At 40.5% G+C, this 71655-nt stretch overlaps 1 protein-coding gene, 3 long non-coding RNA genes and 1 pseudogene across 7 annotated transcripts in view; 4 read left to right on the top strand and 1 right to left on the bottom strand.

Moving 5' to 3' along the window:
• LOC141409850 (uncharacterized) overlaps positions 1-2303 on the bottom strand; it is a 7032-nt gene extending 4729 nt beyond the window's left edge. The window contains exons 1-2 of the long non-coding RNA XR_012432374.1: positions 852-2303; positions 1-651 (exon numbers count right to left, since the gene is read on the bottom strand). The exon at positions 1-651 is cut by the window's left edge and continues 3308 nt beyond it. This is a non-coding gene — a long non-coding RNA (uncharacterized lncRNA). The remainder of the gene's footprint in view (positions 652-851) is intronic.
• Positions 2304-8206: 5903 nt separating this feature from the next.
• Positions 8207-10182, top strand: LOC123572383 (uncharacterized). Its single transcript, XR_006696923.2, has 2 exons — positions 8207-8462; positions 9256-10182. It is a non-coding gene; the product is annotated as an uncharacterized lncRNA (long non-coding RNA).
• Positions 10183-16112: 5930 nt separating this feature from the next.
• Positions 16113-64423, top strand: LOC102126093 (uncharacterized). Of its 3 annotated transcripts, XM_065541903.1 has the most exons (5): positions 16113-16311; positions 34994-35498; positions 40896-41022; positions 41522-41617; positions 57841-64423. In XM_065541903.1, the coding sequence occupies exons 3-5, from the start codon at positions 40989-40991 to the stop codon at positions 58896-58898; spliced, it is 1188 nt and encodes a 395-aa protein (XP_065397975.1). In that variant the 5' UTR covers positions 16113-16311; positions 34994-35498; positions 40896-40988; the 3' UTR covers positions 58899-64423. The 3 variants fall into 3 exon arrangements, with proteins under 3 accessions (XP_065397975.1, XP_045245098.2, XP_005549517.3); XM_045389163.2 differs by lacking the exon at positions 34994-35498 and having other exon boundaries at positions 57865-64423; XM_005549460.5 differs by lacking the exon at positions 34994-35498.
• On the top strand, positions 19528-27218 carry LOC141409849 (uncharacterized). 2 transcript variants are annotated; one of them, XR_012432373.1, is made up of 3 exons: positions 19528-22598; positions 24449-24763; positions 24935-27218. It is a non-coding gene; the product is annotated as an uncharacterized lncRNA (long non-coding RNA). The 2 variants fall into 2 exon arrangements; XR_012432372.1 differs by having other exon boundaries at positions 24449-27218.
• LOC135970128 (tripartite motif-containing protein 60-like) lies at positions 61073-66980 on the top strand (annotated as a pseudogene).
• The last annotated feature ends 4675 nt before the right edge of the window (positions 66981-71655 follow it).

The following is a 71655-nucleotide window of genomic DNA, read 5'->3' as shown; positions in this document are numbered from 1 at the left end:
GTGACAACCCTTACTGTTGGCTGTGCCTATGAGAGTCCCAATCCCACCTGCGTGCTGAGCCCTGTTATGACACTCTCTGTGCCACTCAGGAACTTTATAAAATATGCACAAGTGTTGTAATCTCTGACCTTTCTACAAGTACAAGACCCAGTAAATAGCCTATTTCCATAAGCCTATTTAGAAGAGTCAAAACCTTTTCTATTGTCTTGGTCCAGGTAAGACAGTCATCATTATGCCTGTGAGTTGGGCTGAGGTATATGTCACAATCTCACATACGGCCAGGGACCACGCAGAAGTTCACAACACCTGGGTGCTAGGCTAGGAATATGCCAATATTTCCCCTATGAACAGGGCCCAGGAGGAGAGTTACATCAACTGGGATCTTGGTTCCGTGATATGTAACGATTTCTTTTGTAGGCATAGCCTGGGCAGGAAAGGAGAGTCACATCACATAGGTTCTGGGCACAGCAATATGTCTCAATGTCCCCTTTAATTGTGGCTTAGGCCAGGGAGCAGAGTCATGTCACCTAGTTTATGGGCTTAGTAATATGTCACAATCTTCAGTGGGGCTCTGCCCAGCTGGGATTGTAGAGTCACATCTCCTAGGTGATGAGCCCAGAGATCTGTCACCATGCCTTCTATAAGTTGGGCCTAGAAAGAAGGAGAGAGTCACATCACCAGGTGATTGGCCCAGAGATATGTAACAATTTCTTCTGAAGGCAGGGTCCAGGCAGGAGCATCACATCACCTATGTAGCCCAAGTATATTTCACAATTTCAACTGTAGACTGGGCCCAGGCAAAAAAGTAAAAGCAATCAGGTGCTAGGCAAAGGTATATGTCACAATCATACCTGAAGAAAGATCCAGAAATAAAATTTCTAATCCTGCACATGTCCCAGCTGGAGGTTTGTGAGTCAACACCTCCTGTGAGTTGAGTCTACGCATGCAATTCGCAATCTCAACAGTAGACAGGTCCATACATAAGAGCCTCAACTCCACCTGCACACAGTGTCTTAGTAGGGCAGACACCGGAGCAGGAGTGCTGAAGTTTTGTCCAAGAGCTGAGGCAGAAGAATCGCTTGAACCCGGGAGGTGGAGGTTGCAGTGTGCTGAGATCGCGCCACTGCACTCCAGCCTGAGTGACAGAGCACGACTCCATCTCAAAAAAAAAAAAAAAAAGTTATAATTTTACCTGTCAATCAAATCCGCATATGAGAGTCACAATTACAAATTTTGACCGCTACCAGCTGTGAGATTGAGAACCTCAAGAGTGGGCTGTATGCATGCGTTGAGGGTGAACATCTTAATTACTGGCTGGGTGTGCCTATGGGAGTCACAATTTCACTTGTGCACTGGCCTGTGACAACATCTTTGTACCACCCAAGGTCTTTATAAAATATGCATGAGCGTCCTAATAGTCTGTGACCTCTCTGTATGGAGAATACCCAGAAGCATACCTGTTGTAATAAGCCTAACTATGAGTAAAAATCTCCCTTATTGGCTGGGTCCTTGTACAACAGTTATCGTCATGCCTGTGAGCTGGACCTACATATATGTTGCAATCCCATCAGTGGGCAGGAACCAGGTAGGTGGGTCATGTTACCTTGGTTCTTGGCCAGGGATTTGTCACAATACCCACTGTAGGCAGAATGCAGGCAGGCAAGTGACATCATGTGGGTGCTTGGCCCGGTGATATGTCTTAATCTTTTCTGTAGTCAGGCCCAGGTAGGAAGAGAAAGTCATATTATCTATGTGATGGACCCAGTGATTGTCACAATCTCCCTTGTAATCAGGGCCCAGGCAGGAGAGAAGAGTCATATTGCCTAGACAAAGGGCCTGGTGACATGTCACAATCTTCACTTGGGGCAGGACAAAAAGAGAAGGGTCACATTATCCCTGTTATGGGCTCAGAAATATGTTACAATGCTGCCTAGGGGACAGAAGTAAGTCACATTCTTAGTGATTAACCCAAAGGTATGTCACAATACCTCTTAAAGGCAGGGCCCAAGAAATAGAGTCAAAGACCAGGTGTGGTGGCTCACGCCTGTCATCCCGGCACTTTGGGAGGCTGAGATGGGCAGATCGCTTAAGGTTAGGAGTTCGAGACCAGCCTGTTCAATATGGTAAAACACTGTCTCTACTAAAAATACAAAAATTAGCCGGGCATGGTGGTATGTATCTGTAATCCCAGCTACTCGAGAGGCTGAGGCAGGAGAATTGCTTGAAGCCAGGAGGCGGAGGTTGCAGTGAGCTACAACCAAACTCCAGCCTGCGTGACAGAGCAAGACTGTCTCGGGGGGAAAAAAAAAAAAAAAAAAAAAAAAAATATATATATATATATATATTACATGAGTCCCCTAGACCTAGAAGGTGCTGCTGAGGTCAACACTGAACAGGGCATAAGAGGCATATTAGTCTTCTATTGCTCCATAACAGGTTACCATAAAATTAGTGGTTTAAAACACACCCATTTATTAGTTCATGGTTCTGTAGAACTTATGGTTCAGAGTCCGGCAGGCTCCGTTGGGCTCTCTGCTTTAGTTTTCAAAACGCTAAAGTCAGAGTATCAAACAGTCCGGGCTCTCATCTAGAGGTGCTGGGAAGAACCCACTTCTATACCCATTCTGTTGCTACCAATTTCCAATTCCTCATGGTTGTAGGACTGGGATCCTTGTTCCCTTGCTCACTGCTAGCTAGGACCCACTCTCTGTAAGTAGATGTTTCCCCACATTTTACTCAATTTGTCCCCTCCATCTTCCAAGTCAGCAAAAGCACATCGCATTTCGCTCCTACTTTGAATCTCTGACTTAGAGAAAGCTCTGTGCTCTCAAAGGCCTGCATAATTAGGCCAGGCTGATCTGGATAATCTTTCTATCTTGAAACATAACACAATCACAGAACTGAAATCCCATCATATTCAGAAATTTCTGAGATTTGGACATCTTTGGGGAACAATTTTAGAAATTCTGTCTACTACAAGAGCTAGGACTCAAAAAAGAGGCTTGGAATCCTAACTGGCAGGTTTTTGGCAGCAGCCAAAAATCCAAATGAGACTTCTGTGAGGGTAGAGGTGGGGTCTGAATTCTGACTCCCCAGGAGGTTTGCCTTTGCACTGTTTGAGTGCACACATTCGTAAAAGGTCTCACACCCACTCCTTTATTTCTTTGATCTCCTAGGGCATTCTGATGGTCATAGTAATTTTGAAGGCCAGGATCCTCCTTCCTCTGAATTGGGTCAGTGAACCTTCTTGCTGTCCCCATGAAGGGTCCCTGTTATGTCCCACGACAGCCCAGATCTGGAACTCAGTCCAAACCAGCCTGTAATCCCAGCAATTTGGGAGGCTGAAGTGGGTAGATCACCTGAGGTCAGGAGTTCAAGACCAGCCTGGCCAACATGGCAAAACCCTGTCTTTAGAAAAAATACAAAAATTAACCGAGCATGGTGGCACATTCCTGTAGTCCCAGCTACTCGAGAGACTGAGGCAGAAGAATTGCTTAAACCCAGGAGACGGAGGTTGCAGTGAGCCGAGGTCACGCAGTTGCACTCCAGCCTGCGCAACAGGAGGGATACTCCATCAAAAAAAAAAAAAAAAAAAAAAAAAAAGAATTTTTACCATTTATTAGAAGGGAAAAAATTTTATTTTAATCAATATTTGCATTGTATTTTAATACACAGCAGGAACTTATAAGAGAAAACCCAGAAAAATAATTAGGATAAGGCTGGGTACTGTGGCCATGCCTGTAATGCCAGCACTTTGGGAGTCTTAGATGGGAGATCACCTGAGGTCAGGGGTTTGAGACTGGTCTGGCCAACATGGTGAAACCCTGTCTCTACTAAAAATACAAAAAGTTGGCCGGGCACGGTGACAGGCACCTATAATCCCAGCTACTCAGGTGGCTGAGGCAGGAGAATCTCTTGAACCCAGGAGGCAGAGTTGCAATAAGCCAAGATTGCACCATCGCACTCCAGCATGGGTGAAAAGAGCAGGACTCCATATCTCAAAAAAAAAAAAAAAAAAAGAATAATCACACCTGCAAAAAGTAAGTGGATTAAAGGTAAGGATTCGCCAGGCTCTGTCACTTCTCCAGCTCACTCAAAAAAAGTAACAATTATCAAAGATAATAGAAAAGGGAAGACCCAGCACCAGCTAGTTTCCTCCCTCCCCATGATGCTATTTTTTGCCAGTTTTGTATCAACAAGAAGAAAATGGAGTGAGAATGAGATCTCTACCCTTGGGGACTCTGGCAGTGAGAAGCAAAGTAGAATATCAGATATGCTTAAATATCCTAGAGAAAGATTTCTAGGTTAAGATTTGAAATGCACCAAAAACTTGTGTGGTGTTAATGAAATGACTCAACCTCTCTGGGTGTCAGTTTCCTAACCTGTAAAATGGAGATCTATGCCTACTTCATCAAGTTGTTGCCAGAGTTAAATTCTTTTATTTATTTATTTATTTTTTTTTGAGACAGAATCTCATTCTATCACTCAGGCTGGAGTAAAGTGGCACAGGCGTGAGCCACTGCACCCAGCCTAAATTCACTAATATTTAAAAGTGGCGGTTACTGCAAGTGTCCACATTATTAATAAAATAGTATCAGTGGCCGGGTGCAGTGGCTCATGCCTGTAATCCCAGCACTTTGCGAGGCCAAGGCAGACTGACCATCTGAGGTCAGGAGTTCAAGACCAGCCTGACCAACATGGGGAAACCCTGTCTCTACTAAAAATACAAAAGTTAGCCAGGCATGGTAGTGGTGGGCACCTGTAGTCTTAGATATTCCAGGAGGCTGAGGTAAGAGAATCACTTGAACCCAGAAGGCAGAGGTTGCAGTGAGCCGAGATCCTTCCACTGCACTCCAGCCTGGGCAACAGAGCAAGACTCTGTGTCAAACAAAACAAAATAAAACAAAACAAAAAGGTATCAGACTTCAAAATACATAAAAGAGATAATGTTAATGAGACCAAAGACAAGATTCCCAGATTCATAAACAGTCCAGCAATATCCGAATGAGAAGACTGACAAGTAAGTTGAATTCTTCACAGCTCCACTGGAGAAAATGAGCACGGGGGCTCCAGCAAGATAAGTACCTGGCCAATGTCCAGTGACTAGTAAGGGTAGAATCCCTAAAGATCCTGTGAAATACAGTTACACAATAGACTAACAGGAAAAAAGTGGAACAAACCAGGCCACCCAGCAGATACTACCAGGAATGGGAGAGCAGAAGAGGGTCAGAGCCACAAAATCTAACCAGAAGACACCAAATTGCAAAGAGATCCTGCTCTGTGCACAGCCGCTGTGGTTGCCTCAGGACCAATCTTCTCAGACAGCTGCCTTGAGATGGCTGACAGCACAGTGTCTTTGCAGCCACACACCAAACAGCAGTGCATCTAAACACAGGTCCCAAGACTCTCCTCTCCATTAATCCTCATTTTAAAATGATGGATAGCCTCACATTACAACATTCCCTTTCAACACTTGTGGGCAAGGGTAATCAGACCCCCTTACCAAAAGAGGGAACTGGGAGTAGGGTGAGAATGCTGAGGGATGGGGGAGGGATGCATGCACTTTACCACACAGACTGTCCCTAAGGGCCTTACTTTTAAAAAGAGCAGCACCCGGTTGGTGCGGTGGCTCACGCCTGTAACCCCAGCAGGTTGGGAGGCCGAGGAGGGTGGATCACTTGAGGTCAGGAGTTTGAGACCAGCCCGACCAACACCATAAAGCCCTGTCTCTACTGAATATACAAAAATTAGCCAGGCGTGGTAGCAGATGCCTGTAATGCAAGCTACTTGGGAGGCTGAGGCAGGAAAATAGCTTGAATCCGGGAGGCGTAGTTTGCAGTGAGCCAAGATTGCACCACTTCACTCCAGCCTGGGTGACAGAATGAGACTCCATCTCAAAAAAAAAAAAAAAAAAAAAAAAAGACTAGAGCCCTAGTATTGTGCTATCATCTCCATATATTTCCTCATCTTGCCACCTGCATAGATGACACATGGTTTCTCTTCCTTTCTTTACAAAGGCAGTGATGAATCCAGGTGTAATTAATCCTGAAGTGGTAAATTCTTCACAAGTTTCATAAGTACAGTAATAGATTTCCAAGGTCACAATCATGTTTTCCCATTTTTTCTGATAGTGTACCACATTCAGAAATGACAAATGAAAAACTATTGGAATATGTGACATGAATGAACTATTACTTTCCTGTAGATTAACACCTGGGTTTTTACAGATTAGATATAAAAACAAGAAAGCTGGTACCAACTTTCTGAAAGTAACTTTCTTTTTTCCTTTTTTTTTTTTTTTTTTCTGAGATGGAGTTTTGCTCTGTAGCCCAGACTGGAGTGCAGTGGTGCGACCTCAGATCACTGCAACCTCCACCTCCTGGGTTCAAGCAATTCTCCTGGCTCGGCCTCCCATGTAGCTGAGATTACGGGAACACGCCACCATGCCCAGTTAATTTTTGTATTTTTAGTAGAGATGCGGTTTCACCATATTGGCCATGCTGGTATCAAGCTCCTGGCCTCAGGTGATCCACCTGCCTTGGCCTCCCAAAGTGCTGGGATTACAGGTGTGAGTCACCATGCCCTGCCAAAAGTAACTGTTTCTGAGGACTTGGGATTTTAGGGACATCAATTATTTAGAGGCTACATGGAAGCAGAAGTGCTCCTGGATGTTTCCACTATCTAGACAGAACATTTCAACAGATCATTCCCAGCAAGTTCAGTTACATCCCTGACTGCAGGTCATGAGCTTTCCATCCAAAGCAGAGATGTTAAACCTCACAGGTTCAGATGCCTTCCAGATGATCTACACCTTGAAAGTTGCTCCTACAAAGCTGGAGCACCATCTCTTCCAGAGAGAGCTGGTCACCATCTATGTCTTTGAGACACTGGCCAGTCAGGTTTAAGGTGAGATGAGGCCCATGATTACAAGTGTAAAATATCAAAACGATCATCACCTTTAGGTTGATTTTTGGAGGCCTAGCCCCTTAAATGGGTTGGCGAAAATGTCTCACCAGACACATGCCTGGAAACATTGGTGCTTTCTCCTCTGCTTTTAACAGATCCCGGGTAAGCCAATACTTACTCTCCCTCATGTCTCGACTTCCACTTCCACGAAAAAGGGGTCAGTGAGGTTGACATTTTCACCAAACCACAGCCCATGTTACCCACTGCAAAGCTGAAGTTGTACACGGGCGGCCCAGGCAGCAAATCTCTCCCAAATGCTGCTGAACTGGCGCTCTGCCCGGAGTAAGCAGAGGCCGGTGGCACAATGTACAATGTCTCAGACAGACATCAGGCCAGTTTCTGCAGTAGTTTAGGAAAGCAGGCGGCTCCATCGGCTGGAGGAGGCGCGATGCTGTGGAAAGACCAGCGGGCAAGGATAAAGAGAGGAAACCGAGTTGCTCAGCCGGAGGTGGGACCTGCCAGATTTGTGCAAAAGCGAGGTGTACTTCGAGAAGTCACACCCTTCTCACTGTTCAGCCCAGTTTTATCCCTCATATTCCTCTCCAAACTCACTCCCCATGGACAAGGGGCAGCAGGGGGTGAGCGGGCAGCACTGCATTGCCGCACCACCCTGCCCCTCCCACTGAGCCCGGTGCCTGATGGAATTGTAGTCCTGCAGCCAGGCAACCAGCGAGCGGTGAGCCGTTAAGAGACTACAACGTCCCCGCATGATCGGCGAGGTGCGCAGCGCCCTGCCTCTCTTTCTTCTTCTTATTTATTTATTTATTTATTTATTTTGACGGAGTCTCCCTCTGTCGCCAAGGCTGGCGTGCAGTGTCGCGATCTTGGCTCACTGCAACCTCCGTCCCCGGGGTTCAAGCGATCCTCCTGCCTCAGCCTCCCGAGTAGCTGGGACTACAGGCGCCCGCCACCACGCGCGGCTAATTTTACGTATTTTTAGTAGAGACGGGGGTTTCACCGTGTTAGCTAGGATAGGCTCGATCTCCTGACCTCGTGATCCGCCCGCCTCGGCTTCCCAAAGAGCTGGGATTACAGGCGTAAACCACCGCGCCCGGCCGCCCTGCCTCTCTTTCTAAGGCTATGCCCAAACCCCGAGCCCGGAGCATGCCGGGATTGTAGTCCTGCAGTCCTGCAACCAGGGGACTGTGAGCGGTTAAGAGACTACAACTCTCAGCATGTCTAGCGAGGGGCGCACTGCCTTGCCCCAGGGCTTCGCACCGCCCCCAGCCTTGCGCATGCTGGGATTGTAATACTGTCGCCTTGCCACTAACGGGCTACGAGCGGTTAAGAGACTACAGCTCCCAGGATGTACGGTGATGGCACTGGTTTGGACTCCGCCCCTCTGCGCGTCTAGAGCGGTTCCCGATACGGAGGGGATGCTGGCTGTTCCCGAGTCTCGCTTGCCTGCGGGGAGCCAGCGTGGCCCGGGCAGCTGATCTCAACCTGTGATTGTGACATCACCCCTACCTGAGGAAGCCTCTCCCAGCCTGCTCAAGGTTGCCGTTGTTAGGTTTACCCTCCCTTCCTTCCCTCACCCCGTCCTTTCCCTCATCCCTGCCCCTTCCTCTGTCCCACGCGGCTTTCAGACATGCATAGTGCAGCCCCTCCGTAGCGCAGCCTCTCTGTAAAGGTGGAGCTAGTGGCCCGCGGGCCTAGCAGTTGTCAGGCCTTTTGGGAGCCCATGATGGGAGCTCCCTGGTAAGTGAAACCGTCAATTAACTGCCTAAAATGACAATACCCCATCTCTGATATCTTTGCACTTGCCTCTCCCAAGCCACCTTTTCCTTTCTCTCTCTGGACTGTCACAAAGCCTCCTCTGTACCCCAAGAACACCCCATTGGATTTCCAGGCTGGCTGCTTGGCCTACACACCTGGGTCAGGCATCTAGCAGGGATGCTCCTGCCACTGTAATAAAGAGGAGAAAACGTCACAGGGGAAAGACCTGACTCCTTCATACAATCAGAATACTCAGAGAAGGGACCCCTTTAAGCCACTTTGGGAGCCACATCCACGACTCTGTGACTCCCACACAGGCTGGTTCCCAGGAATCAGGTGTCCTAGTGTTAACACCGGCCAAAAGGACAAAACAGGACCCTAGGTCCTTCCCAAAACATTAGGAAAGTTTGTGTGCTGAGGTAATGTACAATGTCTTTTTGCCCTGAATAGGGCTCCCGTAGAAATTCTTTTAATAATGATTTTTAAATATCTCTCTGGAACCACTTTTAGTCATTTGCTGAAGGAACGTAACAGTAATTATGTTAATTCATGTTTTTCATGTTTTTCTTTTAGTTTTTCAGATTAAGTAATTAATACTGTACATTTCTGAAATTGAAGTATGCACAGCTTCAATTCCATGCAGGGAGGATGCAATAGGAGAGAATATCCTGGGCACATCTTTCTGGAGAATCGCTTTTACTACAAGATTTGTAAGAAACAAATTTATTTCCAAGGTAAGAAATTAAAACTCTAAAACAAGGCTAGAAAGTCATCTGCCTTTAATAACCCTTAGTCATCTGTGCCTGATATGTGAGACATTCTCCAAGATAAATCTCTCAAGGATAACCTATTTTCCATCATTATAAATAGTAAAAGTTAGAAATCATAGAAAGTCAATTGAAAGCCCTGCCCTGCCAGTTTCTTAAATCACAATATGGCCTTGGTATGATATTACTTGGATTTTCTTTTTGGGATTTGTTGACTGCTTGGATATAAAAATGTGGGGTTTTCACCAATTTTTGCAAGTTTTAAGCTATCAATTGTTACTTTTGCACCCCATTTAATTTTTCTGTCCCTTTACTCTTTCTGGGCCACAATCTTCTCACAGATTGGTAAGACTGTTCATTTTCTTCAAACTTTTTGTACTTTTTTTTTTGGATTGAATAATTTCTATTGTTCTTTTTCTAATCGATGAATCAACCTCAAAGTACTATTTAAAAATTTCATTATCTTTCTATGTGGTTCTTTTTAATAATGTGCATTTCTCTACAGAGATTCCACATGTATTTACTCATTATGAGAATTTTTTTTCTTCACCCATGAGTATAGTTTTAATGGCTGCTCTCAAATACTTGACTGCTGATAACATCTTGGACATTTTGGGGATAGCTTCTTATGCCTATGTTTTATCTTGTGTATGGATTACATTTTTGTGTTTCTTCTCATGTCTCTTAAATTTTAAAATTGTATTTTAAAAACTATAAATAATATTTACAGAGACTCTGAATCTTGTTGTATTCCTTTGAAGAGTGTTGTTATTTTTTGAAGAGGGAGTTAATTTGGCTGGATTCAAATTCAAATACCTGTCTCCCTTTCAGTGGGCACAGCTAAAATTACCATTCAGTTCTTATTCCCACATATATCATATGTATGATATATAGATGTGTGTTTCTGTATAACAATATATGACATTGTATCCAGATTTTACCATTATTTGTAAGAGTAGTGTTCGACAAGCTACTCCACTATTACTGAAAGCCAAAACCTCAATTTTATATTCTTTTTGGATTTTACATAAATTACATTATATAGTATGTATATTTTTACATCTACTTTCTTTTATACATCATATTTGTAATATTCATCAATGCTGCTGTAGATATGTAAGCACTGAGATTACAGGCATGAGCCAACATGCTCAGCCTAAAATATTTTAGGAGGCTAAGGTGGGAGGATCACTTGTGGCTGGGAATTTTAAACCAGCCTGGGCAATAGAGTGAGACCCTCTCTCTACAAAAAAATCAAAAATTAGCCAGGCATGGTGGCATGTGCCTGTCATTCCAGCTACTCAGAAAGCTGAGGCAGAAAGATCAGTTGCACCTGTGAGTTCAAGGCTGCAGGAAGCAATAATTGCACTCCTGCACTCCAGTCTGGGTAACAGAGCAAGACTCTGTCTCTTAAAAAATAATATAGAAATTTAATTTTATACATTATGTTAAAATACACACAAAATTAACTATTTTAACCATTTTAAAGGTTTCAGTTGAGATGAATTAAGTACACTCATTATTTTGCTACCATCACTTCCATATATAAAAAGCATTTTCCATTTTTTGAAACTGAAACTATACCCATTGAACAACAACTCCTTGTTATTCTCCCCCAGCCCCTGGGAAACACTCTCCTACTTTGTGTTTCTATGAATTTAATTAGTCTTAAGTTCTACACATGAGAGGGATCATATAGTAAAGAAATCATGAGGAAGAATGATAAAAAATGTATCACATGCTTATTGATTTTCAATAAAAACACCAACAGAGATCAGTAGTACCTGGTGATTATAAATAAATAGATAAATGCGAAAAAGGAATTGGCAGTGTGTATTATATTCATGACAATGGGGCCTCAAGTACCACAGCAGTGAGTCCTCTGCCCCAGTCACAGGGCTGGTCAGTGGTGGAACTGGGAGCTCAGTGTAGTTGTCTGACACCCAGATCCCATGCCTAGCCTAAATGTCACTGAGCCCTAAGGCACTTTGCTCCTGCTGGTCCAGGCACTCAGTGTCCCCTAACATTCATCATGGCATGTTCTCCATGGCCTTGAGGGTGGTGTTGCTGGCCTACTGGGATAAGCGATCCAGCTGGCAGGACAGGTTGTAGCTACAAGACATAGAGGCAGATGTGAGGCCTCTAGGAGCCACACCCCTAGTCTCCTTCCCAGTGCCTGCCCAGCTGGAGTGCTGGGCCCCAGGGGTCACCATGCAGCAGGGCCTGACACTCACCAGGGAGCCATGGCCACAGGCTCTTGGCAGGTGGCCCAAAATAAATATTCTCCATGCCCTCTGCCGATCTGCTAGACCCTCACCTCTCAGTCTCACTGAGCCACTCCATTAACTGGAGGCAGACCCAAAATTGCTTCATAGGCTGAAGGTGATAATTGTCTACAGCCAGCTGAAACAGCTGCATCTCATGGAGAACTTTGATCTCCTGCAGCTAAAGGGAGGGACAAGTGGAAGATGTGGATAGGAGGGTCCAGGAGACAGGGGAGACAGGCCTTGAATGGACACCCAAAAGTGAGTATTCATCCCCATCACCACCCAACAGCACAGGGTGTTGCCTCCATCCTGGGCACATTTTCCAGTTATCTGGTGATGGGAGACCCTGCCAGAAAGGATTATATGGATGGGAGTGAGCCTGGCATGGGCAGGGTTGGAACCAGGATCCTGAGGCTTGGGAGAAGAGAATCCAGGACTACACCCTTAGATCTCAGCACTTGGCAAACTCCTCTCATGAGAGTCTCACAGCTGCCTCTGTGAGCTGAGGCATCAGGCCCCTCTTCCCTATGAGTGTTGAGGACTCCACATCAGCTGTCAGTTCCTGTTCCCTGAGTGATGAAGCTGCAGAGCTGCCTGCTTGCAAAGCTCAGTGAGGTTTGGCCTGAGCTGGACTCAGACTCTCCCTCAGGTGGTGCCAATGGAAAGAAAGTAAACGACCTACTAATGGGGCCTGGGTGAAAGATGCTGAAGGGAACTTGTGGGAAAGAGAGGGAACAGGGGCTGGTTTCTGGGGCTCTTCTCTTAAGGGCCTCTTCCTGTTCTCTAATACCATGCAGTCCCAACCTGTTTTCAGAGTTGGATACAGATAGCCCCTCCTCCAGGAACTGGTTTTTGATTTCAGTCCCCTACTCACACCCTCCACTATGATGGGTCTCTTCCTCTGTGTGTCAAATCTTTTCAGTAAATCTAAGATGCAGACGATGGAATCTAAATCTGAGATTGCACAGGCTCCATCCTCTGCATCTTAGATTTATTGAAAAGGTTAAGTCAGGCACAGTGGCTCATGCCTGTAATCCCAGCACTTTGGGAGGGCAAAGTGGGTGGATCACTTGAGGTCAAGAGTTCGAGACCAACCTAACATGGTGAAACCCAAAAATATGAAAAATTAGCCAGGTGTGGTGGCGCATGCCTGTAATCCCAGCTACTCAGGTGGCTGAGGCAGGAGAATTGCTTGAACCCGGAAGGAGGAACTTGCAGTGAGCAGAGATCATGCCACTGCACTCCAGCCTGGGCAACAGTGAGACTCTATATCAAAAAAAAAAAAAAGTATATAAACATAGAGTATCCTCCCCAAGGGCATCTCTGACTTTCACCTCTCCACTCTCCCCCATTGTTGCCCCAGCCGCTCACCTTCCTTTTCTTTCTGGGTGTTACATTTTCCTGGAAGTCAGCCAATGTTCATCAGAAAGGTCCCTTGGACCCTGATTAGGTCCCCTCCCCACATTCTTCATACTGCATTACTGCCAGGGCCACCAGGATCAGGGGATGTGCACAAAGCAGGACTTGGGTCTGCATCAGGTTCTGGGGTTCAAAGGGGACAATGGGAGCTGAGGCTCAGAGACCTCCCACCCCAACTCTCTTTGATGACAGACATAAAAACTGAGGGCTTCCATTAAAAAACTGCTCAGCCAGGCCAGGCGCGGTGGCTCACACCTGTAATCCCAGCACTTTGGGAGGCCGAGGCCGGTGGATCACAGGGTCAGGAGTTCAAGACCAGCCTGGCCAAGACAGTGAAACCCCGTCTCTACTAAAAATACAAAAAATAGCTAGGAGTGGTGGAGGGCGCCTGTAATCCCAGCTACTCAGGAGGCTGAGGCAGAGAATTGCTTGAACCTGGGAGGCAGAGTTTGCAGTGAGCCAAGATCATGCCACTGCACTCCAGTCTGGGCAACAGAGCAAGGCTCCATCTCAAAAAAAAAAAAAAAAAAGAAAGAAAAAAGAAAAAGAAAAAGAAAAAGAAAAGGGCTCAGCCACATACGAGCTGCCTGCCCTTGGAGAGGCCTAAGTTTACTATCTTTCCATTGGCACCATCTGAGGGAGAGTCTGAGTCCAGCTCAGGCCAAACCTCACTGAGCTTTGCAAGCAGGCAGCTCTGCAGCTTCACCATTTAGGGAACAGGGACTGGCAGCTGATGTGGAGTCTTCAACACTCATAGGGAAGAGGGGCCTGATGCCTCAGCTCACAGAGGCAGCTGTGAGACTCTCATGAGAGGAGTTTGCCAAGTGCTGAGATCTAAGGGTGTAGTCCTGCATTCTCTTCTCCCAAGCCTCAGGATCCTGGTTCCAGCCCTGCCCATGCCAGGCTCACTCCCATCCATATAATCCTTTCTGGCAGGGTCTCCCATCACCAGACAACTGGAAAATGTGCCCAGGATGGAGGCAACACCCTGTGCCATTGGGTGGTGATGGGGATGAGTATCCACTTTTGGGTGTCCATTCAAGGCCTGTCTCTGAAATCTCATAAGCCCCTGTCTCCTGGACTCTCTTATCCACATCTTTTACTTGAAAAAGCCAAAGGCACTCAGCTGCCTCTCCCCAGCTCTCTCCCCTCTTCCTAGCTGGCCTCCAAAAACATGAAGCACCCCCTTGTTAACTCTGTGGTGAGATTTTAACAAGTCACAATGTTATGTGGTCCCTAGCCCCACCATTTCCCAAATCCACTCAGCCCAGCTCTTCCAGGCCTTTACTCTGATTTCGCTTATAGAGGCATTTCAGGGACTGTTGCCACAGGAGGAAAGGGCTGGGAGAGAAAGGCCCCTTGCTCTTTTGATGTGGAGGCCTCCAGCTGGGAGGGAGGAGCTCTTCCCTCTGACTCCCTGGAGCTCCTCCCCATCACAGGGACACTGCCTTTTTGCAGCTTAAGCGTCATCTGGGCTCTCTGTGTTTTCTTCTCGAGGGTGGCCAACTTGGGTGTCTTCATATGCCAGGGTCAAGGACAAGGTCAGTGCTACTATGCTCCCTTCATCCAGTTATGCCCAGTTACACTGACCTGGTACCCTGGATAGCTGGTGTGAGTAAGCTGGTCCAGTGCTCCTGCCACCTCCAGTAAGCTCTGATTCTAGATTCACTCCCTGCTCCAACACTCACTGTGTGTGGAACCTTGGGCATGCAGCCAGGCTTCCCTGAGACTGTTTCTTAACTTGAAAGTATGATGGGAACCACACCTACCTCACTGGGCCTCCTGAGGACTCAGTTATACGTAGCTGTCACCATTGTTATCATCATCATCTCTCTCGGGAAGAGCCAGGCACAAGCACTCTCAAATTTCTTTTCTCCTTTGAAGCTCATCATTACCCTGTGAGGCTCATCATCCCTACCTTTTTTAGATAAGAAAACAGAGGCCCGGCCGGGCGCGGTGGCTCAAGCCTGTAATCCCAGCACTTTGGGAGGCCGAGACGGGCGGATCACTAGGTCAGGAGATCGAGACCATCCTGGCGAACACGGTGAAACCCCGTCTCTACTAAAAAATACAAAAAACTAGCCGGGCGAGGCGGCGGGCGCCTGTAGTCCCAGCTACTCGGGAGGCTGAGGCAGGAGAATGGCGTAAACCCGGGGGGCGGAGCTTGCAGTGAGCTGAGATCCGGCCACTGCACTCCAGCCCGGGCGACAGAGCCAGACTCCGTATCAAAAGAAAAAAAAAAAAGAAAAAAAAAAAAAAAAAAAAGGAAACCGAGGCCCAAAGAGGGCAGTGACTTGCCCGGGGCCCTACAGAAGATGTCGGCCTCTCCCCGCACCTGGAGGCCCTGTCCTAGCTGACTTTACCCCACAGCCCAGCACTATCCCTGACTAGGATCCGATCTTGGTTCACTATGCTTTTTTAGGTCCTTAGGCAGGCTCAGCTTTGGTGGGAAAGAGGGTGTTTTGGGAGGCCTAGGCGAGTGGCCCTTCTAACCAATCTGCCAGGCCCTCAACTCTCAGTCTCACTGAGCCACTCCATTAATTGGAAGCAGACCCAAAATTGCTTCACAGACTGAAGGTGATAATTGTCTGCAACCAGCTGGTGCAGCTGCATCTCCTGGAGGAGTCTGATCTCCTGCAGCTAAAGGGAAAAACAGGATGCTGAGACAGGGCCTGCAGCATACACATAACTATAATTCAGAATGTAATATATACACACACACGTAAATATAATCAGAAAGTGATATAATCTTATATGCAAGATTAAATACAAATGTCTCTCAGGCAGGGCCAGGACCCCAGCACAGGGAGGAATCTGCCTGAAAAAGGTGCAGGCAAAAACCTGTCACTCCTGCCTCGTTCAGCCCAGTGTCTGATTACATTTTCTGTCACTCAGGGTTTAAATGGGTGGGGCCTGGAGCCCTAGCCAATCAGTGGTGCTAGCGTGAAATTGTCCAATCAGGTGCGCAGCTACAGACGAAGAGGCGGCCTCTTCAATATGGCGGGGCCTTTGTCTCCTAGCTCCCGGGCTCTGAGCCCAGTTCCCGTCTCCACTGTTCCATCTCTTCCGCTCCTGGAGCTCCTCTGTGACTCTACCATAGCTTCTGTTATCCCGTGATCTGCAGGTACTGGGAGATCCATAGGGAGGACGGCGGAATATCCGGAGGCTGGGAAATGGTGAGAGCGTGGAGTGGGTGTCCCGAGAATGGGGAAGAGGGTGTTTGAATCCGGCCGGAACCGGCTGCGGTTGTATCTCGGCCTTCTCGCGGTCGGCTCTGGAGTCTTCAGCCCCGAGTCCCCGCGGGCACAGCTCAGTCCTCATTTCCCTCCATCGCAGATGAGGGGCTGAGCCAGCAGCCAAAACCGTACGTTTTGTTTTTTCCATAAGCTCGAATTTCTCCCCAGTTCAGGGCCCTTTCTGGGCAGCTCTGTGCCGCAACCTCGAGTCTCCCTCCTCCAGATTGTGCGGGGATGATGGGAGCGTCATAAGACGAGAATCCTCATTTAGGGTCTGGAGTTCCTCCGTGGAAGAAGCAGTGGGCCTTGGGGTCCCTAGTCCCTTCTTTCTCCTTTTAAAAATAAAATTGTGGCCCCTTTTTTTTTTCCCGAGACAGTGTCCTACTGTGTTGCCTAGGCTAAAGTGCATTTCTTCTCACTGCCGCTTCCACGTCTCGGGCTCAGCTGATCCACTCACCCCAGTCCTCCAAGTAGCTAGGACTAGACGGGTGCGCCACCATGCCTGTTTTTTGTTTTTTTTTTTTTTTTGTTGTTGTTGTTGTTGTTTTGTAGAGACGGGCTTTTGCCATGTTGCTTAGGCTGGTCTCGAACTCCTGAGCTCAGGTCTCAGGTGATCCGCCCGCCTCGGGCCACCTAAAGCGCCGGGATTACATACATGAGCCACCGCCCTAGCCTAAATTTGAGGCAACTTTAGGATATAGTTTGGGTGTGTTTTCCAGCCCAAATCTCCTGTTTAAATGTAATCCCCCATGTTGGAGGTGGGGCCTGGTGGAAGGATTATGGGCGCGGATTTCTCATGAATAGTTTAGCACCATTCCTCTTGGTATTGTCCTCCCAATAGTGAGTGAGTTCCCTGAAGTTCATCATTTAAAAGTGTACAGCACCCCACCTTGTCTCCTTTTCAAGCTCTTGCTTCACCTTCCTCCGTGATTTTAAGCTTCCTGGGTGGGGCCTCCCCAGAAGCAGACGCTGGTGTTATGCTTTCTATACAGCCTGTGGAACCATGAGCTAGTTAATCCTCTTGTAAGTTACCCAGTCTGAGGTATTTACAGTAATGCCGGAAGCGATTAATACAAACAGTTTATTTGCACAAACAGCAATTTATGAATCAGAGAACAGCCAGCTATGATTTGTTGTTTGGGTGCTCAAAGGAGGGTCTTGGAACAAAAGGCTTCTATTTTTTTTTTTTTTTTTTTTTTTTAAGAGGTATGAGGAAGCAAACCAGATACAATATTTGATTGGTTCCAGTTACGTATTGCATTTGAAGCCCTCCGGTGGAAATGTCCTGGTTATGTAATTAGCTTTTTCTTGGCAGCTTGTGGTTGGTTAAGCCTAAGGTTTTTTTGTTGTTTTTTTGTTTTTCCTCAAAGTTAGTAATTTACAAAAAATTCCTTTGACGTAGTTAGGTTTCCTTAGGCAGAATCCCAGGGCGCCATGGCCACTTCAGCCTAATTGCTAGCTGTGTAATTATTTTAATACTCCACAGGGTCGTTGGTTTTCTCTGCATTTTTCAAATGTTTGGCAAGCAGGGTCTCAAATCTAAAACTGTTCTCCCAGCCTAACTGTTCTAGGGACTGTAGAAAATTCTACATTTCCAATTTCTTTCCCACATTCCCAAATGCCAACTATCCCTCTCCAAATCCCATTATGAACTATCAGTTCTTTATTTAATTTTAAAACTGATGTGGCATTTTAGTTGTTTATTTTTGTTTAACAGAGCCGTGGGTGGCTCTTTTTAATATATTCATCTGTTTGTGAATATTTCACAGGACAGAAAAGCAAAGAGTAATCACCTGACACTGCGCATCTCCTCTCATCTTCTCTAGGCACCCGCGCCTTCCCAGAATGTCTTTGGAAAACTTTGCAGGGTCGCGTGTCCTCAACCACTCTCCTGTATTTTCCTGGTTCCAAGTATTACAACTTGTTGGGGATGATCCAAGACACCCACAAGGACCATGTCTCTTGGAGTGTTTAGCAAACACTAGCCCCTGGGTCATCTCCTTTCACAGAAGAGCCGGAGGTATTGGGTGGAGCCTCTCAGGGGAGCAGCTGGATGCCCTAGTGCTGAGGACAGTTTCCTGATTTACCCTTCCTCTAAAAAGCTAACCGCTTTAACATTAAGATTTTTTTCCCTCTCAACCCTAGTTTTCTTTTCTTGCAGACACGCTGGTGGTCAACCAGTCAGGTGCTGGTATTGAGGGGAAAAGGCGCAGACGCATCTTGCTCTCTGGTTTCTCTCAGGCTTGTGAAGGAGAATAACTGTCCCAAAGTACAGGAAAGATCCACCCTAGTGAGGGAGTGTATAAATTTGCAAAGCAAAATACACATCCGCCACACAGGGGGCAAGTGCAGTGTCTTTTGGGAGAGTAATGATGAAATACTTTAGTGAGCAGAATGGGGGTGGGGAGAATCTCTCAAGTAATTGACACATGAGTCTAATACATCTGTGTTCCAGTCAGCACTACTTCCCCCCGTGTTTGTCGCCTTGAATGTATATGTTCACTCACTTCAACTTCAGTTTTTCATTAATTGTATAATGGATTTTATCGTTAGAGCTTGAAAGATTTAAAAAAATGTTTTCCAAGAGAAAAGAGGTGGATTTAGAAAAAAATAGTTTGTATTCCATTGGTTAAAAATTCTCATTTACCTTTTATATTTCGCACAGTGAGCGTGGTAAGATTCTGAGGTCTGTTCTATTTAGTATAATTTCAAACAGAATCCCAGGGCTTAGCTTTGGGAATGCTACCTGGGAAAAGACATAGAGGAAATGTCTCTCATGATGCCTGCAGAAAAATAAATACATATCTACAAGAAAATGTAGTAGATTAACACATAAATTACAAAACATTCATGAAAACATCAGTTTCTGTCTTGTGCACAGTGGAGAATTTGTGACAGTGGCCAACTCATTTTTTAAAAAAATTTCTGCTTCATAGGAAGTATTTATGTGTACACAATAAAAGTACTTCCTACCATACATACATATCTTTGCTCAGGTTATATATATAATATAAAGCAATATGATTGTCTAGTATAATCGTAGCCAGTGAATCTGTAGTTTTTTTTTTTTTTTTTTGAGCTGCAATGGATGTAACAGTTTTATCAGTAATTTTTTCTAAGCTTATAAAAATATTTTTAATCATATGTTCGTGGGAGGTGGCAACCTCACCAAGGCAAAAACATTTTTTCCAATAAAATGAATGAAGCTGTTTTTTGAAAGCCAGGCAGATAATTAGCAGATTTTTTTCAAATAGAATCTTAATCTAAAACAGATTGGTGGCCATGCCTGTGGAAAAGTTAGAGAGAATTTGTCCAGTGCTGGGTTTTTTCAGAGCTATGTATAGAGAGAGCAGTGACCAGATATTTTAAAAGACATTACCCTTCAATTTAGTGGCACAGGTACTGGCCAAGAAAATCTGAAAGGGTTCCTTCCAACAAATTTGGAGTAAATCTTTTTCTTCATAAAAAGAGAAAATCAAATTTTATTTTTATATTATTAATATTAAAGCTAATTTTAGGAAAGCATTATAAACAGATGTATTCAATCTCAATCAGCTTTGACCGTACAAGATAAGATTTCTATAAACCTTTTATAACCCCTTAAAATTTTATTTTTCTCTTTCTTTCTCCAGTTTTCCATCTCCATTAAGTTTACCTCATTTTCTTTATCTTTTTTCTTTCAATTTTACATATTTTTTAAATAACCTCTAAACTCAGCAAAATTGCCTTTTCTTTAAGAAAAACCACATCACGTCTGTTTCTAAAATATTTTTTCATAAAGAAACACATTTTATTTTCTTTGTACTCTGTATGTAAAGTTGTTTCTCTCCTTAACAATAGTTTTAGTTATTATATCTTAGGCAGAATTTTAATTTTTAATAATCTTAATTTATAGTGAAAGCCTGAGAGGTAAGCAATTTTAACTATTAGTCATGTACTAAAATTTTATAAGTATATATTTTATACTTTTTAGAAACATAGGATTTTAAATGGAAACATTTTTATTGTGGAATAAGACATACTAACAGATTTTAAACTTATATTTAAAAATTAGTTTAATTTTTAACTAATGAGCTGAGATCTGGCCACTGCACTCCAGCCTGGGCAACAGAGCGAGACTCCGCCTCAAAAAAAAAAAAAAAATAGTATCTTAGCATTTTATTACTTGGGGATAATTTAGATGTTTAATGAATAGCCATCATTTAATGTAACTTAACAACAGTCTGCGAGTGTAGTTTCCATAGATTTGAGACACTGAACACATTACAAAACAATTAGTATTGTAAGTTTATAAACTTTTGTCCCATTTACATGTTTTACTTATTCTTAACAATTATTTTTGTAAAATTTCATGAAACAGACTAATCTACTCATCTAAAGTTAAACTTCCTATTATCCATTTTTATATTACCATGTTGGGCAAGTATCATAAAAGCAATAAACTTAAATATATACATATTTTGCTGAGAAGTCAGAAGACATTGTTTTTTATTAAACCAACAATATTAAACTAGTCATGTTTACCAAAAGATTTACTCAGTTCACATATTCTTGAAAAATATTGGGCTTATTTTTTAATTCATGAGCAGTTATCTTTAAGTTAATTCAGTACCATGTAGATAATATACAAAGACATTTATAGACATATATATACATGTAGACACAACATATAACTTACTCATGTTTCTGTCTAAAAGCCCCAGAGAGGGAGTTCATTGTAAAAGGTAGTAGAGCTTCAGACCTCAAAAGAACCTGTTTACCCACAACTCTGGGGGCTTCATGAAGAAAAACAGAGGTACCCTGCCAAAAAGGAGAAGCCTGTGGTGCTTTATCTGTGCTCTTCAAGGGGTCTCAGGCTGCTAGAAGTTTCCTTTAGTTGTCCTCTATAGTGACAAAAGGTTTTAAGTGGAACATAAGATACATAGAAGGAAATGGAAGAATTAATTCCAGAGGAGACAGTTTGAGAAGATTTTGTTTTCCAAAAAGCCAGTAAGGTTCATTATTCTTGGCAAAAATCACATCGGCAAGAGAAGAAACAAGCACATAGAGATACTAGTTTAGGGAGAGAGAAATTTAGTTAACTAAAGACCTTATATGGGAAAACCGTAGGCCTCAAATACGCACGTGTATGTGTGTATATGTGTGTGTGTGTGTACATATACATATATATAGCCTGACTGTCAATTTTAAATAAATGGACTTTTGACTGTAGAGCATTTAATTTTTTAAAATTATTCTCCTGCCTCAGCCTCCCAAGCAGCTGGGATTACAGGTGCCCGCCACCACGCCTGGCTAATTTTTTGTATTTTTAGTAGAGGCGGGGTTTTACCATGTTGGCCAGGCTGGTCTCAAACTCCTGACCTCGTGATCCGCCTGCCTTGGCCTCCCAAAGTGCTGGGATTGCAGGTGTGAGCCACCGTGCTCAGACAAAAACATTTCTTTACTTGTCTTTTTCTTTCTAAAATTTACATCAAGAAGGAGTTTTGGAGATGGGGCATTTTTGTTTCCTGGAGGACTAGGGTAATCACTATTCAAAGCTGTTTCTCTTTGAAATTTTTCAGTAAATAGTTTTCTTTTTTCCAAACCACAGTATATGATTTTATTTAGTTCCAGAGAGAAGACTAAACAAACAAAACAACAAAAGTTTCTATTACACTCTAAATATAAACTGAAATTTTAAATTTTAAATTAAAAGCATACCTGAACTGGTGACTAAAAACCAACACAAACATTCATGAGGCCAAATCCAAGAAATCCTGTATGACTATAAAACTTCAAAATAACAAAAAAATTGTAGCTCTTCTATAATCAAAACTTATCCTAAGAACAGCTTACTGCAAATGGGTTGAAATCTATATTTTCAGGCCACATTTTTTAGTATCTCAGCTTCTCAGCTTACCATCTACCTGCAAAGGCCAGACACAAGATCTTAAGAAATGGTTGGTAAAACAGGAGAACGAAAGCTGTCTATGGGAGTAGACAAGTTTGCAAATGTGGACTCCAGAAGGTCAAGAACAAAAATCAAATAATAAAAACAAATACATTAGTAATTAATTATTATGTATGTAATGTTTTTGCCTAAGCTAGAGATAATTCATTGAGAAATAAAATTTTGAGATTTGGTCTAAAAATACTTGTTTTTTTTTTTTTTTTTTTTTTTTTCTAATTTGATCTCAGCTGGAATGCTGTTTTGCTAATTCTCTGGATGTTAACATTTCAAATCCATAGTAAGATTTACATCTCCGAGAGACTGAGAAAAGACTGGAGAAAGTTAAAATATGTATTGTAAATCCTGCAGCAAAGTCAAACAGGCAGTTTGAACATGTAAAAGGTTTTTTTTTTTTTTTTTGAGGAAGTGAAAGAGCCCTCTTAAAATGTACTTTGAAATCTCTTATTAGAATTTAGCCAGGCAAAACAGAAAGAAGGCCTTTCATTAAATTTCATTCTAAAACCTGCCTTTTCCAATTGCACATGGAAATATATTAATTTAGAAATGTCAAAAGACCTTCATTTTTCTCATTGCATTTTGGGGTCATCTGAAGTCATGTTGGTCCATTTACCTAGGCATTTGCAAGGTGAAGCTCCACAAGTGTTATACATAAGTTCAGCTTATGTTTCTAAGGGATGTTACCTAGAATGAAAAGCATGGTTTTGATGATCAGTTTTCCATAATTTAGAAACTTTTCAAAGGTAATCATGGCCAGAGCAGTGTGCCAGTTCTAAGTGTGCTGTTTATGAGCATCACTCCTCGAGGTGTCACCCAAGAGTTGCTGATTATAGTGCTGGGTGAGCAATGCTTATGTTTACCTTCCAGCTTAGTTAAAAGTTTCTGCAGGTGTTTTTCTTTTGGAAAGACCCTGTGAGACTGGTACACATCGTTGAAAATCATCCTAACACCTCTACGAAGTCTCAAGTTGCCTAGAGCACCCAAATGAGTCAGATAAAGAAATTGCCTTTTCTCTTTGGGATGAGAGAATTCACTCCCATGCACTTTTTGGTTTGAAGGTTCCAAAAAGTCAAGTTCAAATTAGAAGCAATAGAAAACAGCTGTGTTTTTAAAAGCATGTTACCTAATTTAGAACAAAAGAAGTAAAACCACCAGGGCTAGACTGCCAATATTATGACCCAGATTTTCTATCTTGAGACAGAAGCAGAGAAAGCAGTTAAAAAAATTGAAATTAAAAATCTAACTTTAATCAAAAATGGAAATCTTTTTTCTAGAAAGTGAGGGTTGAAAAGAACAGCTCAAGCAAAGTCTTGACCTCACGAAATAGTAGGGAAATCTGAAATCAGGAGTATTCATCCCTTACACTCAGTGAGGTACTGGGAGCTGGAAGAATACAAGGGCTTCTCATTGGCTAGTTTCTGAGTTCAAGAGGGATGTTGGATGGTTGGGGATGTCCCTCTGAATCCTGCTCACAGCACCACAAATGTCAATCTAAAGGAAGAAGCAGGGGCAAAAAAATAAAATTTTAAAGAATTTACTTGAGCCAAGGTGTGGACAGCTGCCTGGAAGACTCAGATGCATGTTACCTAAGATATGAACTTTGGCCTTTTAAATACGGTTTATAAAGTAAAAAGCAGAATAAATAGTTGGCCATTGTCAAGAATTCTTGTTAGTTTGCAGAAATAACATTGATTAATGATAAGCTATATGTTGTTGAACTACCGTCTATGAATTATGGCAGAATAGTTAGGTTAATTTATAGCTACTCATGCCGTCAATAAGTCTAGATTTCACATAGCAAGTAGCTTCAAGAAGTAATTGTTTAGCTTAAGGATGTAGATGGGGAGTGATATGGTTTGGCTGTGTCCCCACCCACATCTCATCTTGAATTCCCGCATGTTATAGGAGAGACCTGGTGGGAGTAATTGAATCATGGGGGCAAGTCTTTCCCTTGCTGTTCTCCAGATAGTGAATACGTCTCATATCTGATGGTTTTTTATAAACAGGAGTTCCCCTGCACAAGTTCTTGGTTTTTTTTGTTTTGTTTTGTTTTTTGTTTTTGTTTTTTTGCCTGTTGCCATCCACATAAGATATGACTTGTTCCTTCTTGCCTTCCACCATAATTGTGAGGCCTCCTCAGCCAGATGCCCAGGCAGAAATTTGCTGCAGGGGTGTGGCCCTCATGGAGAACCTCTGCTAGAGCAGTGCGGAAGGGAAGCCTAGTGGAGCTGTGAGAAGAGAGGCACCATCCTCCAGACCCCAGAATGGTAGATCCACTGACAGCTTGCACCGTGCACCTGGAAAAGCTGCAGACCTCAATGCTAGCCCATGAAAGCAGCCAGGAGGGGGGCTATACCCTGCAAAGCCACAGGGCGGAGATGCCCAAGGCCACTGAAGCTCACCTCTTGTATCAGTGTGACCTGGATGTGAGACATGAAGTCAAAGGTGATAATTTTGGAGCTTTAAGATTTGACTGCCCTGCTGGATTTTGGACTTGCATGGGACCTGTAGCCCTTTTGTTTGGCCAATTTCTCCCTTTTGGAGTGGTTGTATTTACCCGGTGCCTTTACCCGCATTGTATCTAGGAAGTAACTAACTTGCTTTTTGATTTTACAGGCTCATAGACAGAAAGGACTTGCCTTGTCTTGGATGAGACTTTGAACTGTGGACTTTTGAGTTAATGCTGAAATGAGTTGAGACTCTGGAGACTGTTGGTAAAGCATGATAGATTATGAAATGTGAAGATACGAGATTTGGGAGGGGCGAGAGACAGAATGATATGGTTTGGCTGTGTCCCCACCCAAATTTCATCTGGAATTCCCACATGTTGTAGGAGGGACCCTGTAGGAGGTAATTGAATCATGGGGGCAAGTATTTCTCATGCTGTTCTCTTGATAACGAATAAGTCTCATGAGATCCGATAGTTTTTAAAGAGAAGTTCCCTTGCACACATTTTTTTGTTTCGCCTGCCGCCCTCCACGTAAGATGTGACTTGTTCCTCCTTGCATTTTGCCATGATCGTGAGGTCTTCCCAGCCATGTGGAACTGTAAGTCCAATTAAACCTTTTTCTTTTGTAAATTGCCCAGTCTCAGGTGTGTCTTCATCAGCAGCATGAAAACAGACTAATACAGGGAGCGGGCGGGACATGACTGCTTCCTCATTTTTATGCCTCTGGGCCTAATAATTTAGAGGTTGCTCACATGAATCAGATAAAAAAGTTATATCTAATTTCTCATTGTTAATAGATTATGTGTATCCAGCACAGGGGTGGAAGCAATAGGGGGAGAAGGCTGTCCTGGAACACACACCTGGGCATAAATACATGAGCTGCCAAGCTTTGTGGAGGAGGCACAGATGTACAGCAGGATTTAGTATATGCAGAGACTCTCTCAGTAAGTAGCTGTTTTGGGCTGTTTTGGACTTGCAAGGAAAACCATGCCCTGGATGCAAAGGTAGCCTTCCCTCAATGCTCACCCATGTCTGAAAGCACACCTCAGTTTCTGGTTGGTCTATGCAGTGAGAGAAAAACTCATCTTCAGGTTTGTCTTCAAAAGGAGAGAAAGACAAGATTGCTTAGAACTTCAGGACTTCAACTTGCTGGGGTAGATAGAGACCAATATATGTTTCTTACTACAATCACATTCTCACACTGACACAGCCCTTGATAATATGCTATGACCAAGGCTCCATACAGGCACACAGAGGTCTTTCTTCTTCTACATTAAAAGCTGCTGAATGTTCTGATAAGATGGTGTCATGAGGCTATTTATCCTGTGCCCTATAAATAAACATAGCTGCTCTGTCTGTTATTTTGCTATGACAAGTAAAGTCACAGGGAATAACCTCAGAAATATTTCTTTAACGTTTGTAAAGCTGTGTTGCATGATATAGTCACAGAACTGAGTTTGCAGGGTTCAAAGTTAATGCTTAGGTATTTTGTATATTCTCTTCTAATTGGATTGCACAAGAGTGTTTTTTACAACATCACTGAATATTGTGGAATTTTTCCAACTGAGAGGTAAAAATAGGTATCTCTCTGTAGTCTTAGTGTACATTTCTATTTCTATATTATTTTCAAATTTATGAGCCAACTGCCTTTATTCATCAACTTTTTGTCTATTATGTTAAATACCTAAAATTGTGTTAAAATCGATGTCTCTAGGATGTTACAAAAATTTTTAGCTTATTTTTGTGTCTTTTAAACTCTTTTAAGGTTGTACTTTTATGTTTTACATACCTCTTTAAAATTTTCTCCTAGATGTATTTATTGTAGCTTTGGTAATGCCATCTTTCCCCCCTCATTATATTTGTTAAATTTTCATTGGTTTTCTATATTAAAATTATCAAAAATAATATTGTAAAATATGCATAACATAAAATATATCATTTTAAGCCATTATTAAGTGTACATAGGTTGGGCGTGGTGGCTCATGCCTGTAATCCCAACACTTTGGGAGGCCCAGACGAGTGGATCACCAGGTCAGGAGTTTGAGACCAGCCTGGCCAATATGGTAAAACCCTATCTCTACTAAAAACTACAAAAAAATTAGCCAGGCATGGTGTCACATGCCTGTAATCCCAGCTACTCAGGAGGCTGAGGCAGGAGAATCTCTTGAACCTGGGAGGCGAAGGTTGCAGTGAGCCGAGATTGCACCACTGCACTCCAGCCTGGGTGACAGAGTAAGACTGTCTCAAAAAAAAAAAAAAAAGTGTACATAAAGTGACAATAAAGTACGTTCACACTGTTTTGCAACCATAACCACCACTCATGTTCATAGTTCTTTTTGTCTTGCAAAGTTAAAACTCAATGTTAATCCCAGTCTCCACTGTTAAAACCACTGTTCTACTTTCCTTCTCTATGAATTCTACCATTCTCAATAAATTATGTAAGTGGAGTCATACAGTATTTGTTCCTTTGGAATTGGCTTGTTTCAGTTAGCATAATGTCCTCAAGGTTCAGCATGTGTAAAATTTATTTTCCTCTTTAAGGATTAATATTTCATTGCATGTAAGTAACGCATTTTGTTTTTTCATTGCTGAAGACGTGGGCTGCTTCCAGCTTATGGCCATTGTGAATAGTGCTGCCATAAACACAAGCATATAAATATTTCTTCAATCCCCTGCTTTTAATTCTTTTGGATATATATTTAGTAATGAAATAGCTGGATCATATAATTCTATGTTCTAAACGTAGAAGAACGTACATTTTATGTTTGTTTGTTCGTTTTTCAAGAAATGTCCACATTGTTTTTTATAGTGACTACACCATTTTACATTTGCACCAGGAGTTAAAAATCATTCTAATTTCTCCCTCTTCTTTTTACCGCTTGTTCTTTTAGGGATTATGCTGTTATTTTTTGTATGATAGCCATTCTCATGTGTATGAAGTGGTATCTCAATATGATAGAACATTGATTTTTATATTTATTTTATAAACAGGTTTATTTTTTATGCTGCCACTATGCTAAATCTTGGTATTTGTTGAATCGCTTGGGTTTCTAGGTATAGTGTATCATCTACAAATAGAAATCGTGTTTTTATTTTTTTCCTTTGGGAATCATGTTTGATAAGGCCAGGCACTGTTCTAGGAAGTGTTAAGATAGTAACTTGTGACATCAAAATACAGTATGAACAGGAGTGAAGATATAGACATTTCTAAAATTACGGCTGAGAATGTGACAAAAGACGTCTAATAGAGAAGAAAGTTGGCTTTAAAAAGGGCCTGAAACTTATTCCCCCAATTAAAAAGTCAACTTTTATAAGTTACACAGACTCTTTGTGTCTCACAGCTTTCATTTGTGAAATAGAAATAATAATAATTACAGATTATTTATTTTATTGTTGAGTATGTTAAGAGACAGAAGTAATATCCTGACTTGAAAATTAAAATATTTATTAGTGTAATTAACTGAAATAACAGTAATAAGAATATGTCAGTTATTGGAATAGTTTAGATAATAGTTTAGTAGGACCATCAACATTTTAATTCTATAAAAAATGTACATCTTTCTGTTTACTCTTTACAAAACTGCTTAGTCACTCTCTATTACTTATTAAAACTTCCTAATTCTTAGTAAGGCCTTTCTAGGGCCACCTAAAATAAACAAACAAAAAAATACTATTCATAATAGCAAAGACATGGAATTAACCCAAATCGCTTTCAAAAGTAGACTGGATAAAGAAAATGTGGTAGATATATACCATGGAATACTATGCAGGCATAAGAAGGAAAAAGATCATGTCCTTGACAGGGACATGGATGGAGCTGGAAGCTGCTATTCTCAGCAAACTAACACAGGAACAGAAAACCAAACACTGCATCCTCTCATACTAATAAGTGGAAGTGAACGATGAGAACTTGGACACATTGGGGGAACAACATACCCTGGGGCCTGTCAGGGGGTGGGGAGAGAGTCAGGAAGAACAGCTAATGGGTGCTGAGCTTAGTACCTGGATGATAGAGGTTGATCTGGGCAGCAAGGCACCATGACACACAGGTATGTAACAAACCTGCACATCCTGCATATGTACCCCAGAACTTAAAAGTTTATTTGTGTATTTATGTATGTATGTATTTATTTATTTATTTTGAGACAGAGTCTAGCTTTGTCGCCCAGGCTAAAGTGCAGTGGCGCGATCTCGGCTCACTGCAAGCTCCGCCTCCCGGGTTCACGCCATTCTCCTGCCTCAGCCTCCCGAGTAGCTGGGACTACAGGCGCCCGCCACCATGCCCGGCTAATTTATTTTTTGTATTTTTAGTAGAGACGGGGTTTCACAGTGGTCTCGATCTCCTGTCCTCGTGATCCGCCCACCTCAGCCTCCCAAAGTGCTGGGATTACAAGCGTGAGCCACCATGCCCGGCCAAAAGTTGATTTTTTTAAAAAAGTAAGAAAATAAATACCTAAAAGCAGGGGTATTTGTGGTACAAAAATTCATGGTAAACACACCCAAACTATTTGAAAACAACATAATCTTATCTGTTAATGCAATTATGTTCTGCTTTGTTACTTATATATTATAAAATATAGATTCACGGCATCATTGCCAAAGTCTTCCATCTATTCCTACCACATATCCATTGTTGCTGATTTGTTCTTTTTTTTTTTAATTCGTTCATTTTCCAACAAAACTGGGATAAATATATATCTTCATGCTCATGCTATAATAATTTCTGACAATATGCCCTGAGTTACTCAAAAGGAAATGGAGTTGTTTTGCTGATGTTTTTGACACTTGGGTCCATCATCTACAACAAATAACATAAGAGGAGCCAAGGACACATGTGTGCCTGTGAGTCACTCAGCATGTGTCAGGCAGGCCCTGGGCTGAAGGGAGGCTCCAGGTGTCTCAGAAAAGGGAGGTTCTGTTCTACTGCACACACACTGTCACACTGTAAATTGTTCTGTGATTCCATGTTTCCCCCAAGATCAACAGGAACTGAGGACACATAGGAAATGAGTTATGAGAGCAGATTCCTTCTCCCATTTAGCTACCAGTATGAGATTCTGCCCCACCCCCCCGCCCCGGACACATGCACACTATGTAATAATGTGCTCACACACCTCTTAGGACAAATCTCCATGCTCACAAATTGCATCTAAATTTTCTTTGCCCTAGAGTTTTCAGCCAAATACAGGTGCCTAGAGGACTTTAGACTTATCCCTGTCCCCAGATCCTAAATCTGTGGCTATGATCTGCTCCATCCAGTCAACTGGGCTTCTGAGTCACCTGATCACAGTCCCTTCTACCTGCATAGACACAGAAATAAGCCAGAGCCTAACTGTTTCTGAGTCACTATCTGTAACACAAATTAGTCTTTCCCCTAACTCAGGACTGTCCCCTGCCCATAGGTCCTGTGAAACTAAATAATTCAAAATTTAAGCTGTTTGATAACTCTAAATTATTCCGGGCCTTAAAGGAATGTAAATACAAGATCTGGGTAATGTGACAGGCAGCTGTAACAAGGCAGCTGTCACCTTTGTTTTTTCTGTTTATGGATTACACTTACTTCTACATCTGCATTCTTTTGTCAGGTGTTGTAAATGGCTGAAGTGCCCCATGGAAGACCTCTTTCCCCTTCACCATTGACTTTTATTGTAGATTAACCTCCCTCTTACCTGTGGCTATTGCACTGTCTTAAGATGAAATGTTAAAATACACTCTTAGGTTGAAAAGGAAAGAAAAACCAGTTGTAAAAAAAAAAAGTTGGAAAAATACACTGTAACCGATTAATTTTTTACAAATCTTAAACCAGGCTTGTATAGAAAACTTTGTCATCTTGTTCAATTTCTTTGTTTTTGCCTGTAGAAATAAGAACTTGACTTTCAGCTATGAAGCACTCATCTCGTTTCACTAGAGCTATTGTCTCCTGGGTGACTGTTTCTAACTTTTCACTTGAATAAACTCTAAGATTGGATTTTGAGGCTTTGTTGATTATTCAGATTATTTCACATTAACAGTTCTTCATAGCATCTTTCTTCTGCCTTTACTTGCTGACTAAACCCTCTTTCATGTGAAAAATTATACCCAATACCACTCCTCGGGTGCCTGATTCAGATGCCTACTGGAAATCAGATGTCCATGAATTCAAGGTCATGGCCTTAGACTTGGCTGTTGTAAGGGCAAATACAAATTAGAAATACCAGACTTAATTATCCAAGTTGAAGATAAGGCATTTTGCTCTCCTTTTAAAACATTAATTTTAGAAAAATTTTATATGTAAATTTATTTTGTCTATTAAATATATGTACATCATTTAAATAGGTAAATAGGACTTTGTCAGTCTTTTAACTTAGAAATGTCTTTCTGTAGGATCTGGAAACCATTGTATTGAAATGTAAATGGTTTACCTTTCTGTCGGACGGTAGGTAAATTCATAAAATATTGTGAAGTCAAGGAAAGCTTATTTTGCTTTTGAATATAGCCAATTTAAATTTTCATTGAATATACCCAATATACATATAGGCTTCTCAATTGCCCAGTTAATTTAGGATGAACTATATATGACAAATTATGCTGTTAAGTCTTCTACTTAGACTAAATATGGTGATTTTTATTTCTGCTTTTGTAATCTCAGCAGATTGCCTATGATGGATGTCACATTGTGGTTTAATTATGTAAAAATAAATAATTTTCTTTGTCTTCTACCATTTTAGAGTATCTCTGAGGTTGGAGATAATTTTGTTTTTAATTATGTTTCCCAAACACTGTACAGAATTACCAGACAGGATATAAACACAGGAGGTATTCACAAGGCTTTAGTTCAGAGAGGCTTTTCTCTCTTTGGCTTGCCCCAAAATCTGCAGGCAGAGTATTTATCTGCGTATTTTTAATACACAGTCCCTTCCAGAGCAGTTCAGCCAGATTTGTAGAAAAATAGCTTCACAGCACAGCAATCAACCATTCCAGCTCCATCTTTCAATGCACTTGGCACCTTCAGACCTGAAAGTAATTTCAACACCATGGGACCCTGAATCTCAAATCTTTAGCCAATGGGCTAATGTTTTGTAAATTTTACCTTTTCAGAAAATTCTAACTTTTCATTATGTTTCTTTTGATTTTTTGGTTTTATATTCATTTATGTCTGCTATAGTTTTTACTGTTTTCTTCTAATTTTGGGTTTGGTTTGCTCTTGTCTAGTTCTGTATGATACATCATTAGTTTATTTGGAGATTTTTTTAACTGTTTTGATGTAGGCACTTACTGCTATAAACCTTCTTAGTATTCTTTCATTGTATTCATAGTTTTGTTACGTTTTCATTTTCATTTGTTTCAAGAACATTTTAAATTTTTTTCTTAATTTCCTTATTGGCCCACTAGTCACTCAGGAGCATATTTTAATTTCTCTGTTTGTATAGTTTCCAAAGTTTTTTCTGTTAGTGATTATTAGTTTTATTCTATTATTGTCAGAGAAAATACTTGATATAATCACATTTTGGGGGGAGATTATTTTAAGAGTTATTTTGTGACCTAACTCATGGTCTATCCTTGAGAATAATTCAGGGACTGAAGTGTAGCATTTGTATTCTGTAGCTTTTTGATGAAATGCTTTGTAAATGTCTTTTAGGTCTATTTGGTTCACAGTATAGATTAAGTTCAATGTTTATTTGTTGATTTTACTATCTGGATGATCTATCTCCTGCTGAAAGTGAGTTGTCGAAGTCTCTGTTGTATTGGGGTTGATCTCTCTCTCTTTAGCTCTAATATTTGCTTCATGTATCTGAGTTCTCCAGTGTTAGGTGCATATAAATTTGCAGTTGTTGTATTCTCTTGCTGAATTGGCCACTTTATTATAATAACTCTCGTTGTCTCTTTTTATAGTTTTTGTCTTGAAGTCTGTTTTATTTAACATAGCTATTCCTCTTTTTTGGTTTCCATTTGCATGGAATGTCTTTCTGTCCCTTTATTTTCAGTCTTTGTGCCTTCATAGGTGAAGTGTATGTCTTGTAAGAAACAAAGTGTCAGGTCTTGGGTTTTTTTGTTTGTTTGTTTTAACCCATTTGGCCAATTTGTGTCTTTTGATTGGGGAGTTAATTTATATTCAGTGTTGTTATTAATAAATAAAGACACCTGCCATTCTGTTATCTGATTTCTTGTTGTTTTGTGTTCTTTTCTGTCTACTTTTCGCTCTCCCATTCATCCTGTCTTTCTTTTAGTAAAGATGATTCTTTCTAGTGGTATGTTTTAATTTTTTGATTTTATGTATGCATGTCTATTACAGGTTTTTTTTATTTGAGGTTACCATGAGGGTTGCAGATAACATCTTACAACCCATTATTTTAAACTGATGGCAACTTAACACTTATTGTAAAAATGAACAAACAAGAAAGCAAAGAGAAAACTAATAAAAACTACAGTTTATCTCCCAACTTTTTAACATTTTATTGTTTGTATTTATATCTTATACTGTCTATGTCTTAAACTTGTTGTGGTTAGTATGTTTAATAACTATAAATGCCTCAAAAGTAGAAATATGAGTTATGGCCTTGAGGTAGAGAGTTATTATTTTTAATAATTACAAGTAGTTATAGACTAATCTTTCAGTCTTCTCAAAATATGAGTAGTTTACACACCACATTTATAGTGCTAGAAAATTTTGTCTTTGTCTGTGTCCTTCATATACCAGTGAGTTTTGTACCAGACGTTTTCTTATTGATCATTAATGTCCTGTTTGTTTAGATTGAAGAACTACCTTTAGCATTTTTTGTGGGACAGGTCTGGGGGTGTTAAAATCTCAGCTTGTTTGTCTTTTTTTTTTTTTTTTTTTTTTTAATGGTAGAAGGATATTTTTGCTGGATGTATTCTAGGATGAAAGTTCTGGCCTGTAAGATTTCCACTGAAGAGTCCACTGTCAAACATATTGGTGCTTGTTTGAATGTTGTTTGTTTCTTTTCTCTTGCTGCTTTTAGAATCCTTTATCTTTGACCTTTGAGAGTTTTATTAAAGATCTTCAGGTCGTCATACTTAAGTGAATTGTGGTTGGTATTCTATAACCTTCTTGTACTTGAATACTAATACTTTTTTTTTTTTTTTTTTTTAGGTATGGGAAGTTCTCCTTATCCGTTTGAATAAACTTTCTACCCAGAACTTTTTCTCTACCTCCTCTTTAAGGCCGTATTTCTTAGTGTTGCCCTCTTGAGGCTTTTTTTTTTTTTTGTCTCATCTGACTGTATCTTTTCAAATAACATGTGTTCAGACTTACTAATTCTTTCTTCTGCTTGGTCAATTCTGCTGTTGAGAGACTCTAATGCATTCTTCAATGTCATTTGAATTTTCGGCACCAGAATTTTTGCTAGATTCTTCAAAATGATTTTAATTTATCAAATTTATTGGATCAGATTCTGAATTTTTGTTGTTGTTGTTGTTATTTTGAATTTTGCTGAGCTTTTTTGAATTTCCTGTCTGAAAGGTTACATATCTCTCTCTCTTAGGATTTGCACACTAGTACCTTATTTAGCTCATTTAATGAGGTTGTGTTTTCCTGAATAGTCTTTGTGGATGTTCATTGATGTCTGGGCATTCTGGGCTTTTTAATACCTGTCCTTCTTAGAAAGGCTTTCCAAGTATTCAAAGGGAATTGAGTGTTGTAATCTAAGTCTTTGATCATTGCAGTCATATCTGCATTAGGGGACACCCCAACCTGAATAACATGGTGATGCTTGCAGACTTGTAGAGGTACCACTTTGGTGGTCATAGGTAAGATCCAAGAGAGTCTGTGGGTTACCAGGCAGACTCTTTTTCTATTTTTTTACATTCTGCCAAATAAATGGAATCTTTCTCTGTCTCCATGCTGAGCTGCCTGGAGCTGGGATGGGTGTAACACAAGCACCCCTGTGGTCACCATCACTAAGACTACACTAAGTCAGACCCAAAGCCAGCAAAGGACTGGCTCTCACATAAGGCCCACAGTGACCACTACCTAGCTACTGCAGATATTCACTCAAGACCCAGTTTCTCTTCAGGAGGTGGTGAATCCAGCCAGTCTCATGTCCTTTCCCTCAGCGCAGTGAGCTCTGTTACCCACCCTGGGCTGGGGAGAGCAAAATGCCATTTGGTAGCAAGAACATGGAGTCAGAAACCTTAGGAATCTACTTGGTGCCCTATTCTGCTGTGGCTTTGCTGGCACTGAGGCCATGAGACAACATCCTTCCTACTCTTTTCTCTCCTTTCTCAAGCATAAGAAACCACTCCCCATGACCACCAGCACCCAGAACCAACAGCAAGTACTTCCAGGCTACTGCTGATATCCAGTGAAGACCTAAGGGATCTTCGGTCAGCTTGTGGTGAACTCTGCCCGGCCTGTTTCTTTGGCTTCAGGGAAGTGAGTTTTTTTCTGGCCTAGGATAGTTCCAGAAATGTCATCCAGGAGCCAAGGCCCGAAATCAGAGACTTCAGGAGCTGTCTTGTTACAGCCACCCTACTATGGCCGAGCTGGTAATCAAGCTTCAAGACAAAGTCTCTTCTTCTTCTCTCTCTTTTCCTCAAGCAGGAGTCTCTCCACATGGCGGCCACAGCTTGGATTGCACTGCACTGGGTCTCACCCCCTGAAGGGATGCAGCAAGTACTACCTGGTTACTGCTGATGTTTATTCGTGGCCCAAGGGCTCTTTAGTCAGCAGGTGATGAATCTGCCAGAACTGGTATCTTCCCTTCAAGGCAGTGTGTTCTCTTCTGGCCCAGGGTATGTCTAGTACTGTCACTCAGAAACTAAGTCCTAGAATGGGGGCCTCAGGGCTTTTTCTGGTGATGTATTCTACTATGGCTGAGATGATGTCCCAGTTGCAGGACAAAGTTTTTTTTACTCTTCTCTCCCCTTTCCTCAAGTAGAAAGATTTTCTCCTGGAGCTGTGAACTGCACTGCCTATACCTGGGGTAACGGTAATGCAGGCACTTTCTTGGCCATCCCAGTTGACATCTCACAAGGTCACATGCACTTCGAGTTTTCTGGCTCTGAGCCTAGCAAAGCACCCAGTGGCTCTTAGACTGCCTTTCAAGTTTATTTAGAACCCCAGAGTGCTTTAGCCCATGGTGGTGGGGCTACCTGAAACTCAGGTTTTGATTACTGAAATGGACAATTCCTCTCTGACTAGGGCTAGTCTGAGTGCTCCCTCTGTAGGCTCTAGCTGAATTCTGCCCCATGCTGCTTTCTGCTGTGACAGGCAGCACTGAGTTTTACTGCAAGCTCTCACAATCACTGCACTCTCCCTTCTGTAAGCACATGGATTTTCTCTCTGCCAAGCTGCACTGCCAGGGAATGGAGGAGGGCTGCTGTTGGCAATTAATGGCTTTCTTTTTTACCCTCTTCAGTGCCTCTTTGATGCTAAAACTAGGTCCTGTGATCACTCCCCAGAGTTTTTGCTCTTATGAAGATGCTTCTTATTGGGATAGTCATTCTATTTGGTGTTTTATCTGGGGGATGATTGCTGGAGGATGTTTTTTAGTCATCTTGCTCCACTTCCCCTGTAGCCATGTTGTTTGAATTAAGTGCCGCATGTGAGGCTAAGGTGAGCCCAGGGTCAACCATGAGTGCTTTCAGATACATTCACAAGAGGTGAGTTTAGCTTTAGTTCCAAATGAAGATCATAGTGACTACTCTGCTTGGGTTTGGTAGGGGCAGGTCAGTGCGGCCCATATTCCCATTGCTGCAGTAGAAATTGCTGGCATCTATGGCAGAGAAGGGCAACTGAGTGTTGAAAAGGGGAAACTCACATTTTGGCTTTTATGTAGGACTTTACTGGTTCTGATACTCTCTTGTGTTAAAGGACAAAGGCAGACTTTATCTGCAATTCTAGGTCCTTCTGCCTGTGGGTGTGGTTGCTTTGGGGGAAGGAGTTTTGCTCATGCTTCAAAGGCATATTCTCAAGAAACAGGTGTAATTTGTGCAGATAATCACACCTGGGAAGGGATCACAGAGAAGGAGAAAAGGAAAGAAATGGCTTATTCTGAGGTGCATGTGTCTCAGGTCAGAGACCGTGTCCACTTCTTCTCTGAAATATTATGTGTGTAGAACTTGCAAATGTTTACTTCTCTACTATCGGGGGAACCCGCCCCCAATATTTCAACATAGGTTCCTTCTATTTTCCATAAGTGTCAGCCAGCTGAGAAATAAAGAGAAAGAGTACAAAGAGAGGAATTTTACAGCTGGGCCATCGGGGTTGACATCACATATCAGTAGGACTGATACCCACCTGAGTCTCAGACCAGCAAGTTTTTATTAAGGGTTTCAAAAGGGGAGGGGGTATAAAACAGGGAGTAGGTACAAAGATCACATGCTTCAAAAGGCAAAAAGCAGAAAAAAGATCAGCTGCTTCTGAGGGAACAGGACAAAAGGCAAAACAGAACTACTGATAAGGGTCTAGGTTCAGCTGTGCACATGTTGTCTTGATAAACAACAGAAAACAGGATTGGAGAGCAGAGAACTGGTCTGACCACAAATTTACCAGGGTGGAGTTTTTCCCTACCCTAATAAGCCTGAGGGTTCTGCAGGAGACCAGGGTGTATCTCAGTCCTTATCTCAAACACATAAGACAGACACTCCCAGAGCTGCCGTTTATAGACCTTCCCCCAGGAATGCATTCCTTTCCCAGGGTATTAATATTAATATTCCTTGCTAGGAAAAGAATTTAGTGATATCTCCTACTTGCACGTCCGTTTATAGGCTCTGTGCAAGAAGAAAAATATGGCTCTTTTTGCTGCACCCTGCAGGCAGTCAGATCGTATGGTTGTCTTCCCTTTTCCCTAAAAATTGCTGTTATTCTGTTCTTTTTCAAGGTGCACTGATTTCATATTGTTCAAACACACATGTTTTACAATCAATTTGTACAGTTAACACAATTATCACAGTGGTCCTGAGGTGACATACATTCTCAGCTTACGAAGATAACAGGATTAAGAGGTTAAAGACAGGCATAAGAAATTACAAAAGTATTATTTGGGAACTGATAAATGTCCATGAAGTTTTCACAATTCATGTTCCTCTGCCGCGACTCCAGCTGGTCCCACTATTCAGGGTCCCTGACTTCCCGCAACACTCTACTTGTGTTGTTTTGCCTTATCAGTTTAACTCCTTTTTCACTTTTTATTCTCATGATAGTCAAGGGACTTTGAGAAATACTTTTTCCTTATATACCCGAGTCTTCTCCTTATTCTCTACATCCCAGCTTTTAATAAACTATGAAAATATTGTCACCATGAATTTATACCGGCAACATTACAAATGTTTCTTTTGCGGCTGTCGAACATGGAAAGGTGTGGAGGCCCAAGATTCTTGTTTGAGATGGGATCAGGTCCTTGGTTATCAGTGAAGAAGGAGACCATGTACTGTTTAGCTTCCATTAAATCTAAGCAAAACTGCTTTAAAAAAATGCACTTTTAACGAGAATGGTCTTTATTGCCAAGGATAACTCAGAAAGTTCTGAATAAAAAACAGAAGAGACTTCCTCTCTAGGATGCTAAAACAAGGAAATATAAGAGAACACAAACAAATGGAAAAGAAATTCCATGCTCATGGATAGGAAGAATCAATATCATGAAAATGGCAATACTGCCCAAAGTAATTTATAGATTCAATGCTATTCCCATCAGGCTACCATTGATTTTCTTCGCAGAATTAGAAAAAAAACTTTAAATTTCATATGGAACCAAAAAAGAGCCCATATAGCCAACGCAATTCTAAGCAAAAAGAACAAAGCTGGAGGCATCACACTACCTTACTTCAAACTATACTACAAGGCTACAGTAACCAAAACAGCATGGTACTGGTACCAAAACAGATATCTAGACTAATGGAACAGAACAGAAGCCTCAGAAATAACACCACACATATACAACCATCTTATCTTCAACAAACCTGACAAAAATAAGCAATGGGGAATGGATTCCCTACTTATAAATGGTGCTTGGAAAACTGACTAGTCATATGCAGAAAACAGAAACTGGACCCCCACTTCCTTACACCTTATACAAAAATTAAGATGGATTAAAGAGTTAAATGTAAAACCTAAAACCGTGAAAACCCTAGAAGAAAACCTAGGCAGTACTGTTTAGGACATAGGCACAGGCAAAGACTTCATGACTAAAACACCAAAAGCAATGGCAACAAAAGCCAAAATTGACAAATGGGATATAATTAAAGAGCTTCCGCATAGCAAAAGAAACTTTCATCAGAGTGAACAGGCAGCCTACAGAATGGGAGAAAATTTTTGCAATCTATCCATCTGACAAAGGGCAAATACCCAGAATCTACAAGGAACTTAAACAAATTTACAAGAAAAAAGCAACCCCATCAAAAAGTGGGCGAAGGATGTGAACAGACACTTCTCAAAAGAAGACGTTTATGCAGCCAAGAAACAAAAAAAAGTTCATCATCACTGGTCATTAGAGGAATGCAAATCAAAACAACAATGAGATACTATCTCACACCAGTTAGAATGGCAAGCATTAAAAAGTCAGGAAACAGATACTGGCGAGGATGTGGAGAAATAGGAACGCTTTTACACTGTTGGTGGGAGTGTAAATTAGTTCAACCATTGTGGAAGACAGTGTGGTGACTCCTCAAGGATCTAGAACCAGAAATACCATTTGACCCAGCAATCTCATTGCTGGGTATATGCCCAAAGGATTATAAATCATTCTATGAAGACACATGCACACGTATGTTTATTGTAGCACTATTTACAATAGCAAAGACTTGCAACCAACCCAAATGCCCATCAATGATAGACTGGATAAAGAAAATGTGGCACATATACACCATGCAATACTCTGCAGCCATAAAAAAGAATGAGTTCGTGCCCTTTGCCGGGATGTGGATGAAGCTGGAAACCATCATTCTCAGCAAACTAACAAACTTACAGGAACAGAAAACCAAACACGGCATGTTCTCACTCATAAGTAGGATTTGAACAATGAAAACACATGAACACAGGGAGGGAAACATCACACAACAGAGCCTGTTAGCAGATGGGGGCAAGGGGAGGGAGAGCATTAGGACAAATACCTAATGCATGTGGGGCTTAAAACCTAGATGATGGGTTGATAGGAGCAGCAATCTACCATGACACATGTATACCTGTGTAACAAACCTGCACGTTCTGCACATGTATCGCAGAACTTAAAGTTTAAAAAAAAAAAAAGTTTAACCAAAAATTAGAGATTACAGAACATGGGAGATATTTGTAGCTTAAATTTTGCTTAAAACTGGTGTTTCTTCATGACTAGACTCATATTAAGTTGACCCTTTTTATGTTAATGTTAATAATAGCACAGTAGTCTTGTATCCTTTGTTAATCAGCACCTGATACAAATTTCTTTTAATATAGTTGATCTTTATTTACTTGGTAAATATGCTCTCTGACAGATATTTTTCACTTGAGTTAATTATTTTTCTCTTTATTATTGATAGGTACCTTGGGGAGTTTTATCAAGTGATATGCAAGAACAAGATTAAACCATATTTAATCTGATAGCTCTTCTTTCTTCTTACCTTCTCTTTGCATATAGCTTGCTATGGAAAATGAAGGCTCTCATCTCTCTTTACTGGTCAAATAAACTAAAAACCTAGGCTGTGCCACTTACTGAATTTTTGACAAAATATTCTTGGGCTAGAAGCAGTAATATCACTGGCAAACTTCTTAGAAATTTGAAAACTCAAGCTTTGCCCTAGATCTTCAGAGTCAAAATCTAGGTTTTAACAAGATCTCCTGTTCATTGCTGTACACAATAAGATTTGAGAAGTATGCTTTTACTTCACCATGAAGTTTCCATATGGGAACTATAGACAGCTTAACTTGGATTATGTAAATATAGCATTAAGAAATGTACATGCCTGTGTTAATGTCCTTTATTTTATACAGTATCACCAAGAAAAGTATTGCACATACACTGGTTTCATGATCTTATTCCATCTTTTCTCAGAGGTAAAAATACAGTAGAGAATATTTCTGTGCTAGAAAGTATCCTATTGAATAACTCCAGTAACTCATATAAGTCAGAACCAGCTCTCTTTACTCTCATTTTACCTGATGTCAAATCAAGAATTCTTTCTATGGTCACTTGGTAAATATGTTTTGTTTTCCAGGGAGTGTTGACATTCAGGGATGTGGCCATAGAATTCTCCCCAGAAGAGTGGGAATGCCTGGACTCTGCTCAGCAGTGTTTGTATAGGGATGTGATGTTAGAGAACTACAGAAACCTGGTCTCCTTGGGTGAGAATAACTTCAATATACAACTCATATTCTACATTAAATATTTTTTTTTTTTTTTTTTTTTTGAGGTTCTGCTTTGCATAAATAAGTTTCAGAATCCTGCTTCAAAAAGAAAAAATTGGGTATCTGTTGAGGTAGAAAATATAATCTTCAAGATGTTTCATCTTAACATTAATCTTTCCCTTTTTTGAGCTCATCTGTATACTTCAGTCTAAATTAGTGGTGATATCAGAAATTTAGTAGCATGAAATATTGTTACCCACACCTAAAAATGCATTTTTCACGCTGATTTTTGATTCAGTATTACTGGGCAATAGAGCTAAGAAGCACAAATTTAAAATACTTTCTAAATATTCTAAAGTCTCTGTTAGGAAACAGTATATTTAAATTAATTTTCTAGAGTCTTCTATAATGTTCTTTCTTCTCTACTGAGCACAGTACTAGATTGGTAATCGGATTATCCTAGCAAGAGTCATGTTATTTTTTTCTAATAAAACAGGTCTTGCTATCTTTAAGCCAGACTTGATGACCTGTCTGGAGCAAAGAAAAGAGCCCTGGAAAGTGAAGAGACAGGAGGCAGTAGTCAAACATCCAGGTAGGTGGGAGTAAATGAAGCAAATGACACAAATGACGGAACCCAATGTCAAAGAGGAAGCCAGACCTTTAAACATGCTTTCAGAAACTCTGCTCCAGTGGAAATAGTTTCTGAGAAGCCTTCATTTCTTTCTCTTGCTTTAACATAGGGACATTTTTTGTCCCATTCTTGTGAATTTTCCAAGCACTGTACTTCCCCTTCAGTAATGTGTGTGTGTGTATGTGTGTGTGTGTTGTTTTGTTTTTGTTTTTAGTTTACAGTAATGAAAGTCTTTCATGGCTTAAAAGAAAATGGGTGATTTGACTGCTTTTCCATTGCTTTGGGGAAACAGCAATATCTGTATTTTTGAGAAACTCTATATTAAACCATTTTTTAAGTTCTCTTTTTGGATAATGTCTAAATATATAAGTTTTGGTGATATTGTAATTTGGATCAGAAATTCCAGGAACACCACAAAAAGATGTATGCTTCCTGCTTTATAATTTTCTGTTCTATGGAGCCTTCAAATGTGATTTTACAGAAATGTATACTCAGTAATTATATCAAAACACTAAGCATCTCCCTAAATGAAACAAACTCTAAAATTGTGTTACGTCAAAATGTTATTCTTATAAAAACAAATGTTGGTAAATATGGCCAAATTCCTCAACTGTATGTAATGTAGTTCAATGTATCTACTTCAGACATTTATTAAATATACTATGTCACTGGGGAGCTTAAAACATTGCTAAGTATATATATATATATTTTTTGAGACGGAGTTTTGCTCTTGTTGCCCGGGCTGGAGTGTAATGGCGCAATCTCGGCTCACTGCAACCTCCGCCTCCCAGGTTCAAGCGATTCTTCTGCCTCAGCCTCCCTAGTAGCTGGGATTACAGGCATGTGCCACCACACCCGGAGAATTTTGTATTTTTAGTAGAGACGGGGTTTCTCTATGTTGGTCAGGCTGGTCTTGAACTCCCAGCCTCAGGTGATCTGCCTGCCTCGGCCTCCCAAAGTGCTGGGATTACAGGCATGAGCCACTGCGTCTGGCGTGCTGAGTACATTTTAAACTTCAATTTTAACTTTAATTTTAATTTTAAATGACATCATTTTGTGATTTTATTTAGTATAAAGCTTACTGTGATTGTGTCATTCATATGTATATATATAAACACATTTATATATGCATGTGTATGACACACACATATAATCCCAGTAATGCGAATTTTTTTCACAAATAATAATTGAATACCTATGTATTATATACAATGTATTGATTTTATATGTGTATACATAATGAAATGATTAATACAGTTAAATTAATGAAAAAACACATTTATGACCTTACGAGTTACCTTTTTTGTAGTGAGAACAATTAAGATCTCTCAGCACGTTTTCAGCATACATAACAGTATTACTTTCAGTATTCAGAAAGCTGTACCTTAGGTTACCATAACTTATTTGTCCTTTAACTGAAAATTTGTACCATTTGAACAACATACTCCCCTTTCTTCACCTCCAGGGCCTAGCACTCACCTCTGTATTCTCTTCTCTTGGGAGTCCAACCTTATTATATTCTCCATAGAAGTGAGATCATACAGTATTTGTCTTTCTGTTTCTGTGATGTTTCACTTGGCATAACGTCATCGAGGTCCATCCATGTTGTAGAAATGGCAGGGTTTTATTATTTTTTATGGCTGAATAATATTCTATTTTGTATATATACCATGGTTTTTTTTGTGCAGTCAGTGTCCACAAACACTTGAGACTGCTTTCATATCTTGACAATTGTGAAAAATGTTTCAGTGAACGTGGAGGTGCAGGTATTTCTTTGAGATAGTAAATTTATTGTATATGCAGAAATGAGATAGCTGAATTGTATAGTAGTACTATTAAATATTTTTTAAAAGAACCTACATACTGGTTTTCATAATGTCTCTAGAAAATTCCACGTCACCAAAAGTGTACAGCATCTTTTCTTTAATATATTGTTGTCAACGCTTGTTATAAATCTTCTTCTTGATATTAGCAATCCTAACAGGTATAAAGTAATATCTCACAATGAATTTAATTTGCATCTGCCAGATTGGTGACATTGAGCACCTTTCTATATACCTGTTGCCCAATTGTATGTTTTCATTAGTAAACATTTATTTAATCCTTGGCTTATTTTTAAATCTTGTTATTATTACTATTATAGTTGTTGCCTTTTATTTGCATGAGTTTCTTATATATTTTTGATACTAACCACTTATCAGATGTGTTTTTCTTATTCTGTTTTTCCTTGGTTCTGCAGAAGTGTTTTAATTTGATCAGTTTAATTTGTTTATATTTGCTTTTATTGCTGTACTTTTGCTGTTGTATCCAAAAATTCACTTCAAGACCAATATTAAGGTTTCTTCATATGTTTTCTTTTAAGATTATTAAGAATTTATGTCATACATTAGAGTCCTTATTTTATATTTAGTCAGTTTTTAAATATAGTGTAAGAAAAGTGGTGTAATTTTATTATTTTACTTGTGGATATTCAGTTTTCCCAGCCCCAAGCATGGAAGAGACTGTACTTTCAGCATTCTCAGTGGTTCAGTGTCCAAGATAAGTTGATCTTACATGAGTGGATTTGTTTCTGGGCTCTCCATTCTGCTCCACTGATACCGGTGTGCATTTTTATGCACAGATCATCCTGTTTTTATTACAGTAGTCTTCAAATGTAGTTTAAAATCAGAAAGTATCATGCCCCTAGCTTTGTTTTTAATCCTCAAAACTGCTTTGGCTATTCAATGTTTTTTGTAATTCCATATAAATTTTAACATTAAAATTTTGAAAAATTTTACTAGAATTTTAATAGGGTATTTATTGAATCTAAATTTTCCAATTCTTTAGACTAATTTCAGCAGGTACAAATCTTCTCTTGGGTCAATTAGCTGATAGAATCTTTTTGTGTATGCAGTGGAGAGGGGTTATACGTGGGTCACATGGCTGCTTCTTGTTCTGTTGTGGAGTTTGCCTTTAGTGGATTTGTTACCAGGAGCCTGGGTAGTTGTTAATCCTCTCTTATTTCTTGGCAGACTGAATTGCCTTCAGGACTTTGATCTGCAGGGCCAGCACTAGGGCAGTGTTCTGCAGTACAGTTGGTATCGGTGTGCCTGATGTGTGTTTTTTACTGAGTATGTGGCAGGATTTCCCCAAGTAACACTTTGAGTACCTAGGTTGGCAGAACTTGCCACAAACTGTGACTATCACTGCTGAAACTGAGTCACTGAACTGTTTCAGAGAGCACAGTAAAGGCCGAAGTCTGCAGACCTACTGCTATAACCACAAATAGGCATCTTTCTCTGGGTCTCTGATGTGCAGAACCACTCCTAGGCTATGGCTGGAAGAAGCTGGAGATGATTATGGAGTCACTACAGAATTTTAAGTCAAGTCAAAATAGGTGAACCATTTCTTGGCCTGTAGCCAAAGACCAAGGGTTTTCAAGTTTTTCACCTATATGAGGACCTGCCTTTTCAAAATGACTCCAGTCAATCTTTAGTTCTAGCAGGTCTTAAAACCCTCTCCCTGAAAAACAAAATTATTATAAAGGTCTCTTCTTTGAGAAGGGGTCTCACTATATCACCCAGGCTGGTCTCAAACTCCTGGCCAAAAATGCTTCTTCTTCTGCCTCAGCCTACAAAGTTGCTGGAATTACAGGTGTGAACCACCATGTCTGTCAACATAATGGACTCCATGTTGTATTTCTTATAAGACTGTTTTAGGGGTAATGAACACGCTTACCTTTGGTTCATTTTAGAAAGTCTTTATTTTTGTCTTATGTTTTAAGTAAATTTCTCCCACATTAAGTATCCTTGGTTGGTAGCAGATTTTTTTCATCACTTTGAAATTTAGGAAGTTTTAATGAGTCCCTTTTTTCTTCAAATCACCTCTCTACCACTTTCCCTTGCATTCTTCTTCAAAGACTCCTTTCATGAATATATTGGTCTCCTTAATCGTATCTAATAAGTCACATATTCCATGTTGATGTTTTTCAAGTTTTTTTATTTTATTTTTTTCATGACTCTATAAATAACATGTCTTTAGTTTTCTGATTTTCGTTTTCTGATCATTAATTCTGTTGTGGCTTTACAAAATTTTTCAACAATTATTTTTCTGTTCCACAATTTCTTTTTTAAATATTTTTATTTTTTTATTATTATACTTTAAGTTCTAGGGTACATGTGCACAACGTGCAGATTTGTTACATATGTATACATGTGCCATGTTGGTGTGCTGCACCCATTAACTCGTCATTTACATTAGGTATATCTCCTAATGCTCTCCCTCCCCCCTCCCCCCTCCCCACAATAGGCCCCGCTGTGTGATGTTCCCCTTCCTGTGTCCAAGTGATCTCATTGTTCAGTTCTCACCTATGAGTGAGAACATGTGGTGTTTGGTTTTCTGTTCTTGCGATAGTTTGCTGAGAATGGTGGTTTCCAACTGCATCCATGTCCCTACAAAGGACACGAATTCCTCCTTTTTTTATGACTGCATCGTATTCCACGGTGTATATTTGCCACATTTTCTTGATCCAGTCTGTCACTGATGGACATTTGGGTTGATTCCAAGTCTTTGCTATTGTGAATAATACTGCAATAAACATACATGTGCATGTGTCTTTATAGCAGCATGATTTATAATCTTTTGGGTATATCCCCAGTAATGGGATGGCTGGGTCAAATGGTATTTCTAGTTCTAGATCATTGAGGAATCGCCACACTGTTTTCCACAATGGTTGAACTAGTTTACAGTCCCACCAACAGTGTAAAAGTGTTCCTATTTCTCCACATCCTCTCCAGCACCTGTTGTTTCCTGATTTTTTAATGATTGCCATTCTAACTGGTGTGAGATGGTATCTCATTGTGGTTTTGATTTGCATTTCTGTGATGGCCAGTGATGATGAGCATTTTTTCATGTGACTGTTGGCTGTATGAATGTCTTCTTTTGAGAAGTGTCTGTTCATATCCTTTGCCCACTTTTTGATGGGCTTGTTTGTTTTTTTCTTGTAAATTTGTTTGAGTTCTTTGTAGGTTCTGGATATTAGCCCTTTGTCAGACGAGTAGATTGCAAAAATTTTCTCCCATTCTGTAGGTTGCCTGTTCACTCTGATGGTAGTTTCTTTTGCTGTGCAGAAGCTCTTTAATTTAATTAGATCCCATTTGTCAATTTTGGCTTTTGTTGCCGTTGCTTTTGGTGTTTTAGATATGAAGTTCTTGCCCATGACTATGTCCTGAATGGTATTACCTAGGTTTTCTTCTGGGGTTTTTATGGTTTTAGGTCTAACATTTAAGTCTCTAATCCATCTTGAATTAATTTTCGTATAAGGAGTAAGGAAAGGATCCAGTTTCAGCTTTCTACTTACGGCTAGCCAATTTTCCCAGCACCATTTATTAAATAGGGAATCCTCTCCCTATTTCTTGTTTTCGTCAGGTTTGTCAAAGATCAGATGGCTGTAGATGTGTGGTGTTATTTCTGAGGGCTCTGTTGTGTTCCATTGGTCTATATCTCTGTTTTGGTACCAGCACCGTGCTGTTTTGGTTACTGTAGCCTTGTAGTATAGTTTGAAGTCAGGTAGCATGATGCCTCCAGCTTTGTTCTTTTGGCTTAGGATTCCCTTGGCAATGTGGGGTCTTTTTTTTGTTCTATATGAACTTTAAAGCAGTTTTTTCCAATTCTGTGAAGAAAGTCATTGGTAGCATAATGGGGATGGCATTGAATCTATAAATTACCTTGGGCAGTATGGCCATTTTCACAATATTGATTCTTCCTATCCATGAGCATGGTATGTTCTTCCATTTGTTTGTGTCCTCTTTTATTTCACTGAGCAGTGGTTTGTAGTTCTCCTTAAAGGGGTCCTTTGCATCCCGTGTAAGTTGGATTCCTAGATATTTTATTCTCTTTGAAACTATTGTGAATGGGAGTTCATTCATGATTTGGCTGTTTGTCTGTTACTGTTGTATAAGAATGCTTGTGATTTTTGCACATTGATTTTGTATCCTGAGACTGTGCTGAAGTTGCGAAGTTCTTTTAATTGTGATGTTAGGGTATCAATTTTACATCTTTCCTGCTTTCTCTTGTGTGTATTTAGTGCTATAAATTTCCCTGTACACACTGCTTTAAATGTGTCCCAGAGATTCTTATATGTTGTATCTTTGTTCTCATTGGTTTCAAAGAACATCTTTATTTCTGCCGTCATTTCTTTATGTACCCAGTAGTCATTCAGGAGCAGGTTGTTCAGTTTCCATATAGTTGAGCGGTTTTGATTGAGTTTCTTAGTCCTGAGTTCTAGTTTGATTGCACTGTGGTCTGAGAGACAGTTTGTTATAATTTCTGTTCTTGTACATTTGCTGAGGAGTGCTTTACTTCCAACTATGTGGTCGATTTTGGAATAAGTGCGATGTGGTGCTGAGAAGAATGTATATTCTGTTGATTTGGGGTGGAGAGTTCTGTAGATGTCTATTAGGTCCATTTGGTGCAGAGTTGAGTTCAATTCCTGGATATCTTTGTTAACTTTCTGTCTCGTTAATCTGTCTAATGTTGACAGTGGGGTGTTAAAGTCTCCCATTATTATTGTATGGGAGTCTAAGTTTCTTTGTAAGTCTCTAAGGACCTGTTTTATGAATCTGGGTGCTCCTGTATTGGGTGCATATATAATTAGGATAGTTAGCTCTTCCTGATGAGTTTAATGGCTTTCTTTGTCTGTTTTGATCTTTGATGGTTTAAAGTCTGTTTTATCAGAGACTAGGATTGCAACCCCTGCTTTTTTTTTGTTTTCCATTTGCTTGGTAGATCTTCCTCCATCCCTGTATTTTGAGCCTATGTGTGTCTCTGCATGTGAGATGGGTCTCCTGAATACAGCAAACTGATGGGTCTTGGCTCTTTATCCAATTTGCCAGTCTGTGTCTTTTATTGGACCGTTTAGTCCATTTACATTTAAGGTTAATATTGTTATGTGTGAACTTGATCCTGTCATTATGATATTAACTGGTTATTTTGCTTGTTAATTGATGCAGTTTCTTCCTAGCATCGATGGACTTTACATTTTGGCATGTTTTTGCAATGGCTGGTACCGGTTGTTCCTTTCCATATTTAGTGCTTCCTTCAGGATCTCTTATAGGGCAGGCCTGGTGGTGACAAAATCTGTAAGCATTTGCTTGTCTGAAAAGGATTTTATTTCTCCTCCACTTATGAAACTTAGTTTGGCTGGATATGCAATTCTGGGTTGAGAATTCTTTTCTTTAAGAATGTTGAATATTAGCCTCCACTCTCTTCTGGCTTGGAGAGTTTCTGCCGAGAGATCTGCTGTTAGTCTGATGGGCTTCCCTTTGTGGGTAACCCGACCTTTCTCTCTGGCTGCCCTTAACATTTTTTCCTTCATTTCAACTTTGGTGAATCTGGCAATTATGTGTCTTGGAGTTGCTCTTCTCGAGGAGTATCTTTGTGGCGTTCTCTGTATTTCCTGAATTTGAATGTTGGCCTGCCTTACTAGGTTGGGGAAGTTCTCCTGGATGATATCTTGCAGAGTGTTTTCCAACTTGGTTCCATTTTCCTCGTCACTTTCAGGCACACCAGTCAGACGTATATTTGGTCTTTTCAGATAATCCCATATTTCTCAGAGGCTTTGTTCATTTCTTTTCACTTTTTTCTCTACACTTCTCTTCTCGCATTTCATTCATTTGATCTTCAATCACTGATACTCTTTCTTCCAGTTGATCTAGTTGGTTACTGAAGCTTGTGCATTTGTCATGTAGTTCTCATGTCATGCTTTTCATCTCTATCAGTTCTTTTATGGTCTTCTCTGCATTGATTATTCTAGTTATCCATCCATTCTTTTTTCAAGGTTTTTAGTTTCTTTGTGCTGGGTACGTAGTTCTTCCTTTAGCTCTGAGAAGTTTGATCGACTGAAGTCTTCTTCTCTCGACTCGTCAAAGTCATTCTCCGTCCAGCTTTGTTCCGTTGCTGGTGATGAGCTGCGTTGCTTTGGAGGGGGAGATGCACTCTGATTTTTTGAATTTCCAACTTTTCTGCCCTGCTTTTTCCCCATCTTTGTGGTTTTATCTGCCTTTGGTCTTTGATGGTGGTGATGTACTGATGGGGTTTTGGTGTGGGTGTCCTTTCTGTTTGTTAGTTTTCCTTCTAACAGTGAGGACCCTCAGCTGCAGGTATGTTGGAGTTTGCTTGAGGTCCACTCCAGACCATGTTTGCCTGGGTATCAGCAGCGGAGGCTACATAATGCTGAACAGCGAGTGTTGCTGTCTGATTCTTGCTCTGGAAGCTTCGTCTCAGGGGTGTACCTCACCGTGTGAGGTGTGAGGTGTCGGTCTACACCTAGTGGGGGATGTTTCCCAGTTTGGCTGCTCAGGGATCAGGATCTGTCCATTCTCAGATCTCAGCCTCCATGCTGGGAGAACCACTGCTCTCTTCAAAGCTGTCAGACTGGGACATTTGCCTCTGCAGAGGTTTCTGCAGCTTTTTGTTTAGCTATGCCCCGTCCCCAGAGGTGGAGTGTACAGAGGCAGGCAGGCCTCCTTGAGCTGCGGTGGGCTCCACTCAATTCAAGCTTCCAGGTGCCTTTGTTTACCTACTTAAGCCTCAGCAATGATGGGCGCCCCTCCCCCAACCTCCCTGCCACCTTGCAGTTAGATCTCAGACTGTTGTGCTAGCAATGAGGGAGACTCTGTGGGCATGGGACCTTCCGGGCCAGGTGTGAGATATAATCTTCTGGTGTGCCGTTTGCTAAGACCCTTGGTAAAGTGCAGTACTGGGGTGGGAGTTACCCGATTTTCTAGGTGTTGTGTGTCTCAGTTTCCCTTGGCTAGGAAAAGGAATTCCTTTCCCCCTTGCGCTTCCCAGATGAGGCGATGCCTTGCCCTGCTTCAGCTCTCACTGGTTGGGCTGTACCCGCTGAATAGCTCCGACTGTCCGACATGCCCCAGTGAGATGAACCCGGTACCTCAGTTGAAAATACAGAAATCATCCGTCCTCTGTGTCACTCACGCTGGGAGCTGGAGGCTGGAGCTGTTCCTATTCGGCCATCTTGGTCACCCCATCCTGTTCTACAATTTCTACTGGGTTCTTTTTTTTGTCTGTGTTCTATTTTTGTTATTGAGCATACTTAGTATCATTATTTTGACATGTTGGTCAGATAATGCAAAGATCTTCTTTTCTTAAGGATTGAGTTTTGGAAATTTATTTCTTCAAGTGGGGTATGTTTCCTGTTTTTTTCTTTTATGTCATGTGCTTTTATGAAATTTGGAAACTTAAAAACAGCCATCTAATCTAATATTTAAAGACTTGCTTAAAGAATGGCTATGGCAATGAGCCAGGCTATAGATTTTTTAGTGCTTCACAAACATGTTCTCAGTTATGTCTTTGGACTTTTGTGTGTAATTTCTAAGTTAAAGAGATTTTTCCTCATTTTCTTTTCAGATTCTATAATCTTTTGCTTCCCTAGATGACTGTGGCATGGCAATTCCTCTAGTATTATAACAACATTTGCCTTTCTTCTAGCAGATACAGACTAATTCTCATTACTCCATCATTTTCATATTAAGGGAGAGAGACTATTAATCAGAACTTTTTTAAAAATTTTAATTTATTTTATTTTTTTTTTTGAGATGGAGTCTCGCTGTCGCCCAGGCTGGAGTGCAGTGGCCTGATCTCAGCTCACTGCAAGCTCCACCTCCCAGATTCTCGCCAGTAGTAGCTGGGACTACAGGCACCCGCAACCACACCCAGCTCATTTTTTGTATTTTTAGTAGAGATGGGGTTTCACATGTGAGCCAGAATTGTCTTGATCTCCTGACCTCGTGATCCACCTGCCTCAGCCTCCCACAGTGCTGGGATTACAGGTGTGAGCCACTGTGTCTGGCCTATTTATCAGAACTTTAAACAGATCCATTGTTTTAGATTTCTCCTGAGGATAATACTGGGAGTTGATTGTGTTTTACTTAGACCAATTGCTGTTGAAGGATAGAAAAGTTGTGTTGCAAAGTCTGTAAGCTAGACCTGGTTACCTTCTGCAGCATAGAAAATATTACTGGACTAGGAAGCGAGTGAAAAGAATAGCCATACACTCAAATAGGTCTGAATGATTTAGCAGATAACACATGTGAAAGGTCCAAAGGTGAAGGAGAAACCCAGAGTTTAAAATGTGGATTGGGAGGCTGTTCTCTAATGGAATTGATTCTTGAGAAGCCTCTTACTGTCATGGAGGACAATTTTTTGATGTATGCTTATTAAGCTTTTGAATTCTTTAAGTCTTTTATCCATTTAATCTGCTGGTGCATTCACAGTGAGAGACAACTCCTTTTTATGCTGTAAGGATCTAAATAATCTAACTGTTCTTCTATTGCTTTGAGGGATCTGGAAAATTTGTGCAAATTTTTGAAGACCACTACTTTTTAAGCTGTTTTTAAAAATCTGTGCGTTATGTTAGACATCTGTGAGAGGAGTAGGGAGACATTGAGATTTGGTTAAGAGATTTGAGAGAGGCCCGGGACAGACATCATACGTTTTCTGCTTTATAATTTCCAGTCAGTTGATCATACAGAAATTGAAAGTGAGAACTTTTATCAGAGCACAAAGCATCTGATTAAGTACAAGAAAATCTAAACATCTATTTCACTTCAAAAGTATATTTTTCTTAGTAGGAACTAAGCTTAGAAATGTAAATTCTATATGACAGATGCCTCTACTGTGGAATAGTTGATTTTGTCTACTTACCTCACAGAATTCCAAAAAATACTAATACCATAGGTTACTTAGAACACTCTCCAGCATATAATAAATTCCAAATTGTTACCTATTTCTTTGGTTTTTTTTTTTTTTTTGAGATGGAGTCTGGCTCTGTAGCCCGGGCTGGAGTGCAGTGGCCGGATCTCAGCTCACTGCAAGCTCCGCCTCCCGGGTTCCCGCCATTCTCCTGCCTCAGCCTCCCGAGTAGCTGGGACTACAGGCGCCCGCCACCTCGCCTGGCTAGTTTACCTATTTCTTAATAACTTACTTACAATTTATAAATAATTTATAATCTTCTTTACTATGAAGACTACTAGGATTGTCGTATATGTTTTTCTTTCTGATTTGCTGTATAACAACTATGCCTGTAATTTCACAAGTTCTGAGGTAATGTGCTCAAATGTATGTGTTATATAAAACGTGAACTAGATAATTAACAGGCACACCATATATTATAATCTTTGATTTATATGTGTAAGTTTACTGTGTACAAAAAGTTACTAGCATTTTCATCAACTTTTCTCAAACTTTGTCTATTGATTATATAAATTTATTTCTAATTGTTTATTTTATTTCATACAATATTGTACTGTATTTGTGTTGTTTATATTATTTAGTAATGTAATACTTTGCTTCCAGAGGTCGTCTTACCTTTACATTTTGTGCAAAAATAGCAGCTATACATTAATGACATAATAAGTATGTCCAGTATTATTTAAGTGCCTATTCATATCAAAGCTTTTTATGAATGATTATAATGCATTTTCCATAAAATGTTATTGCTTTCACTGTATACTAGTAATTCAAACTTTATTGTCTTTAATAACAATGACATGAAATCAATCTAGTTGCCCATCACTGGTGGATTGGATAAAGAATATTTGGTACCTATACACAGTGAAATACTACACAGCCAAAAAAAATTATGTTCTTTGTAGCAACATTGATGCAGCTGAAAGCCATTATCTTAAGTAAATTAATGGAGAAAAACAGAAAGCCAAATACTGTATGTTCTTACTTATAAGTGAGAGCCAAATATTGAGTATACATGGATATAAAAAATGAAAACAGTAGACACTGGGAACCACTAGAGGAGGAAGAGAGGAAAGAGACAAGGCCTGAAAAGGTACCTATGGGGTACTGTGCTGTCCACCTGAGTAGTAGTAGCAGTATCCAAAACCTTAGCAATACATAATGTACCCATGTAACAAACCTAAACATGTGGCTTCTGAACCTATAGGAAAAGTTGAAATTGAACAAAAATACCAAAATATGTGCTCTTTATAAATGTGCAGTCACAGTTAAAATGCATGGCTATCTAGAATAATTATTTTTTAGTAGTACACTATGTTGATTCAATATTTTTTGGTTAATTTTTTTGTTAAATTTTGTTCCACTACTTTCTATCTTAGTGGCTCATGTTTTACAGTAGGCTATGTCACATTAATTAATTGTGTTTTTAGTTTTTATTTATGTATTAAAATTTTGTATGCCAATATTTCAACTCTGTACACATTAAACCAATGTTTGGACAAAAGTCATGTTAATCAGTCATACATATGTTGCCAATATAATTATTTCTGTGTGTGTTTGCCTGTGTAAATATTACCCCTATTTTATGACTTGTATATTTGCTTTTTGTTGTTGTTGTTGTTAGTAGTCAATGATTGTTTTATATTCTTAATTGTAAGAAATACAAGGGCCGAGCATGGTGGCTCACAGCGGTAATCCCTGCACTTTGGGAGGTGAAGGCAGGCAGATCACCTGAGGTCAGAAGTTCAAGACCAGCCTGGCCAACATGGCAAAACCCCATCTGTAGTAAAAATATAAAATTAGCCAGGTGTAGTGGTGTGCACCTATAATCCCAGCTCCTGCAGTGGCTGAGGCAGGAGAATCGCTTGAACCTGGGAGGCGGAGGTTGCAGTGAGCCGAGATGGCATCACTGCAGTCCAGCCTGGTCTTCAAGAGCAGAACTCTGTCTGAAACGTAAAAGTTAAAAAAACAATATTTTATACTCTTTAATATTTTCAATTACATAGTTCAGCTTTAAGTATATTGACATTTTTAGCAACATATCTTTAGAACATTTTATTTTGTAAAAGAAATATGCTATACACATGAATCCACTACTTATTTTTCCTGTTGTCTGACCCTTTACAAACATCATTCTATTTTCTATTTTTAAGGATTCCATGTAAGTAGATTCATACAGTATTTGTGTGTGTGTAGCTGGCTTATTTAGCATGTTGTCTTCAAAATTTGTCTTTATAGTAGGTATTAGAAGGTCTCCTGCTTTTTAAAAGCTGATTAATATTCCCTTTTTTGTATTTTAAATTATCCATTCATTTGGTAAGGAAAGTTTAAATTGCTTTTACCTATTTTCTTTTGTGTATAATGCTTCAATATGGTGTACAAATAACTCACTTGACCATATATTCAAGAGTTTATATCTGTGCTGCATTTTGTTTCATTACTTTGGTGTTCTACCTTTACACCAGTACCAAAGTGCTTTGATTACTGTAGGTTTATTTTGCGTTTGGAAATTGTTAAGCATAATGCTTCCAATATTTTTCTTCTTTTTAAAGATTGTCAGGCTTTTAAAGATTGTCAGTCCCTTGAGATCTTACGTAATTTTGTGGGTTTTTGTTTTTCTTTTTGGAAAAGTAAAATTAAAAATTGAAAAGGGGTGTGTTGAATGTGTGGGCCACTTTAAGCAGCATGGACATCTTCACAATATTACGTCTTCCAACCCTTGAAAAAGAGCATGCTTAAAAGTGTTGCTGGCTGGGTGCAGTGGCTCATGTCTGTCATCCCAGCGCTTTGGGAGGCTGAGGTGGTCACATCATGAGGTCAGGAGATCAAGTCCATCCTGGTCAACATGGTGAAACTTTGTCTCTACTAAAATACAAAAAATTGGCTGGGCGCGTGGTGGTGCATGCCTGTAGTCCCAGCTACTCGGGAGGGGAGGCTAAGGCAGGGGTATCACATGAACACAGGAGGTGGAGGTTGCAGTGAGCCGAGATTGTGCCACTGCACTCCAGCCTGGTGACAGAGCAATACTCCATCTGGGCGGGGCGGCAGTGGGGGGAGAGAAAGTGTTGTTTTATTTTTATGTTTTTTGAATTTTTCAGCTTTTCTTCTGCTATTGATTTCTAGTTTCCTTCCATTTGGACCATAAATAATAGTCTGTAAAATTTCAATTAAAAAAAAATGTTAAGACTTCTTTTTTGATGTCACAGGTCATCCATCTAGAAAAATATTTCATGAGATATTGAAAAGATGTGTATTCTGCTGTCTGTATACATTTGTTAGGTGTAATTATTTTATAGTGCATTCAAGTTTTTTGTTCCCTCATTGATATTCTGTCTTGCTCTATTTATTACTGAAAGTGGGATGTTGATGTATCCTTCCATTATTATATTGCTGTCTGTTTTTGCTTCAGTTCCGTCAATGTTTGCTTTATGTGTTTGGGAAAACTGTCTTGTATTTATAGGTTCTCAGTGAATGAACCCTCTTACTATAATTGAATGTCCTACTTTGTCTCTTGTGAATTTTGACTTAAAGTAAATTATATGAAATATGACAGTTTTCAACTTAATAAATTGTTGCCTCTTTTCCTCTCATTTGGTTAACACTTGAATAAATTGTATTTTTCATCCTGCCATTTTCAGTCATTTTTTTTTATTAGATCTGAAATGAGTCTCTTGAAGACATATAGTTAGATCTTGATACAGATCTTGATATAATGATACAGTTAGATTTTTTTTTTCTTTTCATTTTGAAGAATACTTTTGCTGGATAAGTTTCTTGCTTGGACTTTTTTTTTTTTTTCCAGTGCTTTAACGATGTCATCCTACTCCCTTCTTGCCTGAAAGATTTGTGTTCTTAAATTTACTCATAATCTGGCAGAAGCATGCATATAAATAACACATCTCTTTTTTCTTCCTGAATTCCAGATTCTCTTCTTGTCTGCAACTTTTAAATCATTGTTTATGTTGTGTCTTGTTAGAAATCTCTTTGTGTTAATCTTAGTTGAAATTTGCCGAGCTTCTTGATTTTCTTATATTTTTTACTAATGTTGAAGTGCATATTAGTCTTTTTTTGTAGTTCTACACAATTTTTTTTAATCTTTCTGTGCTTTTTATCTTTTTGTTGGTTTCATTTTTGTTATTTCATTTTGGTGTTTTTTTTTTCCATTTTACTCATTGAGCATCATTGAGATGTAATTGTGATTTTCTAGGGTGATTTTTTTTTTCTTTTAAAAAGTAGATCTAGACTTTAATTCAAATTGTTTCGTATAATTTTTACATCTCCTTTTTTAAATAAATGATTTCTGGATATTCATTTTTATCTTTGAGCCATATTATCTTGATATTTTGTATATGTTGTAATGTTAGGTTGCAATTTGTACGATAAAAAGCCACATGTCAAAATCTGTATTAAGTGACTTTTGTCTGGGGGAATATGATACCAGTTTTTTAGGCTAGAGATTTTTGGAGTCTCTCAAGCCCGTTCTATGAATGTTTTCTCTGGGCTTGTGTGTTTTTTAGTTTAAAAAGATTCCCCATGTTTTTTTGTTTTGTTTTGTTTCTTTTGTTGTTGTTGTTGTTTTGTTTTGTTTTGAGTGTTACTCCTGTTGCCCAGACTAGAGTGCAATGTTACGAGCTTGGCTCATTGCAACCTCCACCTCCTGAGTTCAAGCGATTCTCCTTTCTTCTGCCTCAGCCTCCCAAGTAGCTGGAATTATGGGCGCCTGCCACCACGCCCTACTTATTTTTGTATTTTTAGTTGAGACGAGGTTTCACCATGTTGGCCTGCCTGGTCTTGAACTTCTGACCTCAGGTGGTCTTCCTGCCTCAGCCTCCCAAAGTGCTGGGATTACAGGTGTGAGCCACCACTCCTGGCCATTCCCTGTGTTTCTTACTGAGATCCTGTAGTCACTTGCTATACCCATTGTCTGTCTATGATACTGAAGTCTTTCATCTCTTGTAACAGTCATTTACCTTTGGTCTCATCTGTCTGAAACTGTCAGTATATACCACCTTTCCTTTCAACACTGTCTTGGAATATAGAAATTAGTCTTTGGTAAGGTCTCAATAAGCCAGAAGCATGGACACATGTGCCACTATTTTATTTATTTTTGGAGGGGGAAGACAGGAGTTTGGAGTCTATAGTTAGAGTCATCATAGGATGAAGAATGACTGTGTTGGGTAAATATGAAATACTTTTATTAACGCTTCTATGTGGTTCTTGGCATTTGCTCACTTGGCATGCTGCAAATGCTTAACTGGTTCTTAGACTTCTCGCAAAGGCATTTTGGTCAGTATATTTCTGGTAGGTTTATATGTCTGTAAGAATATAGAGCCTGTGGTATTTTATTGTCATTTTGTTAATGTGCTTTGTATAATTATATATTTGTAAAGTGTATTCACCTGAGTCTAATGAGGGAGAATTTTTTTTTTTTTCTCCAGCTGGCTCTTTTCATTTCACTGCAGAGATATTGCCGGAGCATGACATAAAAGATTCATTTCAAAAAGTGATTCTGAGAAAATATGGAAGCTGTGACCTTAATAATTTACATTTAAAGAAAGACAACCAAAGTGTGGGTAATTGCAAGGGGCAGAAAAGCAGTTATAATGGCCTTCATCAATGTTTTTCAACTACCCATAGCAAAACCTGTCATTGTAATAAATTTGGCAGCGATTGCCAGTTGTGCTCAATCTTCACTGAAAATAAGGAAATTTTTAGCAGAGAGAAATGCTACAAGTGTGAAGAATGTGGCAAAGACTGTAGGTTGTTCTCAGATTTTACTAGACATAAGAAAGTTCATACTGCAGAGAGATGCTACAAATGTGAAGAATGTGGCAAACCCTTTAAAAAGTTTTCAAACCTTACTGAACATAAGAGAGTTCATACTGGAGAGAAACCTTACAAATGTGAAGGATGTGGCAAAACCTTTACCTGCTCCTCAACCCTTGTTAAACACAAGAGAAATCATACTGGAGACAGACCCTACAAATGTGAAGAATGTGGCAAAGCCTTTAAGTGCTTCTCAGACCTTACTAATCATAAGAGAATTCATACTGGAGAGAAACCCTACAAATGTGAAGAATGTAACAAAGCCTATAGGTGGTTCTCAGACCTTGCTAAACATAAGATAATTCATACTGGAGAGAAACCCTACAAATGTAATGAATGTGGAAAAGCTTTTAAGTGGTTCTCGGCCCTTAGTAAACATAAGAGAATTCATACTGGAGAGAAACCCTACATCTGTGAAGAATGTGGCAAAGCCTTTACCCGCTCCTCCACCCTTTTTAACCACAAGAGAATTCATATGGAAGAGAGACCTTATAAATGTGAAGAATGTGGCAAGACCTTCAAGTGCTTCTCAGACCTGACTAATCATAAGAGAATTCACACTGGAGAAAAACCCTACAAATGTGAAGAATGTGGCAAAGCATCGAGCTGGTTCTCACACCTCATCAGACATAAGAGAATTCATACTAGAGAGAAGCTCCACAAGTGTTAAAAACGTGGAAAAGCCTTTAACAAGTCCTCATACCGTGTTCAACATCAGAAATTTAATACTGAACAAATGCAGTATAAATGTAATAACGATGGAAGAACATTTATCATCTTAGAGGGTCTCTAAGAACTTTATATGTTGCTTATGTGTTGGGTGCATATATAGCCCTTTGCTATTATGTAATGCCCTTCTTTTTTTTTTTTTTTAATCTATGTTAATTTCAAGTCTGTTTTGTCAGAAACTAGGATTGCAACCCCTGCTTTTCCTGTTTTCTATTTGCTTGGTAGACTTTTCTTTTTCCCCTTATTTTGAGCTTATTTGAGATGGCTGTCTTGATTAAAGCATACTGTTAGATCTTGATTCTTTATTCAGCTTGCCATCTGTGTTTTAATTTGGTTATTTAGCCCATTTATGTTTAAGGTTAGTATTCATATGTGTGGATTTGATTCTGTTATTAGAATCTTAGCTGGCTATTTTGCACATTTGTTTATGTGGTTGCCTTATAGTGTCTGCAGTTTGTATACTTTAGTGTGCTTTTGTAGTGACTGGTAATAGTCTTTCTTATTTAATGCTTTCTTCGGAAGCTCTTGTAAGACAGATCTTGTGGTAACAGATTTTCTCAGCATTTGCTTATCTGAATAGGATCATATATATTTTTTAATTCTGAAGCTTACCTTGGTCAGATGTGAAATTCTGTGTTGGAATTCTTTTTTTAAGAATGTTGAATATTGGCCCCTAATCTCTTTTGACTTGTAGGATTTCAGCTGAAAGGTTCGTTGTTTTTCTGATGGGCTTCTTTTAGAGGTGACCTGTCCTATTTTTCTGTAGCTGCCTTTTAACATATTTTTTCTTTCATTTTGACCTTGGAGAATCTCATGATTATGTGTCTTGAGGATGACCTTCTCATGGGGTATCTTACTGGGGTTCTCCACGTTTCCTGCATTTGAATATTGGCCTCTCTAGGTTGGGGAAGTTCTCGTGGATGTTATCCTGAAATATGTATTTCGAGTTGTTTTCATTCTCCCCATCGCTTTCAGGCAATCTCTTGCATCATGGATTTGGTTTCTTTACATAATCCCATATTTCTTAGAGGTTTTGTTCATTCCTCTTTTCTTTTTTCACTATTCTTGTCTGTCTTATTTCAGAAAGTCAGTCTTGAAGCTTTTGAGATTCTTTCCTCTGCTTGGCCTCTTCTGCTGTTAATATTTGTGATTACATGATAAAGGTTTTGTATTGTGTTTTCCAGTTCTATCGGGTTGGCCACATTTTTCTCTACACTGGCTGTTTTTTCTGTCAGTTCCTGCAATGTTTTCCCTTCCTTGCATTGGGTTGCAACTTAACTTTTGTAACTCAGTGAAGTTTGTTTCTATCCATATTCTGAATTCTACTTCTGTCATCTTAAGCCTTGCTGGAAACGTAATTTGGTCATTTGGATAAAAATAGTCACTCTGGGCCGGGCGCGGTGGCTCAAGCCTGTAATCCCAGCACTTTGGGAGGCCGAGACGGGCGGATCACGAGGTCAGGAGTTCGAGACCATCCTGGCTAACACGGTGAAACCCCATCTCTACTAAAAAATACAAAAAACTAGCCGGGCGAGGTGGTGGGCGCCTGTAGTCCCGGCTACTCGGGAGGCTGAGGCAGGAGAATGGCGTAAAAACCCAGGAGGCGGAGCTTGCAGTGAGCTGAGATCCGGCCACTGCACTTCACCCTGGGCGACATAGCGAGACTCTGTCTCAAAAAAAAAAAAAAATAGTCACTCTGGCTTTTTGTGTTTTTATCTTTGCACTGATTTTGTCTTGTCTTTGTGGGCATATCTTTAAGGTTGCTGGCCTTTGAATGGGTTTTTTTTTTTTTTTTTTGGTAATCCTATTTGATGGTCTTGAGTATTTGATTGTGGTATAAGATGGATGCAGCCAACAGGCTTTGTTCCTGGCAGTTTTGTTTTGTTTTGTTTTGGTGGTGGTGGGGGGTGGGCAGTGCCCAGCTCACAACTCAGAGGCTGCATACTCTAACTCCGGGGGACTTGTATTGAGCCCCAACTGTGTTCTCTGGCTCCTTGAGATTTGGAGTTTGCGATTCTGTGGAACCAAGGTGCCACAGCTGGAGCAGAGTGCTAGTGGATATGGGGTTTCTGCCTGTCTTTGGCATTCACCTCACTGGCAGGAGCAAAGCAGCTGGGAGGGGAGTGGGGGATACCTGCTGGAGACTGTGTACTGTTGCACTTAAAGGTGGTGTTGGTATAGGGGAGGATGCTGGCCAGCGAAGGTTTTGATGCCTTCTCTGTGTCCCCAAAGAAGGAGTGATTGTTCAGAGTGTGGGAAGATACCCTGTTCTCCACACAGTGTTAGCACAAAGGCAGGAGTGGAGTTTTCTGGCTCTCTGCCCACCAAAGCTTCATCTACAGTGGCAGTTGCTGGGGGTGGCAGGGGCATATTGCATTTCCATTTGCTGGTGGGGCAAGCAAAGCCAAACCTGCCTTTGCAGACATCTGCCAGCAAAGAAATATGGGGAGTTGCTATGGTCTCGGGGGAAGCTGGAGTGTGGGGAAGAAGCGTGGGCTGGTGCAGTCATAGGGGCTGCCTTGCTGGAGCTTCTCATGGGTCAGGCATGGCCCACCAGTGCAGATGCTGTGGTATGAGCTTCCAGGGTACCTGAGACTGCCCTGTGAGCAGCTGTGGCCAGACTGGGGCCCTGGGAGAGACCAGCAGTCCAAGGAGTGCGCAGTTGGACCAGCTGCTTTTGATTTGCAAGACCATCCTGCAGAAATTAGGCCCAACAGTTCCCCTAGGGCTGAAGTCTCTTATGGGAGAAAGTTGAGCCTGGAGAAATGGCCGTCGCTGGCCACACTTTACTACAGATGCTCTTGCACCAAATCCTCTGGGTACCATGTGAGCTGGCTTGCTGCCCCATCTCTTTGCTTGTCTTCTGGGGGCTGCATCTTAGAGAGATGTAGGTCAGCAATCACTCAGTGCAGCCAGCCCAGGATGGAGGATCTGTACTTTTGGCCAAGTTAGGGGTTCACTGTCTGGTGAGGAGCAGTGGGTAGTTTGTGGGACCCATGGAGGATGGACTGGCCTCCTCTCCTTGGGTAAACTGCAGGTTGTTTGAGGTGTGAATAAGGCACTTAGGGTTTTGGATTTTTCATGAGTCTGAGGGTGGCAAGGACAGTTGTACTGCAGAGGCCCCTGGAGGCTCTGTCCAGGGAGTTGCTATGTTGCTACTGGCTCAATAGCTCTGGCAATGATTGGCTAGTGGCCCAGGCCTGGAGAACCTGCCTCATGAGAATATATGAGAACAGGTACTCACGTAACAGTCTGATGACTTCTGAAGGGCTGCTGCAGTATGCTGGGTGTCCACTGCAGTTTCTAGTCTCCTCAGATGTTCCAGTACCGGAAGTTATCACCACTGAATGCTGCAAAACAGCAACAATGGCAGCATGCCCTTTTCTCTGACAGCTGCATCCCAGGGAGGTACAGACCTGTTTCCAACCCAAAAGCACCTGTAGGAAGTAGCTGGAAAGCCCCTGTTGAAGGTCTTACCCAGTGAGGAAAACATGATTGGGGACCCCCTCAAGAAAGCAGTCTAACCGCATTTTTGTAGGACAACTCTGCTGTTCAGAGGTACCACTTCCACCCCCAGTTTATTTGGATTCTCCAAAGCCAGAAGGCTGGAAGAGCTAACACACAAACAGCAAAAATGGCAACTCACTCTTCCTTCTAGGAACTATATCACAAAGAGGTTTCAAAACTCCATCAACCAAAGAGCGCTGGTGGTGGTAGCTGGAGACCCTCATTGGGAAGTACTTTCCAGTGAGAAGGAATGAAACTGGGGACCTGCTTTAACAGGCAGTCTGGTCTTGTCTTTTTAGAGCACCTGTACTGTGCTAGGAGATCCTTTCTGCCCCCAGTCAGCTTGGGCTCTTCAATGCCTGAAGGCTGGAATGGCTAAGTTGCCCAAGCAGCAAAGATGGTGACCCACTCCTCTTTCTGGTAGCTCCATCCCAGGGAGGTGCAGTGCTGCTACCAATGGTTGGCTGGAATCTAAGCCAGTAGGTCTTACTGTGTGAGGCATTGTAGAAGTGGGTCCTACAGACCATCACTACTCAGCCCCCTGGATTCTGCCTCTTTCCTATGAGTATGTACAGGGGTGTAAACTCCTGCTTTGCTCAAGTTGCAGCTGCTTTTTCTGGAAGCCTGGAAAGCCAGTATCTAAAGCTCTTGAATTTGCACAGGCCTGAGTAGCTGCTCTGCTAAGACTCCATGTAGCTCTGTGTGTTAAACTGAAGGCCTTGGTGAAGTGGGTCCATGAGAGTATCTCCTCACCTGAAGGTTGCGAAGATCTGTGGGAGAATTGTGCGTTCCCAGGGTCACACATACACTCACTGCTCTACTGGGTGGGGAGGTTCCCTTGGCTCCACGTTGTTCCCAGGTGGCCCACTGTCCTGCCTTTCTTTACTCCATTCTCCATAAGTTGTTTCTTTGATTATTCCCAATGCAAGTACCTGGATGTTTCAGTTGCAGGTGCTGTATTTGTGTATACCTTGCATTCCTCTCTATGAGAACTACACAGTCTAGCTGCTTCTAGTCAGCAGTCTCGATCACTTTTCTCTAAAAGGAACCTACTTTTTTATATTAAAAGGATTCAGTATTTTTTCAAAAGCAAATATTGATGTAATTTAATTCTTACATTTGATGCTATGTCTTCATTTCTAGAATTTATGTGAAAACATGGTCAATGATTGCTGCACCAGAGCTATGAGAGGTTCTTCTCTATTAGATGGACAGATTTATATACTTTCCCATGGAAGATTAAGTAAACTGAAATCTAAGATACATGAAGAAATCCTAAGTGGAAAGGCCACTTAGTAGTTTACAGCGGTGTCGTAAGTGATCAGGATAATCTGCTTAGTAAGAGAAACAATTTGAATTTTAGAAGGAAATTGCTTTACCATTTGCAAATTAAGGTTATTAAAATACAGTGAATTTCAAAATGCCTTTTTAATGACAACGTGTGAACTTAATTTGTTTTAATAAACCAAAATTGTTGTTACTGTGTTAAGGCTATTTTACACTGAATATGTATCTTGCCACTGATGATAATTTATCCCATCTTAACCCAAGGTTATAGGTAACAATATACTGTTGGGTAACAGTGGAATAACATCTCTAGTGATCCCTTTGTCAGTGGTCTTTAACTTAAAATAATTTAGAGAATATGGTTTCTATAACTTACATTTTTGTTTTGTTGTAACTACAGGTTATTATGATGGTTGTAACAAAGATTATGAGTATAGTGGAGCTATATGTTTCTGAATTCTGAACAACTATTTACAAAATTTTATCCTACTTTTTTCTGTTGAACATGACTTCTCTGGTCTGCTAAACACATACAGACCTTTAATTTTGTTTTACATGGATTTAAATATACAAATATATCACTATGAAATAAACTTTAGGTGTAACAGATTTATAGAGAAAGTAATCGTATTTGTTTATGGTTGTGTACCTACTTTGAGAAGAAAAGAAAAATATTAGAGTGAAATAGATAATTTTACAAGCTTTGATCAGTTACCAGCAAACCAGAAACTTCAAAGATTTTGAAAGCAAATCTATTTTCTCTGCTGTGTATTAAATTCATTTATCTAAAATGTTATTGCTCCTGGCTTAGAATCATCTTGTGCAAATTCTAATTTTTTGTTGTTTGTTTGTTTGCCTATTGCTCACCATACACATAATATGTAATTTTCTTTTCGTCTAATTTCATGAAACATTCTTTGTATAATCCCCTCAGAGATTATGAAAGTGACTTTGATAATATTTAATGGTGTTCACAAAATAATTTTTCACATGTGAATAATTTCATAGTGCATGTATTGTATGTTTAGTATATTTTATATTTTGTTTCAATTACAGAATGCTATTTAATCCAATTTTTGTTTAGTTATTGTTCATTTTACTTTATAAAATTGACATAATTGAGTTTATTAAATTTATTGAGCCAGTTTGTTGAAGTAAACAGTTGAATGTTTCATAAGTTATCAGGTCTTTTTGGCATATACATGAAGTAAACAAAGACAATACTAGCTATGTAACAGAAGCTACATAATTAGAAGTAAATATTCTTTTTGAAATTAGCCTGTGGTCTCAGGTGAAAAATGGAAAGTATCTGTAGTAAAAACAATGACATTAATTCTGCATATGAAGAGAGCATAATTGTACCCATGTTGCACAGTTGACTCTCACAATTGAAACAAGATGAAGAGATGGACATTTTAGCAAAACTAAGTGAAAACCTTGTAAAATTTTCAGATTATGTTTCTACATTTAAACATCTACTGGGGGAGGTAGTGGGCAATTCTATGCAGTCAAACCTGGAATTGCTGACACGTATTAAGAGTGTGCACCACAGGTATTGAAACCTAAAATACTCTGAACTCTTTTCATATAGATTAACAAAATATAAAATATGGTTTTAGGGCCAGGCGCGGTGGCTCACGCCTGTAATCCCAGCACTTTGGGAGGCCGAGGCAGGCGGATCACGCGGTCAGGAGATCGAGACCATCCTGGCAAACATGGTGAAACCCCGTTTCTACTAAAAATACAAAAAATTAGCCGGGCGTGGTGGCGGGCGCCTGTAGTCCCAGCCTCTCAGGAGGTGAGGCAGGAGAATGGCATAAACCCGGGAGGCAGAGCTTGCAGTGAGCCGAGATCGTGCCACTGCACTCCAGCCTAGGCGACAGAGTGAGACTCCGTCTCCAAAAAATATATATATATAGGATTTTAGTCATCCTCCTCTATATTCTGGCTTAGACAGAACTATTTCAAGTAGATTTAATTCTAGATCTTTTTTTTTTCTTTTTTTTGAGATGGAATCTCGCTCTGTCACCCAAGCTGGTGTGCAGTGGCGTGATCTCTGCTCGCTGCAACCTCCACCTCCTAGGTTCAAGCAGTTCTCCTGCCTCACCCTCCTGAATAGCTGAGACTACTGGTGCCCACTACCAGGCCCAGCTAATTTTTTGTATTTTTGGTAGAGATGGGGTTTCACCGTGTTAGCCAGGATGGTCTTGATCTCCTGACCTCATGATCCACCCACCTCAGCCTTCCAAAGTGCTGGGAATACATGTGTGAGCCACCGCACCTGTCCTTGGTTTTAGATCTTGACACAGCACATCCTCAACTTACTGTCTCCGAGGATAGAAAAAGCTGTGTAATGGAAGAACAAAACCAAACGTTTATTACAACCCAAGGAGATTTTATTTCTGCCCTGCTGTCCTGGGCTCTCAGAAGTGTAGTTCTGGCAGACATTACTGGAAGGAGAAGTGGGAAACGATCCTAAATGAAAATTGGGTGTGTGTCAAGACGGTCTTCTTAGGACCTGGCAGGATCAACCTTCAGTTCTGGGTTGATTTGGGGGCAATTGGATGATATATAGAGTGGTTATGCTGCATCAGGTCCTAAAAAAGCCCACTTCTGTCAGTAGTAAAATCCAATAAGATTGGTATTCTTTTGGACTATGAATTTGGTGATTTTTTAAAGTAATGTAAGTGATAGGTTTGTTCTGTATATTTTAATGATTCTTTCACAAGAGCTGTTTGGCCTTATTTCTATACTGAAGCAGATTCTGAACATCTTAAAATCTGTTCATTATCAGATACTGAAAGATAAAGAACAAGTAAATGAATCTGTTTCAGTTTTTTGGGTAATTTAACCAGTAAATTTAATCTTATTTCTTTAATCTTTAAGTTTTACTGCTGAAGGCCAGAATAGATTTTTTTCTCCTAAATTTTTGGCAAGTATAAAGCACGTTCAGAATGTCACTTTCATAGATACTATGAATATCAATTGTCAAGTGTGTTGATTTCTAAGATAAAATATTTGAGAATGAATATTACCTAACTTGTCCAATAAAATGTTAAGTTGCCTATTTTAAAAAAATCTGTCAATTTTGAATTGCATACCTAGCTAAATTTTTTTTAAGATTGAGGGCGAGATGTAAAATAATTTATACAAGTAATATAAACTGTTTACTTAAATTATTTACTTAAAGAAATCTAATTACATTTAAATAAATTGCTGTTACCTGTTAGTATTTGTGTAGTGTATTTTTTTTTAAGTTTTTGCCTCTAAAGCAGGTAACAATTTAAAGAGAATAAAACAAAAATTCAGTGATTGGGAGGAAAATAAAAGGTTTGTATGATGACCTAATTAAGATAATGTAAAGGATAAAAATCTTAATATTTGTTTTTACACATTTTTGGGCAAAAGTAACCCTGAGATAGTAATGTGCAGAAAATACTATTAATTATATTCTTGAGACTTACTGACTTTGGCACTTAGAGAACCTCCACCACAGGCCCAGGATTCCCTAGGTATTTCTCATGGAAATGGAGCAGAAGGCCATGTCCACAAACATAAATGGATGCTCACCTTCCATTTAGAGACCAGATGCTCACCTTCCATTTAGAGACCAGTAGGTGCAGGTTGCAGAAAGAGTGGGCCCTTCTTGGAGATTCAGGAAGGGGCTATGGGCACCATCCTAGAAAAGGGGTCTGAAGCTCCATGGAGCCCTCCTGCCTGCAGGAGCCACAGAGGGCCCTGGGTGAGGCCAGCCTAGGTTCTCTGTCCTGTCCCTAGCGCTTGAGTCCTGCCTCACCTGCTAGCTTTTTCCACCAAGAAATAAGGATGGCAACCCCCAGTGCAGCCCCACTAGAGGAAGGATATCAAGAGTGTCAAGGCCCACACCCACCTTGGTACATTAAGTGACTTTTTGATTAACTAGTCAGTAAGTTAGAGTGGAATGTGCTGCTGCGATCCCCTGAGATCACATTCTAGGAGAAAACCTGGGTGGCACCTGCCTAAGGCTGTACATTGGAGGAAGGATGGTCAGGCCACCTGGGCTTCAGTGAGCATGTGCCCCCAGCCAACCCAGGGAGACATGGGCTTGGCAAGAGCAGGCAATAAGGGTGGCATACAGCAGACATGGTGAGCTGTCAGGTGGGCACAGAGGGGTAGGCAGGAGGAGTCGCTGAGGGGGACTCCTGAACTCAGCCCAGAGATCCCCCAGCTTTTTGAAACACAGGCTGTACCTGGAGCTGCAGAGTGAGCATTGTGCAGTCGCCTGGTAAAAGTGGGGTGAGCAGCCAGTCTTTCATTGCCCATTTTTCTGATGAGCACTTTGAGCCCCCAAAGCCACAAGCCAGGAAGGGCAAAAGCACTGGGCTGAGGCATCACCTTTTTTCTTCACTTGGCTCCTATGAGCCTCAGATCTCCCTGGGCATGCTTTGAGGAAGAAGATCTGTCTTGTGAATGTAGGCATAGAAGCAGCCAGTCATGTGTGGCGTAAGCTCACCCACAGCCACTTTTGTGGGCCCACCTGGGCCTCCTCACTTCACTGGCCTGTGAAACCCAACTGGAATTCCCGAGTCCAGAATCCACATTTGGTTCTAGAACCAAAGTGTTCAGCACCCAGGCCAGAGCAGAAATGGGCCTGTTAATCCCACTGCACAAGGCCCAAATCAGAGAACGGGCTTGACTGTTCAGCTGTACCCAGGCAGTGTGTGTACTGTTCCAAGCAGGTCCTGTTCTCTTCCTGCCTCCAATTATTTCACCTGCAACTTATTTATGCCAGCTTTTTCTCTACCCCCTCATCCTATGGTTTTTTGAAATTCCCCTGAAGACTGCATGAGCTAAGCTTTAAGGGTCCCAGTACTCTAGCCTACTCAGGCTGTGCCAGGAAGAGAGATCTCTCAACCTACTTTGACTCTTAAGAGTCATGTATAAATAGTACCAACTCTAGCAGGAGGGCTGTCACATACTCAGACTTTGCTGGTCTCCATATCAAAAGATACGTTAGAATGACAAGGAAAATAAGACACAGACCTGGCAGTTCTGCCTTTTAAAGAGCAGCCGCAGCCTGGTCACCTTGAACCACAATTCCAGGGACTGGTTCAGCATGTCCCACCTTGGAAAATGGTGGAACTGGGGCCTCAGAATGTCATGGTCCAATGAAAGTCTGGAAAAGAGGCACCTCAGCAGCCTGTACACACCCAGTCACACCTGTAACGGGAACAGGCCCTACCAACTATGAAGCCATCTCATTAACTTAGACAACTGTACCAGCAATGTGCACACACATCAGGCCTTTAGTAAACTGTCAACCCAATGATTCAAGAAAAAGCAAATACTTTTTTGAATATAGTCTTAGGAAGAAGAACCTCCACTGCCTGAACCAGCCTGTATGATGGATGCAACTGACAGTGTTAACTTGACTCGGGCATACCTGGAGTCTGACCATGTATAAAAAATGCTTCTGAATGTTCAGAGTTTTAAGCTAAAAAATCTAGTAGTGGCCAACCTGGAGATTGTTTTTTATCTATGAGGAACATCTGAGCCCCTGGTCTGTCCCATCCTGTGGCATGGAACATAGGCCACACAGGGAATTGAGGCCATTCCTTTTTTGTTAAATGAAGTCTGACAGGTGAAAGGTTGCTCAGAAAAAAAGTGCTAAATAAAAATGCTATACAAACTGCATGCTTTCTGCAAGTGGGCATGGTTATCCTGCTAAGCCCACTGACACTGGACCTTCTCCCCTCTATGTAAGTCCCCAGTAAAACTCCATATCTCATTCACTGGTTCTGAGTCTCTTCTTTGACATCTTGAACCTGGTGCCATTTCCATGGGAGTCGAATTTGACATAACTTACCCCATAGTGAGGAAGGATTTCCGAGTGCTCAGTGTGCTTCAAAACTCACCAAGGCATCGGCTATAGAAGGATGCAGTTGTTCTCTTTACCACTCTCATCCATCTCATCTTTTCCTTAGATGCACAGTCAGTGGAATACCAAGAAAGATGATTAAGAAACACATCGTGGTCAGAAGCAAGAGTAATGCCAGAATAAGCAGTGACCACTTGGAAAGGAAAAGGGAGCATTTTTCTTTCTCCTGTGGGCAGCCCCCAACTTCTGTCATTACTTTCTGGATTCAGGAATGATTTTTAAGCTCATCCTGCCTCTGGAGGACCCATGGGTCCTGAGTGGTAAACACCTTCACTTAATCCTGCAACAAAGCTTTCTCTTGACAAATACGACCTCTGTGATCATGAGCTTCTAAGCAATCTGGACAGTGCACACCCTGAAAACCTATGAAAGGGAGATGAGTAGGTCTGAGGGAAACAATTTCCCACTTTTTCCCTTGGCAAGTTGAAAACAATTATGATGGCAGACTATAACTCCTCATCATGTGAGTTTACAACCAAGGGTTTTTAATCCTAGCTGTGAGAGCTCCAAGTGAAAACCAGAAGTTACTTCACTGCATCTATCAATGCACAACATTTTGTCTATCACACTGAGGAGTCTTCACTGAAGATTTTCCCATTGAACATATAAAGACAGGAAAGGGTAAAATAGCAACTCTATGAAATCGTTAAATAAGATGTAGAAATGTTCATTTTTGCACATATTTGCATGTATATCTACCCATAAAGCTGACATTTTCATAATAAGTTATACGTCAAGTTAAAAAAAATTTTTTTCTCAGCTGGGCACAGTGGCTTACACGTGTAATCCCAGCAGTTTTGGAGGCCAAGGCAGGTGGATCACCTGAGGTCAGGAGTTCGAAACCAGTCTGGCTAACATGGTGAAACGCTATTTTTACTAAAAATGCAAAAAAAAAAAAAAAAAAAAAAAAAAATTAGCTGGGTGTGGTGGCAGACACCTGTAATCCCAGCTACTTGGGAGGCTGAGGCAGGAGAATCATTTGAACCCGGGAGGCGGAGGTTGCAGGTTGCAGTGAGCTGAGATCACGTCACTGCACTCCAGCCTGGGCGACAGAGCAAGACTCCATCTCAAAAAACAAAAAAAACTTCTTTTATAACAAAGAAAAGACACATATGGTCCAAACATGCCCTGCTGCAGTGGAGTGGGTGTGGCCCTCTCCTGGGAAAGAAGTCAGTGCCCTGGATTATGTGTGAGGGATCCATTGGGACACACAGAGGCAGTCAGAGTCTTGGCCTAGCAACACTAAGACTTGCAGCGGGCTTCAGAAAGCAGCAGAAATGGCCCATGACACTGAATGCTAGATGGGCCTGTAACAATGAAAGATCTGCCCAGGGATCTTAGCAATCCTGCTGGGAGGCCCTGACTATACCCTGGGTTGGAGACTCCTGGGGTAGAGTGGCTGCCAGAGAGCCTCAGCAAACGAGTCTTGACCACTATGGCTAAGCCAATCTAAAATAGCTCATCCCTTCTGTTTTACAAAGCAAAATATAGAAAAATAAAGTGAAACAAATGAAATCAAGAGAACGAAAATGAAATATAAAGATAAATTTAAAGTAATTAAGAAATAGTAAGGACAAACTGAAATAAGGAAAAATAAATGTGATTAAGATCAGTGAAAAATAAAATGAAGATGAAGATAATAAATACAATAAAATCAAGAGAAATAAATGGAATAATTTGCAACAAAATAAAATTTTAAGAATTAGAAAAATGAAAAAAGAAATGTGGAGAAAAATAATAGGGGATATGAATGGAAATAAAAGAAACAAAAAAATTAAATAAAACATTACAAGCAAGAATTCTAGAAAATTTGAAATGAGAATGTAATGAGAAAAAAGAAAAATAGAAATAAAATTAATAGAAAAAAATGAAAGTAAATAAAAAATAAAAAATAAAGATAAAGGCAAATGCAAAGGGAAATAAAAGGTTAAAAAGAAAAATAAGACCTGGGAATAATCTACAAAACATTTCACCCAACAATAGCATA

Source organism: Macaca fascicularis, chromosome 3 (assembly GCF_037993035.2).
Source record: "Macaca fascicularis isolate 582-1 chromosome 3, T2T-MFA8v1.1".
Taxonomy (NCBI): Eukaryota; Metazoa; Chordata; class Mammalia; order Primates; family Cercopithecidae; genus Macaca; species Macaca fascicularis.
Note: the sequence above shows the minus strand (reverse complement) of the source record. Positions and strands in the feature narration are given on the sequence as shown.

Coding starts and splice junctions, on each gene's coding strand:
- LOC102126093 (XM_005549460.5), top strand. Junction 41,023..41,521: donor CAGAAACCTGGTCTCCTTGG/GTGAGAATAACT, acceptor CTAATAAAACAG/GTCTTGCTATCTTTAAGCCA. Junction 41,618..57,840: donor GGCAGTAGTCAAACATCCAG/GTAGGTGGGAGT, acceptor TTTTTTCTCCAG/CTGGCTCTTTTCATTTCACT.